Genomic DNA, 72,089 nt, shown 5'->3' with positions numbered 1-72,089 from the left:
AAAGGAGGAGAAACAGAAAGGAAGATCTTCTGTCTGCTGGCCACAAAGGCCAGAGCTGATCTGATCTGAAGCCAGGAGCCAGGAGTCTCTTATAGGTCTCCCACGTGGGTGCAGGGTCCCAAAGCTTTGGGCTGTGCTCGACTGCTTTCCCAGGCCACAAACAGGGAGCTGGATGGGAAGCGGGGCTGTCTGGATTAGAATCAGCACGCATATGGGATCCTGGCACGTTCAAGGCGAGGACTTTAGCTGCAAGGCTACTGCGCTGGGCCCTCTGCTTCTATTTCTTTCTTTAATGTTTTATGTTTTTGATTATATAGATCTTCCACCTTCATGGTTGAATTTATTCCCAGGTATTTAATCTTTTCTTTTCTTTTTTTTTTAGCTGTTGTGAATGGAGGTGATCTTGTAAGATCTTTCTCAATAATGGCATGATGTGTGTATACAAAGGCTATTGATTTTTGTGTCTTGATTTCTTATCCCACGTCTTTATCAAATGCTTATTAGTTTCCACAGTGTCTTGGTGGAGTGGTTGGATCCCCTAAATACAGAATCATGTCCTCTAAAAACAGGGGTAATCTCACTTCCTCCTTTGCGATGTGGATCCTTTGGTTTGTTTCTCTTGCCTAATGCTTCTGGCTGAAACTTCCAGAACTGTATTGATTAACACTGGTGACTGCGACCATCCTTGTCTGGTTGCAAATCTTAGTGGAAATGATTTCCAGTGTTTCCCATTCAGTGTGATGCTGGTGGTGGGTTTGTCATATCCTGCCTTCAGTATGCTAATGAGTGTCCCCCTGCACCCACTTGGCTTAAGGCTTTTGTCATGAAGATACTGCATTTCATCAAGTACTTTCTGCGTCCTTTGAGATAATCATGTAGTTTTTATTCTTCTTTTTTGCTTAGTGCTTTTAACTTTCAGCCATTCAGTTATCACCTTTATAATTCTTACCCAAACTGCTTTTTAAAATTAATTGATTTGGAAAAGAAACTACTGTAAATGAAAAATAAGAGTCACTTGCCATAAATGGAAAGTAGCAATGGAAATAAGTAGAATGATGTAATGTTATTAAAAAAATAGAGAAAATATGAGAAAAAGACATAATAATACATTTAACTGATGTATACGAATACATGCCTGAGATGCTAGATGAATGAAGCCACTGTTAATCAAAGCATGATAGAAGCAATTTTCTTGCTTATTTTGGATAATTGTGAAGATTCGTCAATGGCAAAATTCATTTTTTGGGTGGAGAATAATAATGGGTCTTGAGTTCTCTGTATTGACAGTCAAACTGGCTCAGAGTTAAACACTTTGTGAGAAGGGATTGGATGGTAACAACAGTTTTCTCTTGTTTTTGTCAGTCTATTCCTTACCATAATAATTTTCCATGTTCATGGAAAATTTCCAGACACAGACCAGAAATGTAGAAAGAATAATGTGAAAAATGTACACACACATATATCTCACCACCTAGCCAACATGGCTCTCCAGAAAGCAGAACCAATGGGAGAGACACAGGAAGATGCATTACAGGAACTTGTTTATGTGAATATGGAGGCTAAGAGGCTCTGTGACATGCTGTGTGCAGGTGCAGAAGCAGGATTCCTGATAGTGCAGTTAGGCTAAGTCTAATGATGTGAGAATGAGCATCTGATGTTGTAATTCTTACTCTGGAGCCAGATGCCTCAAAACCAGACGTGGACAGGGTGCAGAGTACTTGTCTAAGGGCTGAAGTGGGATGGCCTGAGAATCAGGTGCCCCAGGGCAGGAGAAAATGAATGTTCCATCTCAAAAAGGCAGAGCAGCACCTGATTCTTCTTTTTTTTAATTATTTTTTTAAATTTTATTTTGACAATCTTTACATAGTTAATTTGGATAAAAAGGTTCAAGGGCTACAGGAAAGTGGGTCACATTATTAATTCCATATTGTTTCCTTCATGTATCTGAGGTAAAGGGGGATATTAAGGGAGAAGCCCCACCCAGTTTCCCACCCACACCAAGTCCCGTATGTAGGGCATGCTCTGAGATACTCGTTCACGTGGTTTCAATAGTTTACCAGTTATGAATTGCTGCCAGTCTCGCCACTCCAAACATGATGAGGTTGCTGAAGAATCCACTGATTGACATAGTCCATCATAGAGTCTCCATTTGCCCCGTATTTTGCTGCCAACATATAGCTGAGGTGGTTGATTGACTTGTTCCATCTTCTGTCCTTTCATGGTTAGGGGTTCTGAGTCCGGCAGTTCCACTGGGGAGATCCCCAAAGAAACCTTGTCTGAGGTGTTCCCAGACCAGATTCTTTAAAAAAAAAAAAAAGATTTATTTTTATTGAAAAGGCGGATATACAGAAGGAGAGACAGAGAGGAAGATTTTCCGTCCGATGATTCACTCCCCAGGCGACCACAACGGCTGGAGCTGAGCCAGTCCGAAGCCAGGAGCCTCTTCCAGGTCTCCCACGCAGGTGCAGGGTCCCAAAGCTTTGGGCCGTCCTCCACTGCTTTCCCGGGCCACAGGCAGGGAGCTGGATGGGAAGTGGAGCAGTCAGGACACAAATCAGTGCCTATATGGGATCCCAGCACATGTAAGCTGGGGGTTTAGCTTCTGAGCCACCACACCAGCCCCATCATAGTCTTTCATAGGCTCATGTTTTTTTCCTTATAACAATTTATTTCAGAATAATTTTAAATGTATATAATAAAATTTGTGAGGTAGTGATAGAGTTTTTATATACCTTTCATCCCACTCCCCTAAGAACATCTTATGTTAGTAAATTTGTCACAATATACGGACCATTCCCCAGCTCTCCCTGTTGTGTTTAATCTGAACTTCTTGTATATCTTACTCCTTCCAATCTCTAGTAATCAGTATTCTATGTTAAGATTGAGCTTTTTTTTTGTTTTGTTTTAATTTTTACTCCGATGTATAAGGAAGAATATGCAGAATTGTCTTTCTCTGGCTCACTTCATTCCATATTATGTCCTTCAGTGTCATCCATTTTGCTGCAAACAACAGGACTTCATTTTCCATTCTGGCTGCATGGTATATTTTCTTTATTCATTCATCTGATGTTGGACACCTTGGTTGATTTCCTATTGTGGCTGCTGTGACCCATATTGTTGTCAACATGGCAAAGCTGTCATCTCTTTGATATCCTATTAGTGTGTTAGCTAGACCATAACGTATCTCCATGTCCTGTTTTTAACAAAATCTCTCTTAATGTCTCCTTTTTAATTTTAAATATTTCTCTTTGTTAGTCTGACTAAAGGTTGGTTCATTTTGTTTATATCCTTTTAAATGAGTTTTTCAGTTTGTTGATCTTTTGTACTTTTTCATTTTCATTTATTTGTTCTGTAGTTATTATTTTTGCCTCGTTCTTATTTTAGGTTTGGTTTCTTCTTCTTCCTCTTCTTTTTTTTTTTTTTTTTTCTAGTTCTTGAGGTAGACCAATAGCTTTTTTTGTTGAAGTTACTTGTACTTTTCACTGTAGGCACTTACTGGTATAAACTTCCCTCTTAGTACTACTTCTGCTGTACCCCTTGGGTTTTTATGTGTTGTATTTTCATGTTCATTTGTTTTAAGAAAGATTTCCTTTTTAATTTCTTCAGTAAAATCGCTGGCAACCAGGAGCAGCTTGTAGAGTTTCCACGTATTTAAATTTTCTTTTGTTGTTCTTGTTGACTTCTAGTTTTATTCTTTGTGATGTGAAGATCTATGGAAGGTTTAAATCTTCTTCAGTTTATGAAACTTGATTTGCGGTCTAATTTTGTGATAGGGTGCAGCTGGCTGGCTAATGGCACCCCAAGGCAGTACTAGGTTTCCAGCGATGGATAAACACAGCTATCTGCTTCTGTACCTGATTGGCCTGGTATGCAAGTTGATTGATTAGTAATAGGTACCACCTGAGTTGACTCAAAATGCCCAGCTGCTTTGGCTTAATGAGAGCTTAAAAACCCCTAGCTCTGGCTGGGTGGTGCAGTTGTTCCTGCGATGTGGCTTGGAGCTGCGGTTGCCAAGCTTAGTCCATGAAGACTCCTCCTCACATCCTGCACTTGTGTCCGTTGGTGCTCTCGCCAAGATTTTGGAGGCCCCAGCCAGAGTTAAGTCTCTGGTGAGAGCTTAGCAGTGGCCGTCCTTTGTTCTGGAATCTGGCTTGGCAATCTGGGGAGGTCACCATGAAGTGACTTGATAAGGTCCCTCAGCGTATCCAGCTTCCTGACTCACGGGCTTCGTGCTGAGTTTTCGGAGGAGGAGTCATTCCTGGTTATAGGTGAGTTTATATCCCACCACTTGTTTCTATTCGGAGTACTCATCTGGGACTCTGAGGAGGCTGGGCACAGCATAACTTGTTGAGTTGGGTTCTATACACAATGTAATTATGAGCCGTCGGGCTTGGGTCCCCAGGTTTCTGGGTTTCCATCAGGTTTGATTCTCAGGTGTTTGAGTTCCTCTCAGTTTTGTGTTGTAGCAGCCGCTAGTGAGAGTGGCAGGCACCGGTGTTTGGAAATTTGTTGTTCTAAGGATGTTCTGTTCTGTCTCATTTGAGCTTCATTTTTGTCTGAACATGGGGCAAAGCACAGTCTATCAAGTTTTTGGTTTCCTGTTAGGTTTCTGGATCGAGTGTGGCAACCACTCGTCTGTTGTGATGTCTGTCTATATTGTTAAAACTGTGTTTAAATAGGTCCAGTGCTGCGACAATTGGTAATCAGAGCTCTATTCTAACAGTTCCCTGGGGTGTAGTTTGCAAGTTTGAGTTTAAAGAATTTTCTGTTCCAGAAAACTAAAGGTAGATGTGCTTAAGAGGTGGTGTTCTACAGTAGCATTGTTTGGTCATCGTGTCCCTTGAAACTGAATGAGGAATGGTCTTGTAATAGATCTTGGTTTTATGCCACTCCTTTCTAGCTAGTGTTGCTTTAGGAAAATTTCAGAGTGTGTCATTGTTTGCTGGGTCAGGAGATGTTAAATGTACAAACTGGCAGATAAACAAGGAAAATATTTCTAATCGTGAAAGCAAATACTCCCAGCCTCTTAAATATTTAACAAACTGTTAAATATACTGAATGTGTTTCTAATGTGTTGCTAAACTGTGCAAATACTGTGCTAAGATTATTTTAAATTATAAACTGACTTCCTAGCTAGGTGCAGGATCAAGGAATTTGGCAGATGGAATGTCTTTGGGTTGCATGTAAAATATTTGCAGAAAATTTGAGTGACTATCTGAATTACTTGAAGTCTAAGTTGAAATTGTAAAACGATGCTGTCAAGTTCTTATTGTTTTTGAAAGAGCCAAGTTTTAAAAGATGCTTTGAGTAAGGTCTCCTGGCATATTTGGGAGGTTTGGTTACTCTGACATTAAGATGGGCCCCTGGGCATCTCAAAAGGAGAAGAAAATACGAAAGTCAGATATTTCTTTTCCCCTCTGGTTAAAATAAAACGAATTTGGTTATTTGGATTGTATGCAAAATATTGCCAAGATGTAAAATTAAGCTATATAATTCTTGTGATACAAACGTGCTTAATATGTTGGGGAAATTTCATGGTTCTGTGTTACTATCAATCATGGTTGCTAAAAGGGACAAAAGTTTGAAAGCACCTGAGGGATTTTTCAAAACTGCCATGTGACTCCTTTCCAATTCAATGAGTTTAACTATTTCTGTTGTCAGGATTTTGAGATTGTTTTAACAGGATGGGGTTGAAAATATTAGAGTGCTTGTCTTCAATAGTCCCTCAGGTTACAGTAAAATAGCAATTCTCAGGAAGCCCTACAATTTCAAAGGATTAAGTGTCACTTTTTAATACTTCATCTGCAACTGTTCTGAGTGAAGAAAGTGGGCCCCAAACCCGTGCTGAAATAGAGGCACAGGGAATTATCAGTCAAGTAGTTACACGGGTACCAAACAATGGAAGCCTGTTTCTTATGAGGCCTGAGGGTTTAAGACTGTAGTGAGTACACCTGGAGCGTACTGCAGACAGCAATCTGGCTTTGCACAATGACGTTCTCCAGCATTGCAACTTAATGTCTGCCTTGGATTGGCATTTTGTCTCTGGGAGTTTGTTAAGTCTGTGATTGTCGTGTGACTGTTTGTATAAAGTACACGTAAACTATAGTACACTGTTTATAAAGTTGTATGTTGTCTTCAACTTCACGTAGCATATTCATTTCCTCACACCTGCAACCAACATAGCACTGGGTTTTCAATCATGTGCAAGTTAACAGACCAATGCATATGGCTACAATAGATGCAAGCATTGAAAATCTTTGTAGCTTTGGACTAGCTACCGTTCTATTCAGGGGAACTCATCCTTCCTGAAGTTGTAGTTCTGGTCTTATGAACTGGTGCTTCCTTGGCAACTAAACTTGTTCAGCAGAATGATCTAGATGTTGGCATGAGCTAGCCACAGTTGATCAACCTTTGAGACACTTGGGAAGCAGGCCTAAGCCTGTCCTATGGTTAAAGATACAAACTTGATTTGTTTATGTTGACTTTGAGCTTTGTGTCCATTGCCTGCCAGAATTATACAGAATGTGATTCCTAGTAAGGTAATGTTGGCCTAGTACTCTCAGGTGTTAACCCATGTCTATAGAACAGATGACAAAAAGTATCAGGTGAGGTTAGCGTAAGGCCTATTCCTTCTAAAACCACTTTGATGCTATGTGTCTTAAAAGGGTATCTGACACTGACTCCTTGTCAGATGTTTCCCTCCAAAAAATCAGACTGGATCAATAACCTGGTCAAATTAAACCTGGCAACAAGGGAGAAATTGAACATGAACATGATTTATTAGCTCTGATTTTTTGGGAAATGAATCTTCATTGCAAGGAGGGCATGAAAATCAAGATGGAGTCACTGGTGTCAATCCTAAGCCAAATTGATGAAAGCTGACAGGTTCTGAAGGGAGGGTCTTTATGTGTGATTGTTGAAATGTACCCTCTAGAGGGTCCCCACTTAAAAACAGATGACTTAATGCTAGAATCTGTATATGGCAGCCTCAATGAGGTATTGAGGAAGATCTTTAATCTCTTTATCTGAGAAATAAGGATTAAGGCTAGGCAAATTGACTGAATCTTATTACAAGATCGTAACATTGTTACCTGAAGCTTGCTGATTTATCTGAGAACAGCTATTTGTGAGTTACTTGGGAGATGGAATAGGTCACGTTTAGATAGTCCACCACAGTGCACACAGATCACTGTGCATTGTCACTCTAAAGGGCAGATCACTGGCTCAATTCTTCCTCCTTGGAAGATACTAATTAAGTCACACCTTGCTTCCAGATCCCTTTGGGGAGTCTGTATGTGACTGTCAGTCCAGACTAACGGCAACCACCATACTAACTCAGTAGCCAAGGAGGTGAAGCTAACACCAGTGGGGCCTTCCGAAGTAATGGTTACAGCCTCCTCTGGCAGTCCTGTCCGACAAGGCCAGGTGGTTAAAATTACAGTAGGCTACTCAGGTCCCAATAGGCCTGTCCAGGTGGTGCAGCAGATGTATCAGCTGTGGCTCTCCCAGCCTGCGGTGGACACTGACATAACTGCCACTCTTACACACAGAGATGTCATAGGTTAAGAAAACTGTGGACCCAAGCATCTGCTTGGAAAGGACCTTACCCAGTGACCTTGAGCACTCTACAGCTGTGAAGGTGGCAGGAATCACCCCCTAGGTTCACCATTCCCAGTTAAAGAAGGTCACATCTAAAGCAGAAGAAAAATGGACTGTTCAACACACTGGAGATCCCTTAAAGACTGTTCTGTCAACATCTTTACCCTGTATGAGTGGGAGCTCTGGGATGCAGATATTAGAAATTTAACTACCAGTACCCCAGCCAGTGTTCATAAAACATCCTGATCTGATCGCTCATTGGTCTAAGTCAGTGTGGGATGTGGGAATACATGAGGAAATAAGTTCAGGTATGCATGGGGAGAACCTGCTATGAGGCTTCTGAATCAACAAAAGTCAGTTAAGTTCTCTGTAGTCCCCCACCCCATTGGGCCTATTGTAAGACTTCCAAACTCCTTGCGGAATATTGCTGGTGCACTTGAATCCTAAACTTCCTTATTTGGAAATCAAGGTACCAATCATATAGTGATCCCCTGGATATGAGAAAGAATCACCAATTTGACTCAAGTTGTAGAACACTGTGGAGAATGTGGTAGGGTACAGCTGATAATAGCACCCTAAGTCTGTACTAGATTTTGAGTATGGATACACAGTTACCTGCTTCTGTACCTGATTAGCCTAAGTTGTAAGCCAATTGATACGTAATACATACCACCTGAGTTGATTCAAAATCCCTGGCTGCTGTGTGTTAAGAGCTTGAAAACACCTGGCTTTGATCATGCAGTACAGTGGTTCCTGGAGTGTAGCAGAGACTGCCATCGCCAAGCTTGGTCAATAGACTTCTTCTCACATCCTACACTTGAGTGTGGTGTGGTTTCTCTTGCTCTGTGCATTAATAAATGGTATACTCTAGAAATTGTTCCATATGCTGCTGATAATGTGTATTCTGTGGCTTTTCGGTGAAATAATGTAAATGTCAGGTTCATTTGATCAATAGTTACAGCTCAACTTTGTCATCTTGACGGAAAATAGATTCATGTCTATTGGTGACAGGCAGTTGGAATCCCCCAACTATTGTGTAATTTGTCTTTATCTTTAGTTTAACATTTGATATATGTATATTTGTGTCCAAAATCTTCATGCTGAATTGATCCTCTTATCAACATATGATGTCCTTCTGTCTCAAAGTTTGCCTGATAAATGTGTATATGCTCCTGCTTGATTTTGGTTTTCATTTATATATTTTCGTCCAACCCTTCACTTTCAGTGTATGCATATGTTACCTTTGAAGCCCATATGTAGCCATGGCAAGGTTGTGGCTTTTTCTGCTTAGTCCTTCTGGGAAAGATGGACCTGGGAACAAGTGGTGGATGACCCACATGGGAAAATCTTCAAATGGAAATTTGATGGTTTGTTTCAGGGGAGTCTAAAGCAAAAAAAAAAAAAAAAACAAAAAAAAAAACTTGTTAAATCACCTATGACCATTTGCTGTTGATTAAGTGGCAGGTGAGAACATTGAGTATGACAACCTCATAAGTGGAAGAACGAAATAAAGAAAGGGTCATTGTGACTGGGAAAGTCCACAAAGGAGATGTGAGCTGCAGAACAGAAATAGCACTCCTATTAATAGAGTGATAGGAAACAAACCCGAGGGAAGGGATCCTGGCTGTGCTGTGCAGGTTCTTATCAGGGAAGGGCTGTTTGGAGGACAAACACTTGCATTTTAACCTGGAAGGGAAATTGCACAATCATGCAAGACTCTAGCCATTGTCTGCCTTGCCTGTTGGCTGTGGCTATCCCTCATTTCCAACTTGGGAAGTGTTAGGAAAGTGGAACAGAAAAATGGAACACCAATTATTGAAAGAGGTGCAGTCAGAGATGGGGAGCGAACCAATAGCCAAATTGAAACGATGAGAGAAATTCCAAATGGGTGGGCACTTGACTGGGCATAGACAGAGTGACTATTTGGCAGAGGCCCAGATTTAAGCAGACAGGGTTTTAACAGTTTGGGATCTTGAGGTATTCCTAAGAGTGGAAGAATTCCACAAAAATGCAGGACCAGTTAGGGACAGCACCAGCTTTTTCTGAGCATTTCATTCTTGGTGGGTGTTACTCCCTGAGGGCAAGGAAATATAAAAACTGGGGCTAGGGCAATTAGACTGGCGTTTTGAACAGCAGTGTAAGGACCCAGGCCAGCAGGAGGTTCTGTCATCTCAAGGGCATAAGGCACACATTTGTGTGCTTGCTCTATTTTAGGAGGAATTAAACCCAAGAAAGGGCTCAGAACCACGGTAGAGGAGGAGTTCAGATAGGATTTTCTAGAGAAGACCATTGGGAAAACAAAATTTTATCTAGAACCAGAGAAACATATTTGTTTGAATTATTCCACAGAAACTTAATGATTGTTTAGGAAGCATATTTCTAATGTGATACAAAGCAGATGCAGATTGGGAGGAAGACTTTCTTCCCTAAAAACTAAAGCTTAGGGCTGCAATTCCTTGTCAAATCTCACTTCTCCTTATGTCCTTGAACATCTTCTCTAAGGACCATGTTTCATCAAATTGAAATGGAGAGATGATGGTACTTAACTCTCAGAGCCTTTGTGCACATTAAAGGAGATCCCATATGTGAAGCACTTACAGCATGGAAGCACTTGGCAAGCGCGGACTCTGAACAGGGGACCTTGGCTTTTAACTGTAGCTGTAGACAATGCCTGGCCCCACCACCAGATGTCAGTACGTTTAAATCTCAAACTCTTCCTCTGAAGTTAATTCAACAAATACTTAATGAGCAACTAGTGAAGATACTTCTGGTTAATGCTACAATACTGAGTTGGTTAATCTTGATTTTTTTTTTTTCCCTGAGAGTTCATGGCCAGTGTCCTGTGGTATTGCTTAATTGTCTTGCCTTGTTTTTCATTTTGAACTCATTTCAGTATTTTCAGATACTCAGATATCATATGTACTCTGCAGTTGACCACTTCCTTTTCTTGCACCTTTGCTGGTCCAACTCTGTTACCAACCTTGCTCTGGCAGGCAGTTGAGATGGAGACTCCTGGTCTCCCGATGACGCTAAGTGAAGATAAGTGCAAATTACGAGAAATCTGTTCTCAAGAGCTGAGTCTCCACGTGCGGGCTCACTCCCAATCGGTTGCATTAGCCAGGGCTGAGCCCTGCCAAAGCCAGGATCTGGGGTTCATGCTGCTTTCCCACGGGGTGGCAGCGGCCCAAGCACTCAGGCCCTCTCCCACTGCCTTCCGTGTGAATTTGCAGGCTGCTGGGTCCAAAGTGGGGCAGCAGGGGTTCAAGTCAGCTCGCATGAGCTTCTAGCACTACAAGGAGGAAATAATTTGCATACATGGTTTTGGCAAACAGAAGATCTGCACACACCTATTCCCTTAATCCTAATTATAAATCAGCTAGGTAAAGATCGGGTTACAGAGGACAGGAGTGTGGCGTAACAGATTAAGCAGCTACCTCCGAGGGAGGCATCCCACGTGGGTACCAGCTCTAACACACTTGTTGCTGAGCCCAAGTACAAAGCGGGTTAGTCATGCGGGAGGTGCAGCTGCAGTCCCAGGCTCCTGCGGCCGCCGGGGGAGCGACGGAGATGAAGGGTCTCCACTGCCCTCTCCTCTCTCCCCGACTCTGCCCTTCAAATAAAATTAGTACATCTTCTTTTTGTTTTTTTAAAGTCAGTTGCACAGTCTAGCAGACACTATTAAATATGAGAAACTGAATAATCAGCCTATGACATCATGTGCAGAAAAACACATGAGAATGACAGCGTCTTTGCTAGGATCTTCACTGCTCCAAAGTGGAAATATAGGCTACTTGGAAAGAAACTGGTTTTTGTCATTTTTGTTTTTTAAGATTTTTAAAATTTTTATTGGAAAGGCAGAACAGAGAACTTCGGTCCACTGGTTTCACTCCCTAAGTGACCACAATGGCCAGAGCTGCACCAATCCAAAGCCAGGAGCCAGGAGCTTCTTCCGGGTCTCCCACACGGGTGCAGGGTCCCAAGGCTTTGGGCCATCCTCGACTGCTTTCCCAGGCCACAAGCAGGGAGCTGGATGGGAAGCAGGGCTGCTGGGATTAGAACCAGCTCCCGTATGGGATCCCAGCACATGCAAAGCGAGGATTTAGCTACTGAGCCACAGCAACAGGCCCAAGAAACTGTTTTTGAAAAGGTTTAAAAAGCAGACAAATTGTTAACTTACTTTCTTTATTGCATTAAAATAACACTATATATAAAACAGTAATTGTTAGATAATGTCCACCGACCGACCGCCTGCTTGGTGAAATAATATCGGCAAGTTGTTCAGAGTTGAGATGGAAGCTTTATTGGAAAATCCGCTCCTGGGCCCCCTCGCGCAGAAGGGAAGGAAGAGGGAAGCGAAAAGGGCGTCTGAGATACGTGTCTGGGAGTTTTATACCCATCTACACACGTGGGAGGGCAAAGGGGCTGTTCGTGTCCCAACTATGCAAGGAATGTCCATTCAGGTGTGCCATTGGCCAACTGGAATCCCGCCAGGTAGGTGACGTAACCGGCTCCTGTGGCCCCTCCTCCTGTGGGGCGGGGCAGACCCGCCCCTAGCCTCCAGTGCCCTGGGCAGCCATCATTCCGGACTCTTGGTAATAGGAAAGGGGGCGACGAAGTCGTTCTGGCTACTTCCTGCTGAAGGGGGGGGCGTAGTCCCTAATTGTGGTCCGGAGAGGGCTCAGTGGGCACTGGGACGTAGGGGTGGAGCAGCAGTTGGTTGAGAGTGACCCGTGAGGCTTCTTGGATTTTTTCTTTGGCAAACCTTAGAAAACAAGGAGCAATGGTTAATAAAAGGCCTATAAGTATTAATGGGGTTAGTATGGGCATGAGCCAAGTTAGTAGGGGGGATTCCCAGATGTTAAAACCCGAATCCTTGCCCAGATTTGGCCAACTATTGAGTCGATCCCTTATTGACTGGAGATTTTTTATCCCAGTTTCTACTATACCAGATTCGTTAATATAATAACAACACTGTTCCTGTAGGAAGACACAGGTTCCCCCTTTGCTTGCAGTCAGCAGGTCCAGGGCTCGTCGATTCTGGAGTGCCACTTCAGCTAGCGAGGTGATTTGTCGCTGCAAGGATGCCAGGGACCAGGCTGAGTCTTCTATAGCCTGATTGAGGTCCGCTTGGAGCTTGTTGACCTCGATGATAGAGTGACCTAGGGCTCCTGCACGGAGGACTACCGCCAACAGGGAGGTAGCAATAGACATTCCTACCAAAGTTGGAATGAAGACTGCCAGTTTGGTTTTTTCAAGATCCTGGGAATTTGAAATTTCCTGTTTAGCTTCTGATTAAGAAAGCAGTGTTAGTTGGTGCACCTGCTAGAAAATTCATCACAGTTGACTGAAATAGAAGAAAATGAATTGAAAGAATTGGTGCTGGAAGCAAGACAATTACATTGAGCCATGTTTAGACATGGGGCAGGGGCTGGCCAGCAGAATGGAGATCCCGGACACCTTGCGATATATCTCTGTATAGGATGGTGATATGAGGTTTCCCAGTGCAACACAGCTGTTTGGAATAATAACATTTGTTAAGAGGTGGGCTAGACATGTGCCCTTGACAGTGGCATGGGTTGCAATACACTAATGAGGCAAATCCAGCTGAAATGAAGAGGAAGTGGTTAGCTGTTGTCCAGAAGAGTAAGAGAGGAGTGAGGTAGTCAGGAGAGTTGGTGGGTCAAAGAAGTGGCAGACAATTTATCTTTGGTACAAGCACTAAAATGTTTGAGGTGAGAAATATGATACCAGGAAGTGTGATCAAGGAGTTTGGCAGTCACAGGCATGGTCAGGGTCACGAAGTGAGGCCTGGTCCACTGAGGTTGGAGTGAGCGTGGGTGGAGGGTCTTGAGGAGGACCAGGTCACCAGGCTAGAGAAGGGAGGCATCGGGGTCCGATGGTGTGGTAGCAGCCAGGTCTAGAAGATAGCAGTCAACGTGGTCTCAGAGAAGCTTTTGTGGGTGAACACATGGGTGAAATCGATCTGCCAATTCTCATCTGGTTAATGTCCTTGCAGCTGGTGAGTAGGCAACCTGAGCTTAAGGGCTCCTTGAGGAAAAACAGTGGAAAACATTAGGCAGGAGGAGTTAGTGAATGAGGCATTGGTGATGGGCATCCCTTTGGTGGTAAGGGATTCCCTCTCCTGCCAGATGGCAGGATGGGAGGCAATTGGCCTCTAGGGTGGACTCAGGAATGAGTACCACATAGGCTGCATGGTGCAACCATGCAGGTTGGACAGCGAGCTACCAGCCACTAAAGAGTGAGGTCAGGAGACTGTAGAGGCTGGTACAGCAAGCCTTCCCTAGGTAAGAAGTGAGAATCGAGGACCGGCTGGCAAGAGTGAGAGATTGGAAGTTGAGGAAAGTGTTAAGGGGAGAGGACGGTGGGAGAAGTTCTCAGGAAAGACTCGTAGTTACATCTCATTGGTGCATAACCGGAACAGCACAAATTCTGCAAGCTGTGGGAAAGGGGAAGCAGGAAGCGGTGCCAGGGTCCAGGATGGGATGTTGGAATCACTCACATTTTTCCTTTTTGTTACATATTGGGGAGGAATGGCAGGCTCCTAGCCCTGCAAAAGAACTGGTTAATGATTTGGTTAGAAGAAATTTATACATTTGAGTGGATGACACAGGAATGGAGGGAGGGGTTACTTATCAAAATGATGGCTTGATTTCCTCCTGAAGCTCACTGGAATATGTAGTCTCTGAGGGTTGGTCTTGAGGAGCTTCTTTGGGGTGCCTCTATGGTGATGCATGGATCATCACGGCAGGTGTTGACCTTCTGTGCAGATTCCACATTCTGGCCATTCTTGGATGGAGAGTCCATTTGACTTAGGCAAAGAACTGGGAACACTTTTACTCAGCCCCGATATCGCGGCTTTATGTTGTATGGAATTAGTGGGGAGGCTTAGGCAGGAACATGTATGACAGCTGGTTAAAATTATCTAGTGAGACCTTGAGAAACAAGACAGGATGTATAGTCTGGCCTGCTTCTAATCTTGTATTCTTTCCCTCCCTCTGCTCATGGGGACTCTGGCTGCTAGCAGGAGCTAAGTCAGGGCCTATGGTGAGGCCAGGGCTCCAGTAGACAGTGGCCTTCAAGGTTACAGTGCTAGCTAGTAAAAACCGTTTCTAAGGTATTACATACACGAACTCTGGAGTTTCAGGTAAGGTCAGGACCATCCATCTCTTCACATAGAGTACTGGAAGAGACATCATAAAGGAAGTGTGAAACTGTGGAGACATCCCATTGACTCCCATTACCTGGCTGGACAGAGAGGAGAGCTGGCCTGAAGAGAGGTTGGTACAGAACAGATGGTGTCTCTGGACAGAATATACAGCTTTACCTGTGATGTTGCTGACCCCAGGCCATCCCTCCATAGCGATGGATGCTTTGGGAGCTGGGCAGAGTGAAGGGCTTTCTAGCTTGTGGCCCACCATGGTTCTGACCCAGGAATACTTTGACCCCCAGGGCAGTCCCATTTCTAGTGGCCTGGCTCTTGGCAGAGCTAACAAGACTCTTTGAAAGCCACTTCTATCACTGCAGCTGGTTGCCCAATATTCTGGCTTCCCATATCACAAGCAGGTGCTACTTGAGGGTAGACTAGCCTTACTGGGTCTCCTAGAGAACAGGTTACTGTATAAAGCCGCATTAATGAGCCTCCTGATGCCTAGCTCACTACTCTTCCTCTGGGCCCTGGTTAAAGTGGGCCACAGAGGCAACCACGGGATGTCAGCCAAAGGGATGCTCAATTCTATCCCTGAATGCCTTAATGGACTGATCTAGGAATCTGTAGTTACAGGCATAGTCCTGATAGTTTTAGGGTGATGCCTACGAGAAGATAATTAGGCTGCTTGGTCTGACAAGTTAGCCATCCCCTTAAAGGGTCTGGAAATCAAACTGTGCAGCCTGAGTCCCTCAGTGTCAGAGAAAGAGAGAGAGAGAGAGAGATGAAGAAAGTAGTTGGAAGCACCAGATTAATTACCATTGTCAAGTAAAAACTCTCAAATAGAAGTTCTAGAAAGCATTTGCCAAAAGTCTGATGTCGGCTACAAATTTGAAACAAGCACAGCTTTATAATTAGCTTAAATTGCACATTAGAAAAAGCAATAATATCAGTGATAAATATTTAGAAAAATGCTATAGGCAATTTTAAAGGACAATGATAAATTACATTGCACATAAACCATACAAGATGTATTCCTCTCAAAACTTTCATGACTTCCCATTCCTTCTACGACATGCTTTAACCTGGAAATACTCTGTAAAACAATTGGTAAGAGCACGTGAGTTTACCTCATGGCTTGGAATAACTTAGCAGTGGATTAGAGCAACTCTATACTGGGTTATTTTGATATACAAATGTTAAATTAAGTTTCGGAACAACTTAGCAAATTACAGTTTTGTTCTTTTGGTAGATGTTAATTAGCTTATCTTTTTATCCCACCCATCTTAGATAAGGGGTGGGGGTGGGGATGACAAAAGGAAAAAGAGTTAAAAGCAGTTGCTGCAGCAGCAGCAGGGAATCAGGCATTATTGGGGTTAAGTCAGAAGAACCAAAGAGGGAGAGCAGGTTAGGTTGAGGGTGAGAATGGAGAAAGGCAAGATGGCAGACAGGGTCCTGCCACATGAAGGAAGGCAAGATGGTGGACAGGGTCCCATCAGGTGGAGGAGAAAGGCAAAATGGTGGATGGGGTCCTACCACATGGAGGAGTGGGAGGGGAGCTGGGAAGATGGCGTCAGAACAGGAAGTGGAGAGAGGGGGCTTGGGAACATGGTACCTGCGCAGGAAGTGAAGGATCCGAAGGAAGAAGGTTCTGAGTGGGGGAGAACGAACTGGGGAAAGGCGAGTTGGGGAAAATGTGAGGTAGAGGTCAGAGAGGTCCTTGGGCAAGGATAGGGACCTTCTGTGCAGCAAGGATGTCCACACAGAGGGAAAAAGGAGGAACAAAGAGAATGATGGGGTTAGGTGGAATTAGGTGGGGCAAGATATGGGAGTAGATAGAATAAGGGAGGGGTGGGAACATAGCAGAGAAACAGAAGGTGAAGCAAAAGTGACACTGGAATCCAGTGGCTATTCAGTAAGTGAAGGAGTCTGGAAACATGACAGAAGGACTGGGAGCGTAGAAGAGGTGACCAAAGAGGAGGTGACCTTGGGGAACATGGCACAGGGACTGGAGGAGTAACGTACAAGGTGGATGGGCCAAAGGCTCCGAGAGAGACGAAAGTGCAGGTAAAGAGGCTGGCAGAGAAGGAGGTGGGGAAGAAGTGGGGGCTGGGTGGAGTCCTAAAAGTTCTGGCGGCTCAGAAAAGGTATGGTTAGGTGAAAAGTCTAAGAGATCCTTGGGAGAGTGGGAGGGCTTAGCCTTGGCCAGGAGAACCTGAGTCGTGGAACAGGAGGAACATAGGGAAGGGCAGGAACGGAGTCTCCAAAAAGCTTCCACATAACAAACTTAAGACCATTTACCCTCGCGAGGACAGAAATTACCAAATTCCGTGAGGATCTGAAAATCAAACGTGCCTTCCGCTGGCCATTTGGAGCCTTTTCCAACACGTACTGTGGCCAGGCCACGGTTGAAAAATGGACAAGGCATTTTCTGCGTAAGTCCAGGCCCAGACCCATGGTTTTAAAATTGGCCAATAAACAGCTTAAGGGGGTTTGGGGGCCATGAGCTCGGGACATTTCGTTGCCCATCCTGTCCCAATAAAGTATCTCACGGCTAATCTAAACACAAAGAAGGCGTCCCCGCTTTGAAATTTAGACTAGAGGGGAACCTGGTTCCCGTTAAGGAGGGCCAGTCAGTAGGGGGGACGTCTCCCACCCCACTGAGGGCCCTGGATAGGTGGGAGCCGGTCAACGACCAGGGCGTCCCCCGTCTCGCTGAGGGCTCAGGACAGGCAGACCACGTGTACACGGTTTGGGGGGTCTGCAGGAGGTTGGGGGAGTACTTTTTGGGACAGGAGGAGCAGGGCGGAGGGGCTTACCTCACATCTGTCGTTCCGCAGCCGGCAAAGGCCTTGGGGCTGGCGGCTTAGAGGTGGAGAGAGGAAGGGGGGAGCTCAACCAGTTTAGGGAGCCCACGCATCCCTTCCCGGGTTCCCGGCACCAAATGTTAGATGATGTCCACCGACCGACCGCCTGCTTGGTGAAATAATATCGGCAAGTTGTTCAGAGTTGAGATGGAAGCTTTATTGGAAAATCCGCTCCTGGGCCCCCTCGCGCAGAAGGGAAGGAAGAGGGAAGCGAAAAGGGCGTCTGAGATACGTGTCTGGGAGTTTTATACCCATCTACACACGTGGGAGGGCAAAGGGGCTGTTCGTGTCCCAACTATGCAAGGAATGTCCATTCAGGTGTGCCATTGGCCAACTGGAATCCCGCCAGGTAGGTGACGTAACCGGCTCCTGTGGCCCCTCCTCCTGTGGGGCGGGGCAGACCCGCCCCTAGCCTCCAGTGCCCTGGGCAGCCATCAGTAATCTCTATACAGAGGTATTTAAGGAACCAATACAGTTATCTTTATAAAGTAGGGCTGACAATGAGCTCCTCCATGAACCATTCATTTCTCCATTTTTGCTCGAAGTCTTCGCTTTAGAATCTGGTAGTCACTTTTCTTCAATCCTTGGTCCATTAAAATCTGAAATCAGTAATTTCACAGTCTCAGCAAACGTAAGTGAAAAACAAAAAAAAGCTAGTTTGAAACAGATGATAAGCTCATCCACTTAATTAATAACATAAACAAGCATTTTTTTGTCCTCAGACACCAGAGGCAAACCATTTCCTATAAAAATGCATGCCTAAAAAAGTAATCGATTTAGTAAAATATCTAGCTGCACAATTCTAAAATTAAAAAATAACCTACAATCTGTATTAAATTCCAGACATGGATAGTTTGAAACAATTACCAGAAAGTTGGAGGCAATTGCCTCAAATCATTTTTTTTTAAGATTTATTTTTATTATTTTTTACTGGAAAGGCAGATATACAGAGAGGAGAGACAGAGAGGAAGATCTTCCGTCCGATGATTCACTCCCCAAGTGAGCGCAACGGGCCCATACTATGCCGACCCGAAGCCAGGAGCCTCTTCCGGGTCTCCCACGTGGGTGCAGGGTCCCAAGGCTTTGGGCCGTCCTCGACTGCTTTCCCAGGCCACAGGCAGGGAGCTGGAAGGGAAGTGGGGCCGCCGGGATAGAACCGGCGCCCATATGGGATCCCGGGCGTGCAAGGCGAGGACCTTAACCACTGCGCCACCGCACCGGGCCCGTCTCAAATCATTTTTAAGAAATGGATCTTCCACCGTGGCAATGAGTATGTAACTTACAAAGTACAGTATTCTGCCACTAAGAAATAACTCTCAGCCAAGAACTGAAATTACATACTAATCGCACAGACGGTAACTAGCAGGACAGCCCCAATGTCCTAAGTGACTCTAACTCTGTGTCTTCAAGCATCAATCTAACATCTGGCAGTTCCTGCAGAAAAAAACAAACAAAAAGTCTCTCTTGGCTCTTCTTGACCACTTCCTTTTGAATATTTTTTATTCTTTAATTACTTTTCTGCCTTTACTTTCATCCACTAAGCAAACAAGAGAATTACAGAAAAGTTTGAGCATTCCTTCTAATGACAGAAGGTCCTGCGTGAAGAGGAGGAGCCATACAGGAGGGCGACAACCATCTCCCGAGCAGAACCTGGAGGGCTCTCGGCCAGGGTGCGAGGACACAGCCACATGTCAGCTGCATCTTCTTACCAGGCGCATCTGGGCCCACATTTATACAAGGTTCATGATAAAGATAAAAAAAATTAATGGTAGATGCAAAAAAATTACAAAATAGCAACAACTTTACTAATGAAAATATATTCCTATGATAAACTGTCAAATACAAAAAGCCTGACACTTGTTTACACTGATGAGGTGTCTATGTGTCATTATGATAAAGGTGCATCGCCAGCACTGGCTGTCTTAAGAAATATGGTCTACACAGTAGAGATTCAAATCATCAGTACCACTAACATTAGGAATTCTTGAGAAAACAAAACAAAACAAAAAAACAGGAAGTTTATACTGATGAAGAGTGAAACGCCAGCTCACCACTTGGCCAGATATATCCAGAAGCGAGGAGATTTCATTTTTGTATAATTTCCGTTTGGCCCGTCTGGGTCGAGACACAGTTTCCTTATTTTCTCTACGTTTGAGAGCTTTGGAGAGCTCATTGTTTCAAATATGTTCTTTACTATAAAATAAAAATATTAATCTCTGAATTAAACTATTTTGTTATTGCAAAGCTTGAAGTCCTTAATAAAGAAACAACAGATACAAATTCAAAGAAAAATACTATAATATGAACTGGTATTGGGACATAAACAGAGAATTCACAAACAGGAAAAATTAAATGCCTAAAAAATGCATGGAACAATAGCAAAGGAAACAAAAAGATAAACGATATACATATATAAATTTAAAGATTTGTCTATTTATTTGAAAGAGTTACAAACACAGGGAGAGACAGATCTTCCATCTGGTGGTTCACTCCTCAAATGGTTGCAGTGATGAGGCCTGGGCCACTCTAACCTCCCCCATAACACTCTAACCCGCCTTCTAAATCTCTAACCCGCCCCCTAAACCTCTAACCCGCCCCCTAACCCTCTAACCCGCCCCCTAACGCTTTTTAACACTCTAACCCGCCCCCTAAACCTCTAACCCGCCCCCTAACGCTTTTTAACACTCTAACCCGCCCCCTAACCCTCTAACCCGCCACCTAACACTCTTTAACCCTCTAACCCGCCCCCTAGCCCTCTAACCCGCCCCCTAACCCTCTTTAACGCTCTAACCCACACACTAACCCTCTAACCCGCCCCCTAACCCTCTTTAACCCTCTAACCCGCCCCCTAAACCTCTTTAACCCTCTAACCCTCCCCCTAACCCTCTAACCCGCCACCTAACCCTCTTTAACCCTCTTATCCGCCCTCTAAAACTCTAACCCGCCCCCTAACCCTCTTTAACACTCTAACCCACCCCCTAACCTTCTAACCCGCCCCCTAACCCTCTTTAACCCTCTAACCCGCCTCCTAAAACTCTAACCCGCCCCCTAACCCTCTAACCCGCCCCCTAACTCTCTTTAACCCTCTAACCCACCTCCTAAACCTCTAACCCGCCCCCTAACACTCTAACCCGCCCCCTAACCCTCTTTAACCCTCTAACCCGCCCCCTAAACCTCTATCCTGCCTCCTAACCCTCTAACCCGCCCCTTAACACTCTAACCCGCCCACAACCTATTAACCCGCCCCCTATGCCTCTTTAACACTCTAACCCACCCCCTAACCCTCTAACTCGCCCCCTAGCCCTGTAACCCGCCCCCTAACCCTCTTTAACACTCTAACCCGCCCCCTAACCCTCTAACCCGCCCCCTAACCCTGTAACGGGCCCCCTAACCCTCTTTAACCCTCTAACCCGCCCCCTAAACCTCGAACACGCCCCCTAACCCTCTAACCCACCCCCTAACCCTCTAACCCGCCCCCTAACGCTCTTTAACACTCTAACCCTCCCCCTAACGCTCTTTAACACTCTAACCCGCCCCCTAACCCTCTAACCGGCCCCCTAACATTCTAACCCGCGCCCTAACACTCTTTGACCCACTAACCCGCCCCCTAAACCTCTAACCCGCCCCCTAACTCTCTAACCCGCCCCCTAACCCTCTTTAACACTATAACCCGCCCCATAACCCTCTAACCCACACCCTAAACCTCTTTAACCCTCTAACCCGCCCCCTAACCCTCTACCCGCCCCCTAACCCTCTTTAACCTCAAACCGGCCCCCTAACCCTCTAACCCGCCACCTAACCCTCAAACCCGCCCCCTAACCCTCTTTAACCCTCTAACCCGCCCCCTAACCCTCTAACCCTCCACCTAACCCTCTTTAACACTCTAACCCGCCCCCTAGCCCTCTAACCCGCCCCCTAACGCTCTTTAACGCTAAAACCCACCCCCTAACCCTCTAACCCGCTTCCTAACCCTCTTTAACCCTCAAACCCGCCCCCTAATCCTCTAACCCGCCCCCTAACGCTCTTTAACCCTCTAACCGGCCCCCTAACCCTCTAACCCGCCCCCTGACCCTCTTTAACACTCTAAACCGCCCCCTAAACCTCTAACCCGCACCCTAACCCTCTTTAACACTCTAACCCGCCCCCTAACCCTCTAACCAGCCCACTAACCCTCTTTAACCCTCTAATCCGACCCCTAACACTCTAACCGGCCCCCTAACCCTCTTTAACCCTCTAACTCGCCCCCTAAACCTCTAACCAGATCCCTAACCCTCTTTAACCTCTAACCGCCCCTAACCCTAACTCGCCCCTAACCTCTTAACCCTAACCGCCCCAACCTCTAACCCGCCCTAACCCTTTAACCTCTAACCCGCCCCTAACACCTAACCGCCCCTAACCCTAACCCTCCCCCTAACACTCTAAACCCTCACTAACCCGCCCTAACACTCTAACACGCCCCTAACCCTCTAACCCCACCGCCCCTAACCCTCTAACCCGCCCCTAACCTCTTAACCTAACCCGCCCTAACCCTAACCCGCCCCTAACCTCTTAACACTCTAACCGCCCTAACCTCTAACAGCCCCTAACCTCTTAACCCTAACCCCCTAACCTCTAACCCGCCCCCTAACACTCTAACCCGCCCCCTAACCCTCTTTAACCTTCTAACCCGCCCCCTAACACTCTAACCCGCCCCCTAACCCTCTTTAACCCTCTAACCCGCCCCCTAACACTCTAACCCGCCCACTAACCCTCTAACCCGCCCCCTAACCCTCATTAACCCTCGAACCCGCCCCCTAAACCTCTAACCCGCCCCCTACCTCTCTAACCCGCACCCTAACTCTCTAACCCTCCCCCTAACCCTCTAACCCGCCCCCTAACCCTCTAACCCGCCCCTTAACCCTCTTTAACCCTCTAACCCGCACCCTAACCCTCTCTAACCCGCCCCCTAAAGCTCTTAACCCTCTAACCCGACCACTAACCATCTTTAACCCTCTAACCCGCCCCCTAACCCTCCAAACCGCCCCCTAACTCTCTAACCCGCCCCCTAACACTCTAAACCGCCCCCTAACACTCTAACCCGCCCCCTAACCCACTTTAACTCTCTAACCCGCCCCCTAACCCTCTAACCCCCCCCAGCCCTCTAACTCTCCCCCTAACCCTCTTGAACGCTCTAACCCACCCCCTAACCCTCTAACCCGCCCCCTAACCATCATTAACACTCTAACCCGCCCCCTAACCCTCTTTAACTCTCTAACCCGCCCCCTAACCCTCTAACCCGCCACCTAACCCTCTTTAACCCTCTAACCCGCCCCCTAGACCTCTAACACTCCCCCTAACCCTCTTTAACCCTCTTATCCGCCCCCTAAACCTCTAACCCGCCCCCTAACCCTCTTTAACACTCTAACCCGCCCCCTAACCCTCTCACACGCTCCCTAACCCTCTTTAACACTCTAACCCGCCCCCGAAACCTCTAACCCGCCCCCTAACCCTCTTTATCCCTCTAACCCGCCCCCTAACCCTCTAACCCGCCCCCTAACCCTCTTTAACCCTCTAACCCGCCCCCTAACCCTCTAACCCACACCCTAACACTCTTTAATCCTCTAACCCGGCCACTAACCCTAAACCCGCCCCCTAACACTCTAACCCTCCCCCTAACACTCTAACCCTCCCCCTATCACTCTAACCCGCCCCCTAACACTCTAACCCGCCCCCTAACCCTCTTTAACCCTCCAACCCGCCCCCTAACCCTCTAACCCGCTCCCTAACATTCTTTAACACTCTAACCCGCCCCTAACCTCTAACCCCCCCTAACCCTCTAAACCTCTACCCGCCCCTAACACTCTAACCCGCCCCCTAACCCTCTTTAACCCTCTAACCCGCCCCCTAAACCTCTAACCCGCTCCCTAACCCACTTTAACCCTCTAACCCGCCCCCTAACCCTCCAACCCGCCCCCTAAACCTCTTTAACATTCTAACCCGCCCCCTAACCCTCTAACCCCCCCAACCCTCTTTAACCCTCTAACCCGCCCCCTAACACTCTAACAAGTCCCGTAACACTCTTTAAACCTCTAACCCGCCCCCTAACACTCTAACTCGCGCCCTAACCCTCTAACCTGCCCACTAACCCTCTAACCCGCCCCCTAACCCTCTAACCCGCCCCCTAACCCTCTTTAACACTCTAACCCGCCCCCTAACCATCTAACCCGTCCCCTAGCCCTCTAACACGACCCCTAACCCTCTTTAACCCTCTAACCCGCCCCCTAAACCTCTAACCCTCTTTAACGCTCTAACCCGCCCCCTAACTCTCTAAGCCTCCCCCTAACCCTCTAACCCGCCCCCTAACCCTCTAACCCGCCCCCTAGCACTCTTTAACCCTCTAACCCCCCCCCAGCACTCTAACCCACCCCCTAACCCTGTTTAACCCTCTAACCCGCCCGTTAACACTCTAACCCGCCCCCTAACCCTCTAACCCGCCCCCTAGCCCTCTAACCCGCCCCCTAACCCTCTAACCTGCCCCCTAACCCACTAACTCGCCCCCTAACACTCTATCCCGCCCCCAAACTCTCTAACCCGCCCCCTCACCCTCTAACCCGCCCCCTCACCCTCTAACCCGCCCCCTAACCCTCTAACCCGCCCCCTAACCCGCCCCCTAACTCTCTTTAACACTCTAACCAGCCCCCTAACCCTCTAACCCGCCCCCTAACCCTCTTTAATGCTCTAACCCGCCCCCTAACCCTCTACCCCGCCCCCTAAACCTCTTTAACCCTCTAACCGCCCCCTAACCCTCTCACCCGCAACCTAACCCTCTTTAAACCTCTAACCCGCCCCCTAACCCTCTAACCCGCCCCCTTACCCTCTTTAACACTCTAACCCGCCCCCTAACCCTCTAACCCGCCAGCTAACCCTCTTTAACCCTCTAACCCTCCCCTTAACCCTCTAACCCGCCCCCTAACCATCTTTAACCCTCTAACCCGCCCCCTAACCCTCCAAACCGCCCGCTAACTCTCTAACCCGCCCCCTAACCCTCTAACCCGCCCCCTAACCCTCTTTAACCCTCTAACCCGCCCCCTAACCCTCTAACCCGCCCCCTCACCCTCTTTAACACTCTAACCCGCCCCCTAATTCAATCACAATGAACTTTAAGGTAAAGACACAAACTTCAAAATTGGTTTTATTGAAGAGTTAATGTTTAGGCATTCCAATTGGGCTCACTATTTATATGGAAAGATGATCTCAATGTTTCTGCCTGTTGGGATTTGGGCACGGATCTGTTTAACACTGGAAGATATCTGATGATCCAAGGCAGCATTTTTGTGCCTTGAGGAATTTTCTTTAAAATTGGTAATAAGATACTGCTACTTGTTTGTAACAGGAGACCATCAGTAATCAGAAATAAATATTTTAAACAATAGAACAATGTTCACCGATGATTGAGGGAAATCGGCTCAATATTTGAAATACCTTTCCAAAACATTTTGTACCTCAATTGTTAACATATGCCTAGTTAGAGTTACAAGCCGGATTGGACTATCCTAAAATTTGCCAAGTTCAGTTAAAATTATGCTTCAATACTATAAACAGCTAAATATAAAAATGAAAATAGACATGAGGCAGCTGAATAGTACCCTATAACCATTTTAAGGCGTAGAGCAGCTCGTTGTGTATAAACTAAAATTGAAATGTCAATGAAGTAGTCACAGGATGTGGTTAAGAACTTCCATTTTCTAACATATTAGTCACTCAATACCATGCCAATTAACTCCATAATGTTGTAAACTGTTGTTGATGTTATGTTATGGCTTTTCATTGGACGGGGTGATATTCTGCCATCTCTACTTTCAGACCAGAGATGGTCTCCTAAGGAAACTTGAGTTTAAATAAACTTGAGTTTATTTGGACAATAAGATGCTGGACTCTGTACAGGGTACATGCTTGCAATGAAAGAACCGTGACTGGATTTGAAATGTACAACTGCAATAATGTGGAGGAATCCATCATGGGGGGGAGGGCACGGGGAAGGGATAGGGGAATCCCAGTGCCTATGAAACTGTGTCATGAAACGAAGTCAAACACATGGAAAAACAAAACAAAACAAAAAAAACATTGTGCTTGAAAACAATATGCTTTGCAATGAACACTGGCCTGGTATCGCAGAGAAAGTTTGTTGGCAACAATTCTTTCTCTTATTTTAAGATGTGCCTTAATTATCAGTGTTTATCTGGTTTATGGAATCCCAAACTTGGTGTCCTTTTTATTTGTCACGTTCTTGAGCTCATGGCACCTACTGTGGCTAAGCTGTCGTCACTGTGTTTTTTGTCTGCCTGGATGCAGGAAGCCATCACAGAGGAAAGAGCTGCTCAAGTAGAAGAAAACGTGCACTTGATCAGATTCCTGAGGTTTCTTGCTAACTTCTTTGTGTTCCTGACACTGGGCGCAAGTGGATACCTCATCTTCTGGGCCGTGAAGAGATCCCAGGAATTTGCGCAGCAGGACCCTGACACCCTTGGGTGGTGGGAAAAAAATGAAGTTCGTCTCTGCGTGCTTTTTATGCGCTTAGAACCTGACCTTGGCTGTTGTGCTTCCGTGATGAAATGTTCCATAGGCCGTTCTTTGCCTATCCCCTCATCTCCTCCTTTCAATTAGTGAGCCCTCTACACATTTTCCTCTCCATTCTAGTTTTTTTTTCCTTTTTTAATTTGTAATTTTTCTTTTTAATATTGTTTACATAGTTGACTGGGATGCACGCCCATGTAGGACTCTGATTAGGGTGGGAGGGTCGGGCATGGAAGAAGGTGGGTGGGACAAATGTTTTGATTTTTTTTTCTCTTGTGTCTACAGGGGAAGTGGGGAAGGGACCGCTTCTTTCTTTTGACCTACATCAGCACCTGGGGAGGAAGGATGTCCTTTGATAATGCCTTAGAGACCCTGATATGGGGAAGCGAGTTCCAAGCATGCTACTTGAGTAGTTTTGATGGTTCTGAGAAGTTGGCTTCACTGTTCCAGGGTTGAGAAAATCTTTCCAAGATCTGTTGGTTGACAAAGTCCGCCTTAGTGCATCCACAGGGCGGGGAACAAGCTGCAAAGCTTGACCAAGAGAACTGTTCAACCTGTTCTGCTTTCCTTCCTCTGACGAGGCAGTCAATGTCCCCTGCTGGCCTAGATCATCTGGGTTTCATGTCCCCGTGTGCATCTAGACATGCTGTCCACTGTGCAGACATCAGCAGCTGAGAAGGCCAGCCCCGATACATTCACTGCAAGGTCAGACCGTAATCCTGTGATTTTCTCTGTGAGCAGGATCTGAGTCCACGCTCATCAGCAGGAGAGCCCAGTGGGCAGAGCCGAGTTTTTCACTCCAGGGCGTCACCTCTGTGTCTAGGTCGGGGTCTACTAGAAACCCATCCTTATCTTACCTTCATTGTCTCCTTGAATTGCATCCTCTCCCTGCAGTTACTGTATGAATGAGGAAGGCTGGTTCTTTTCTGAGAATTACTAAGCCTGTGATTTGTCTTTAGATGTTTTTTCTCTGTTTGGAAGGTCAGAGAAAGGAGGTAGGGTCTGGTGCTGTAGCGTATCAGGCAAAACCTCTTCCTGTGTTGTTGACATCCCATACGAGCACTTTGATGTCCCTGCTGCTGCGTTTCTCATCCAGCTCCCTGCTGATGGCCCGTTAAAGCATCCGTGTGGCGTTATGGGCATCTGGGAAACGGGTCGGTGCATAGGAGTTAGAAGTTATCTTTCTGTGTCTCTCCCTCTCCCTCTCTATGTAATTGAATTTCATATACATCAACTGTCCAAGTGTAATGGGCAGGCAAAATTGTCATACAGCTGGGATCTAGAGTTTATATTGATCATGTGTTTTTATAAATTAACCATAATAAAATTCTCCTGTTAGCATCAAAAGAATCATTCTTTGTGAGAACTTGTTTAACACTCATTATTAGGGAACCCTGAGTCCCAAGGAGCCAATGAAGAGAATAATGAGGATGTATGAATAATTTTACAGATGTGATGAGAGCAAGACCAAATTTATGTTTTTCTTGTGTAAAGTTACACAAGCTCTGCCAAATTGCTAACAAGTTCTGCCATTAGTCTGGAATTAGAGCATGCTGATTTTATGTTCTGTCGTGCTGAGTTTTGGCTCCTGTGAGTCATATAGTGTTCTTAATACGAATGAAAAAAAAAGTCAGAACATATTGGAAATTATTTCCTAGCTATAATCTGGTAGATGTAACCATGTTTCATTCAAAATGTGAAATCCATAAGGAAAACAGGGAGTGTTTTGTGGTGACAGTATGTACCAGTCATTTGGGACAGTTATCAGGGAAAAAAAAACACATAATTTTTGCCATTATAAAAGTTGCAAATGTTCTAAATTGTTTGAATTAATTTAACCTGGTAACAAAATCATATGGGTGTTATGGAGCTCCGAGTTAAGGATGACGCATTTCTTAATTATCATGTGGCTACCTTCCACGCCCACATCATTCTCTCGCCTTGGTCCTGATGCACCAATATTTCATTTTTGAAACTTTACCTTCTCGGCTTCCATAATATTAAGCTATTTGTCCTTTATCTATTTCAATGACATCTTCTGTTTTCTTCGGATAAAACTCATTCCTTTTGTTTCTGCCACTAAAAGTTTAGATTCCCTAGAGTTCCCATATTTCGACATTTAGACCTAGACCCACCCCAGGCAATTAGTCCATTGTACACTGATTAAACTATTCCATATGCCGATGACTGTCAAATTAGCATTTTTAAATTTGTACCTCATCTTCATGCAGTTCATTTTCCATTTCCTTTGGAGATCTTGCTGTGAAGTGTATCACCCGGTCAGAATTGGTTACCCTGCAGGATAATATGTGTTCTCTCAGTATAATGATGTAAACCTCCTCCCTCACTGTGGCAGTAAACAGTTATCACTGGTACTCATACAAACTCATGTGTGCGTTTTCTTCAAAACAACAGTTGATATTATCTCTGCTGTTTTGCTGAGATAAAATTGTAAGAACGTATGGAATAATCTTCCATCTTCTAAAACATGAGAAGAACGTAGCCGCGAGTCTTCCAAGCTTCTGGAGTAACACGATGACAAGTGTCAACACCAGTCACCTGGTTCATGGCTTGTGTCTCTGCAGATGAACATGGTGATGTCCCTGCTGGGGATGTTCTGCCCGACGCTGTTTGACCTGTTCGCTGAACTGGAAGACTACCACCCTCTCATTGCTCTCAAGTGGCTACTCGGACGGATTTTTGCTCTTCTTTTAGGCAACTTGTATGTATTTATTCTTGCCTTGATGGATGAGATTAACAACAAGGTAAAATGTATGTGTGGTTTGTCTTGGTGATAAGCATGTCTTCAAATTTCATGTCTCAAGATTGCCCAGAATGCTTTGGATAGCTCTTGTTTTAATTTCCGTGTGTGCCTCGCTGCTTTCTAGATTGAGGAGGAGAAGCTGGTAAAGGTCAATATCACCCTGTGGGAAGCCAACATGATCAAGGCCTACAACGCGTCTCTCTCTGGGAACAGCACTGGACTCCCCTTTTTTGTTCACCCTGCTGATGTACCTCGGGGACCCTGCTGGGAAACAATGGTGGGCCAGGTAATGCCTCAAACAGACGTGCCTCGCAGGGAGTGAATTTAAATAGAGCAATGCCAATAATTTTCTGGTAAGAGAATCTTTTATTGCTCATTAATTAAAAAAATAACTAAGATTTATTAGGTAAGTTATACAAATGGTATCCATTCAGTTGTTCTCATACAAATGCTATCCTATCAATTGTAATCCTGCCCTCATTCCATTTTTTTTTTAAAGATTTATTTTTTTATTATTTTTCTATTGGAAAGGCGGATATACAGAGAGGAGAGAGAGAGAGGAAGATCTTCCATCCGATGATTCATTCCCCAAGTGAGCGCAACGGGCCGATACTATGCCGATCCGAAGCCAGGAGCCTCTTCCGGGTCTCCCACGCGGGTGCAGGTTCCCAAAGCTTTGGGCCATCCTCGACTGCCTTCCCAGGCCACAAGCAGGGAGCTGGAAGGGAAGCGGGGCTGCCGGGATTAGAGCCGGCGCCCATATGGGATCCCGGGCGTGCAAGGCGAGGACCTTTAACCACTTGCGCCACCGCGCCGGGCCCGCCCCCATTCCATTTTGAAAAATTTTAAAAGCTTAAATCTTCTTATTAGGGTCTTGAACTTTTGCGTTTTGTGAAAATTCTTATTTGAGAGTCAAAGAGCTCTCTGTGAGTTCACTATCCAAATGTCCAGTACTGGGCCAGCCGATGCTGGAACCCCAGAATCCAACTGAGCTTTCTGGGGAATGCCTCAACCCTTGTTGGGGTTCTGAACTTCTGAATAAACAGGAAACTTGAGGCTGAAACAACAGTTGGGGCCTACCTAGTGCAATGGCCTAGTGCTTAATCCCTGCCTTGCATCTGCTGGGATTCCATATGGGCACCTGTTCATGTCCTGGATGCTCCACTTCCCATTCAATTCCCTGCTTGTAGCCTGGGAAAGCAGTAGAAGAAGACCCAAAGTCTTGGGACCATGCACCTGCATGGGAGACCCAAAAGAAGCCCCAGGCTCCTGGCTTCAGACTGGCTTAGCTCTGGCCATTGCAGTCATTTGGGGAGTGAACCAGCAGATGGAAGATCTTTCTGTCTCTCCTTCTCTCTGTATAAGTCTAGCCTTCAATAAAGATAAATAAGCCGAGAGAGAGAGAGAGAGAGAGAGAGAGAGAGAGAGAGAGAAAGAATCAGCATGCAGGCATCTTAACTGCTAGGCCAAAGGCCTACCCTGCATTGGAGCAGCTTCAAAACACGTCAATGCCAGATAGTTCAGAGTAATGGAAATTGCCTTTTAAACGTATTTTTGTGTGATGCTAGGAAAAGTTCCTGAGTGGGAAGACTTTTAGACAGTGATCTGGGAATGAGCAGTCATTACTTCTGTGCTAATCACAGAGTTGACACATTTTTCATTTGATAGTTATGCCTTTTTTGCCTTTCTCTTCTACCAGTAATCCCAATCATTAGCCGAAAAGGTTTACAAAACATGGCACATATTGTGCCAATGCCAGGAGAACTTGAAAACAGAAGTGCATGTTTTTAATACCGAGAATATCTCAACAGGAATTCGTGCGGCTCACGGTTTCTGATGTTCTAACCACTTACGTCACCATCCTCATCGGGGACTTCCTAAGGGCATGTTTTGTGAGGTTTTGCAATTATTGCTGGTGCTGGGACTTGGAATATGGATATGTAAGTATGATATTATTTGTTCTGTGGAACATCTCTTGCGTGATGCACAATGTATGCTCACGGCTCCAGCAGAAGGATACCCCTGAGTTGTGTTTGCGATCTTTTGGATGTCAGTAAATGAAATCTTCAGTTTAGAAGAGGTTGGGCCTGAGTATCACAATTTATAATAATCTGGTAAAATCAGCTCACAATAGTTCATTTCAACCTGCCGTTTAAAGTGTTCAGCTCAGGAAGTCTTCATCTGATCACCTGACCCCACGCGCTTGCTTGGATTTCTGCATCTTGGACATGCTCTCCACTGCATATTCTATTCACTTGTCTGAATTTGACTGCACTCTTGAGAAACTATCCTATGCCAGTTACTGCTCAGTAGACCAGGGGATGAAATGACCTGGCAAATAATCTGGTTTATGAAATTATGGTTACTTCATAAACCCCACAGTCCAGTAAGAGCTTGACAGGCACAAGAGGAAGAATCATGAATATCACAAGGAAGGCTCGGGTAACTGAAAGAGCTCTGGCAAGAGGTGGGACCTGATTTTCACAGGGGCAGCTGCTTTCCCTGAAACAATAGCTCCTGTTTTTGTCAGCTCCCCTGGAAGTGACTCAGCACTTGCTTTTCTGTTATGCCCTGCCCCAAGTCTTCCGGCAAAACTTGAGGACAGCAGCAGCATACATCTAACTCTGAGATCTACCACCTCACCCTGCTGCCCTGGCCTGATTTGGACACTGGCTCCACATATCTCAAGGCTGGTGGACTAGGGGCTTGATGGGGCTCATCCCCTTGAAGTCCCCTAGTGGCTTCCATATCACCTCGTGGGACCATCGAGACCACATGTGCTCTGTGGCTTCTCTGCTCTGCTGAGTGATGGCTGCCCAGGGCACTGGAGACTAGGGGCGGGTCTGCCCTGCCCCACAGGAGGAGGGGCCACAGGAGCCAGTTACGTCACCTACCTGGCGGGATTCCAGTTGACCAATGGCACACCTGAATGGACATTCCTTGCATAGTTGGGACACAGACAGCCCCTTTGCCCTCCCACGTGTGTAGATGGGTATAAAACTCCCAGACACGTGTCTGAGAGGCCCTTTTTGCTTCCCTCTTCCTTCCCCTCTGCGCGAAGGGGGCCCAGGAGCGGATTTTCCAATAAAGCTTCCATCTCAACTCTGAACAACTTGCCGATATTATTTCACCAAGCGGGCGGGCGGTCGGTGGCCATCATCTAACATTTGGTGCCGAAACCCGGGAAGGGATGCGTGGGCTCCCTAAACTGGTTGAGCTCCCCCCTTCCTCTTTCCACCTCTAGCCGCCAGCCCCAAGGCCTTTGCCGGCTGCGAAGCGACAGACGTGAGGTAAGCCCCTCCGCCCTGCTCCTCCTGTCCCAAAAAGTACTCCCCCAACCTCCTGCAGACCCCCCAAACCGTGTACACGTGGTCTGCCTGTCCTGAGCCCTCAGTGAGACGGGGGACGCCCTGGTCGTTGACCGGCTCCTACCTATCCAGGGCCCTCAGTGGGGTGGGAGACGTCCCCCCTACTGACTGGCCCTCCTTAACGGGGAACCAGGTTCCCCTCTAGTCTGAATTTCAAAGCGGGGACGCCTTCTTTGTGTTTAGATTAGCCGCGAGATACTTTATCGGGACAGGACGGGAAACAAAATGTCCTGAGCCCATGGCCCCCATACCCCCTTAAGGTGTTTATTGGCCAATTTTAAAACCATGGGTCTGGGCCTGGACTTACGCAGAAAATGCCTTGTCCATTTTCAACCGTGGCCTGGCCACAGTACGTGTTGGACAATGGCTCCAAATGGCCAGCGGAAGGCACGTTTGATTTTCAGATCCTCACGGAATTGGGTAATTTCTGTCATCGCGAGGGTAAATGGTCTTAAGTTTGTTATGTGGAAGCTTTTTGGAAACTCCGTTCCTGCCCTTCCCTATGTTCCTCCTGTTCCACGACTCAGATTCTCCTGGCCAAGGCTAAGCCCTCCCACTCTCCCAAGGATCTCTTAGACTTTTCACCTAACCATTACCTTTTCTGAGCCGCCAGAACTTTTAGGACCCCACCCAGCCCCCACTTCTTCCCCATCTGCTTCTCTGCCAGACTCTTTACCTGCACTTTCGTCTCTCTCGAAGCCTTTGGCCCATCCACCTTGTACGTTACTCCTCCAGTCCCTGTGCCATGTTCCCCAAGGTCACCTCCTCTTTGGTCACCTCTTCTACGCTCCCAGTCCTTCTGTCATGTTTCCAGACTCCTTCACTTCCTGAGTAGCCACTGGATTCCAGTGTCACTTTTGCTTCACCTTCTGTTTCTTTGCTATGTTCCCACCCCTCCCTTATTCTATCTACTCCCTTATCTTGCCCCACCTAATTCCACCTAACCCCATCATTCTCTTTGTTCCTCCTTTTTCCCTCTGAGTGGACATCCTTGCTGCACAGAAGGTCCCTGTCCCTGCCCAAGGACCTCTCTGACCTCTACCTCACATTTACCCCAGTTCGCTCTCCCCCTCTCAGAACCTTCCTCCTTCGGATCCTTCACTTCCTGCGCAGGTACCATGTTCCCAAGCCCCCCTCTCCACTTCCTGCTCTGACGCCATCTTCCCAGCTCCCCTCCCACTCCTCCATGTGGTAGGACCCCATCCACCATCTTGCCTTTCTCCTCCACCTGATGGGACCCTGTCCACCATCTTGCCTTCCTTCATGTGGCAGGTCCCTATCTGCCATCTTGCCTTTCTCCATTCTCACCCTCAACCTAACCTGCTCTCCCTCTTTGGTTCTGACTTAACCCCAATAATGCCTGATTCCCTGCTGCTGCTGCAGCAACTGCTTTTAACTCTTTTTTTCCTTTCGTCATGCCTACCCCCACCCCTTATCTAAGATGGGTGGGATAAGAAGATAAGCTAATTAACATCTACCAAAAGAACAAAACTGTAATTTGCTAAGTTGTTCTGTAACTTAATTTAACATTTGTATATCAAAATAATCCAGTATAGAGTTGCTCTAATCCACTGCTAAGTTATTCCAAGCCATGAGGTAAACTCATGTGCTCTTACCAATTGTTTTATAGAGTATTTCCAGGTTAAAGCATGTCGTAGAAGGAATGGGAAGTCATGAAAGTTTTGAGAGGAATACAGCTTGTATGGTTTATGTGCAATGTAATTTATCATTGTCCTTTAAATTGCCTATAGCATTTTTCTAAATATCACTGATATTATTGCTTTTTCTAATGTGCAATTTAAGCTAATTGTAAAGCTGTGCTTGTCTCAAATTTGTAGCGGACATCAGACCTTTGGCAAATGCTTTCTAGAACTTCTATTTGAGAGTTTTTACTTGATGGTAATTAATCTGATGCTTCCAACTACTTTCTTCATCTCTCTCTCTCTCTCTCTCTCTCTCTCTCACTGAGGGACTCAGGCTGCACAGTTTGATTTCCAGACCCTTTATAGGGATGGCTAACTTGTCAGACCAAGCAGCCTAATTATCTTCTCATAGGCATTACCCTAAAACTATCAGGACTATGCCTGTAACTACAAATTCCTAGATCAGCCCATTAAGGCATTCAGGGATAGAATTGAGCATCCCTTTGGCTGACATCCCGTGGTTGCCTCTGTGGCCCACTTTAACCAGGACCCAGAGGAAGAGTAGTGAGCTAGGCATCAGGAGGCTCATTAATGTGGCTTTATACAGTAACCTGTTCTCTAGGAGACCCAGTAAGGCTAGTCTACCCTCAAGTAGCACCTGCTTGTGATATGGGACGCCAGAATATTGGGCAACCAGCTGCAGTGATAGAAGTGGCTTTCAAAGAGTCTTGTTAGCTCTGCCAAGAGCCAGGCCACTAGAAATGGGACTGCCCTGGGGGTCAAAGTATTCCTGGGTCAGAACCATGGTGGGCCACAAGCTAGAAAGCCCTTCACTCTGCCCAGCTCCCAAAGCATCTGTCGCTATGGAGGGATGGCCTGGGGTCAGCAACATCACAGGTAAAGCTGTATATTCTGTCCAGAGACACCATCTGTTCTGTACCAACCTCTCTTTCAGGCCGGCTCTCCTCTCTGTCCAGCCAGGTAATGGGAGTCAATGGGATGCCTCCACAGTTTCACACTTCCTTTATGATGTCTCTTCCAGTACTCTATGTGAAGAGATGGATGGTCCTGACCTTATCTGAAACTCCAGAGTTCGTGTATGTAAGACCTTAGAAACGGTTTTTACTAGCTAACACTGTAACTTTGAAGGCCACTGTCTACTGGAGCGCTGGCCTTACCATAGGCCCTGACTTAGCTCCTGCTAGCAGCCAGAGTCCCCATGAGCAGAGGGAGGGAAAGAATACAAGACTAAAAGCAGGCCAGACTATACATCCTGTCTTGTTTCTCAAGGTCTCACTAGATAATCTTAACCAGCTGTCATACATGTTCCTGCCTAAGCTTCCCCACTAATTCCATACAACATAAAGCCGCGATATCGGGGCTGAGTAAAAGTGTTCCCAGTTCTCTGCCTAAGTCAAATGGACTCTCCATCCAAGAATGGCCAGAATGTGGAATCTGCACAGAAGGTCAACACCTGCTGTGATGATCCATGCATCACCATAGAGGCACCCCAAAGAAGCTCCTCAAGACCAACCCTCAGAGACTACATATTCCGGTGAGCTTCAGGAGGAAATCAAGCCGTCATTTTGATAAGTAACCCCTCCCTCCATTCCTGTGTCATCCACTCAAATGTATGAATTTCTTCTAACCAAATCATTAACCAGTTTCTTTTGCAGGGCGAGGAGCCTGCCATTCCTCCCCAATATGTAACAGAAAGGAAAAATGTGAGTGATTCCAACATCCCAACCTGGACCCTGGCACCGCTTCCTGCTTCCCCTTTCCCACAGCTTGCAGAATTTGTGCTGCTACGGTTATGCACCAATGAGATGTAACTACGAGTCTTTCCTGAGAACTTCACCCACCGTCCTCTCCCCTTAACACTTTCCTCAACTTCCAATCTCTCACTCTTGCCAGCCAGTCCTCGATTCTCACTTACCTAGGGAAGGCTTGCTGTACCAGCCTCTACAGTCTCCTGACCTCATTCTTTAGTGGATGGGAGCTCGGTGTCCAACCTGCATGGTTGCACCATGCAGCCTATGTGGTACTCATTCCTGAGTCCATCCTAGAGGTCAATTGCCTCCCCATTCTGCCATCTGGCAGGAGAGGGAATTCCTTACCACCAAAGGGATGCCCATCACCAATGCCTCATTCACTAACTCCTCCTGCCTAATGTTTTCCACTGTTTTTCCTCAAGGAGCCCTTAAGCTCAGGTTGCCTACTCACCAGCTGCAAGGACATTAACCAGATGAGAATTGGCAGATCGATTTCACCCATGTGTTCACCCACAAAAGCTTCTCTGAGACCACGCTGACTGCTATCTTCTAGACCCGGCTGCTACCACACCATCAGACCCCAATGCCTCTCTTCTCTAGCCTGGTGACCTGGTCCTCCTCAAGACCCTCTCCACCCACGCTCACTCCAACCTCAGTGGACCAGACCTCACTTCGTGACCCTGACCATGCCTGTGGCTGCCAAACTCCTTGATCACACTTCCTGGTATCATATTTCTCACCTCAAACATTTTAGTGCTTGTACCAAGGATAAATTGTCTGCCACTTCTTTGACCCACCAACTCTCCTGACTACCTCACTCCTCTCTTACTCTTCTGGACAACAGCTAACCCCTTCCTCTTCATTTCAGCTGGATTTGCCTCATTAGTGTATTGCAACCCATGCCACTGTCAAGGGCACATGTCTAGCCCACCTCTTAACAAATGTTATTATTCCAAACAGCTGTGTCGCACTGGGAAACCTCATATATTGCAAGGTGTCTGGGATCTCCATTCTGCTGGCCAGCCCCTGCCCCATGTCTAAACATGGCTCAATGTAATTGTCTTGCCTCCAGCATGAATTCTTCTTTCATGTCATTTTCTTCTATTTCAGTCAACTGTGATTTATTTTCTAGCAGGTGTACCAACTAACACTGCTTTCTTGCTTAGAAGCTAAACAGGAAATTTCAAATTCCCAGGATCTTGAAAAAACCAAACTGGCGGTCTTCATTCCAACTTTGGTAGGAATGTCTATTGCTACCTCCCTGTTGGTGATAGGCCTCCGTGCAGGAGCCCTAGGTCACTCCATCATCGAGGTCAACAAGCTCCAAGCAGACCTCAATCAGGCTATAGAAGACTCAGCCTGGTCCCTGGCATCCTTACAGTGACAAATCACCTCGCTGGCTGAAGTGGCACTCCAGAATCAACGAGCCCTGGATCTGACTGCAAGCAAAGGGGGGACCTGTGTCTTCCTACAGGAACAGTATTGTTATTATATTAATGAATCTGGTAACTGGGATTAAAAAAAAATCTCCAGTCAATAAGGGATCAACTCAATAGTTGGCAAAATGTGGGCAAGGATTCAGGTTTTAACATCTGGGAATCCCCCCTACTAACTTGGCTCATGCCTATACTAACCCTATAACAGTTATAGGCCTTTTATTAACAATTGCTCCTTGTTTTCTAAGGTTTGCCAAAGAAAAAATCCAAGAAGCCTCACGGGTCACTCTCAACCAACTGCTGCTCCACCCCTACGTCCCAGTGCCCACTGAGCCCTCTCCGGACCACAATTAGGGACTACGCCCCCCCTTCAGCAGGAAGTAGCCAGAACGACTTCGTCGCCCCCTTTCCTATTACCAAGAGTCCGGAATGATGGCTGCCCAGGGCACTGGAGACTAGGGGCGGGTCTGCCCTGCCCCACAGGAGGAGGGGCCACAGGAGCCGGTTACGTCACCTACCTGGCGGGATTCCAGTTGACCAATGGCACACCTGAATGGACATTCCTTGCATAGTTGGGACACAGACAGCCCCTTTGCCCTCCCACGTGTGTAGATGGGTATAAAACTCCCAGACACGTGTCTGAGAGGCCCTTTTCGCTTCCCTCTTCCTTCCCCTCTGCGCGAAGGGGGCCCAGGAGCGGATTTTCCAATAAAGCTTCCATCTCAACTCTGAACAACTTGCCGATATTATTTCACCAAGCGGGCGGGCGGTCGGTGGCCATAATCTAACACTGAGATCATCTGCTACCCACCGCTTTGCAGTTATTTGCACAGAGTCCACAAACATGGGCACTCTTTGGTTTTAAACTCGAAGGAAGGATGATGTTAGCACTTGTTTCAGCTGTTTCTCCCTCAAGGGGAAGCACGGAGCTGGGGCTTGTAGTGACTAGATTCCTCCAGGGACTCACTCTCCAAACGCATGCAGCCCTTAAGGCATTCTCCCTCTCAACCTGCTATTTTGTTTGCATTTGCCATTGTGTTTTAGAAAGAAGCTCTCACTTTCTGATCCCCTCTGTCAGAATGAAAGTCCCATACAAACAGAGGCCCATGAAGTCTGTCATTTGAGTGCTGCAGGTGACAGGACAGGAGGACTGGCTGATGGCAACGCTTTGTGTTGACAGTGTTCTGTCTTCTTACCAGGAAGTGTCCAGAGTCAGTTCTAGCATAGAGTCATTGATGGTTCTGTCCTAACTTTGAAACAGTGTCCTTCGTCAGCGATGACCTCTTGAAGCCCGTGCCGTCTAGACTACAGACAAGTAGGACTTCCACCAGTTTTTTTCAAGACTTGAGGCTGAAGCCACTGCCCGGCTGTCTGACTTAGAGGTGGTGCCTGGAGTTAGGTCATCTCCCCGATGCGCCTCCTCAGATGAGCCAGATGCAGGCAGGGAGCGCGCTCTGTTGAACAGCAGTGAGGTAATGCTGTAGATCCAGGATGCTAGCATGTTGCTTTCCCATTCCGTGCTATGAGGTATCCATCTGGCTGCGTTTCATTTCTATTTTCTTTGCCTGATTCAGCTCTTCCAAGGCAAATATCATAGTTGCCATTTCTTTCTTGGACTGTTACTTGGCTTCTGCTGGCCTTGCGTTCTTGACTGCTTTCCCCTTAAGTGGTAGAATATTTAACTGCAACTGTGAAGTCAATATAACATGACCTGGATGCATAAAAGCTGTAATTAAATAAGTGTAATTTATTATTTATTGAGTACTGACAGTGTTCCCGAGTTAGTACAAAGAGCAGGAGGCGAGTTCCTGTTTTAGGTCAAAGAGAGAAAAAAAATCTCTTTGCTACCTTTGGAAGGCTCTTTGAGAAAAGCTGCAGATCAAACAGCTGTTAAAACATTAATGTTGGGTGCTGGGTCTTTGCCGTGGATCCTATCATGGCGGACTCGTCCAGTGGGTGGCTTATATGGTTGAGAGCATATTCGGGGCAGAACGCTGTGAACAAGCTCTAAACTAGGTGATAATGAAGGAATTCAGAGTTGTGGAGGATGCAAGGCAAACTCATCCACTACGCATCTTTTTCAGGATGCAGGGGGTTGGTTTTCAGAGTATTTTATTTAAAGACACAGTATTTCAGACCTGGGAGCTTTAACATAACATTAGGTGAACTTTTTACTTTTCTTGACATCTTGAAAGGCTTGAAAACATTAGACTCATATCGCCGGGGGGAAAGCCATGGCCTGGGACATCAGTGTCCTCTGCAGAGTGGACATTCATTCTCCAGTCCCTCTCATTCTTCATGCCCCCTTTCATCTGGCAAGACTCCAGTGGCAGTAAAGAATGTGGAAAGTAAATGCCGCAGGCAGAACGGACTGCTGTTGGCCTTTAAAAAAGAGGAAGAAAGGCATGCTGCAGTAGAAGTGGGCGGGAGGGGGGGGGGAGTGGAGTCTGGTCTTGAGGGAGGGTCAAGATTTCCAGATACGGAAGGAGCTGTTCTCAATGGAGGGATGAGTTCAACACAGAGCCCGAACCACAAAGCCTAGGCCAGAAAGGTGTAGCTGTGGAAACCGGAGAGAGGGTTATTTCTGGAGGAGAAAAGGCTGCCGAGGGTATTTCTCTAGACTAAGAAATGGATGACCTGCTCCAGAAAAAAGCTGTCAGGCAGGAAGAGAGATCTGACCTGGGTACAGGAAGTAACGGAGCAGTTTCTACCACAGAAGAAGGCATGTTGCTTTTCTTTTTGTTGTTACAAAAATGTCTTTATAAACACACATATATTATTCTGTGTATACAGATGGATCAGTGGACAAGTTGCCACATGGATTACTGGCGGTTTTCATCTAGCCATGACTGTTCCCCAGACTATTGATTTTTATTCAATACTATTCTTTAAAGAATGCATTTATTTGAAAGAGAGAGAGAGAGACTCTGTTTACTCTCCAAATATCCCAACAGCTAAGACTGGACCAGGCTGAAGCCAGGAAATGAAATCTCAATTTGAGCCTCCCACGTGAATGTCCATAAACCAGACAGGAAACCGAAGCATGGCTGTTGCAAACCTGAGGACCCATTAGCAGGAAGCTGGAGCAGAACCAAGACTCAAGCCCAGGTGCTTTGATAAGGGGCGCAGGTGTTAGCAGGAGACAAAAATCCTGCTCTACTCGCCTGTTAAAAAAGCAAGCACGACCTCTACAAGAAACCATGTACCTCCAACAGTTGATTCAGAAATCTATGGGACAAGAGAGTACAATTTTGACATGCCCGTTTAACTTGTGCAGAATTGCTTACGAATTCAAATTTAGAAGTTTATGCAACCAGAATAAGTACACTGCTAGACAAAAACATGTTACATGTATTGAATTACATACTACAGATTTCATCTGTGTTAGTTAGGTGCAAAGTGATTCTGTTTCGGGGGCTGGTGCTGTGGCACATCAGGTTAAGGCATTACCCAGAGCCCCAGCATCTCATATGGGCACCAGTTGGAGTCCCAGCTGTTCCACTTCCAGCCTCTCTTCCTGCTAATACACCTAGGAAAGTAGCAGAAAATGGTGCAAACACTTGGACCCTGACACCCACGTGGGAGACCCAGAGAAGCTCCTGGTTCCTGGTTTCAGCCCGGTCCAGCCCTGGCCATTTTATCATTTGGGGGAGGAAATCAGTGATTTTTAAGATCTTTGTTGCGCCCTCTCTCTCTGTAATTCTGACTTACAGATAAACAAATAGTACTTAATTTAAAAAGTGTTCCTGTTTCGTAATTGCAAATTTATGGCCAAATATTGTTATTATAAACCTATGAGCAAGAATTTAGGTGGGTCTATTACTGGCTTGGGGCAAATTATCAGATCACATAATGTAAATCAAGGTTTTCCAAGACATCTCTGCACGTGGGAGTTCTCGGTTGTTCTAAAGGATCTACTGACTCATGCAGAATGAGTCAGCAAGGTGAGACCTACTGGAAGATCTTTAGGTTTTCTGCAGTAACACAAAGCAGAGTGTCTTCACTGTTGCTCTGGTTTTGTTCTGACCTCATTCTTACTCATAAAGGCAAACAGAATACAGAATATCCAAGAAGATACAGAACTGAACACTGATCAAGGAATAAGAAAATGCTCAAACTTGGCATTTTGTTTACAATTGTAAGGTGGTTTTTAGTAAATTTATATAAATCAAAAATATGGTGAATTTCCTTGAGATATGATAGAGGGGTTAGAGATTATGCATAAGGAAGAGGCATGCAATTGGTAGACCGTTGGAGTGGATGCCCGTCTGTTATTTTATGTTTGTCTGTCACAGTTGTTATGTGTCAGAACTATGAAATACTTCACATACCCTATTGACTATAATTATGCAAGCATTTCTGTGAAGTAGGCATCATTATTCTCAATTTATAGAAATCTGAAGTGTAGGAGAAGTCAGTATGTTAAAAGATATATAGCTTGTTCTGGGTTGAGCTGGCTGTCAAGCCCATGTCTGATCAACTGCCATCATGTTAGATTCCACTGTGATGCTTAACCATGGTTATTTTACTCAGGAGCCACACCTACACTTTATGGAGTTCAAGGTACTCCTTGGAGGATAGGCTTCTCTGCCATGGTCTGTCTTGACCCTGCAATGTCATATTTGCTGCTCTCTTACTCTCTTACCAATCAGCCAGCCTCTAAATTCTCAGTTATAAATTAAGTAGGAGCTTGTTTCACTGTATTTGTAATTATGGTTCACCTGACTGGTCGGAGGGTTTCCGGCTGGGCTGCCTCAGGCGTCACCAAGAACACTCCAGCCAGGACAGCCCAGCACGGATGTCCACTTCAGTACAGTTGGTATTTTGTGCCCCTGCACAAAGAATAACTCTGTGGCTGCATATGTGACCCTGATGGCACTCTCAGACATGGAGACTGGGCATTTGGCTGGATCATTTCTGAAACTTTTTTGTTACATTTTTAAACTATATATTTTTTATTATAAACTTCATGTTCCTTCCAAAATATAATTTAAAAAATATATAAAATTCATTCACACAAAAAATAAAATTTCTTAATCACGACCTACCTGTAAGCTGTGAATTTACTGGTTACTTCCAAGGCTTTATTCAAAGCATCATGTATAGTTGATTTAAAAAGGATGTACAGTTTGATCACAGCATTTTTCCATCCGTGTGTGTAGATATTTTTAGGTGCTCACAGTTGGCTGCCCTGTAGTCGTAGGGTAGATGTGCTGCTCTCACTGGGCCAGCGTTGGACACGTAGATGATGTCATTATTCCTTGATAAAGATGTCCGGCTTCGGAGATGACCGTATCAGCACCACAATATCCTGGAAGCCGACTTAGAGCGTGGCATCACGGACGCTTTTAATATATGCAATGGGATTGGTTTGCTGAAAGGCTGTTGCGGTTTTTGTTTTCCCCACCAGTGTATTAGGTAGTGCCTGGCCATACTTTGACCGAGTTGGATGTCAGCGTTTCTGATGAGTCTTGCTGTGCCTGCAGGAGGCCTTCTTCTTTACCATGCTGATTTTGGCTGTTGCTGAAGGAGAGCAGTTGAGAGCCTGCTCATGTCTGGGCAGAGCCACTGGAGTTTCAGTGTCCTCGTTTGCGATGCTAACCCGATGAACATCTGTGTCTCCTTTAGCCTTCCTACACGGAATTTGACATCAGTGGCAATGTCCTGGCGCTGATCTTCAACCAAGGCATGATCTGGTAAGCCAGCTGGATGGTGCATCACTGTTTGAAACCTCAGGGTCATGTACCATAGCCTCATCTAAGGGGAGAACAAAATCTGTGTGTAACTCAACATTCGAGTTTACTTTTTTCCTGTATTTTAAATCCTGATGTTCAGAGGGTCTCTCTCCTCTGACAGAGTGCATCTTCACCAAATGGTATGTTCTGGCCAGCAGGTTTATTTGAAGACTCATATTTTTATAACTTGTGATACCAGGCTCTAACTGTGAAATATGAAGAATCACATTACCATTTGTTAAATAAAATAAATTAACAAGACATTTCTAAAAAATTGATTTTGCTTTATTATTCTTACTAAATAGACTTACAATGCAATTTATGGCTATTTTGTAAAAAGTATCTTACCAAATTCAGTTGTGTAAAAAAATGAAGCATGCTTTAGGAAGGTCAAGTTAAAAAATGTGGTCCTTATATTACAGCTTTTTCATAGGGCCGTTTGCCTATCAGACTTGTTTCTTGTGATGTGCAAAAGACCGTCTTATCTTTGCTAGAAGAAAAAACTCTCATTATAAACCCTGTCAGGTTAAGATGATTTGACACAGCAGAGATCATTTTTGAGTTTAAAAATTGAATCATCACCTCCAGTTCAATTGGGAACTATGTGTCTTAGAAACGTGTCACTCTTAACTAAGAACACCGCAACCCAGAAGCAGTCTCAACTGAGCTGCTTTATTCTGGGGCTACATGCCCAATACAGTACTGTGCCATGGTCCTCGTTACAAGCATAGCTTTGGTTTTTGAACAAACTCTCTGTGTGTTACTCAAATCCTTCAACCTTACCTGGCCTTAATTATCCAAACTTGGCATGCTGTTGAGACTGGACTCCCTGGAAAAATGTGAGAACCATCTTTGTCAAAGCGACATAAAGACAGCTCTCCATGGCCCCATCATCACACCATGGGGCTTGCCAAATTCCTGGAGCTCACTAGATGGATTAATATGAAAATCAGATGCTATTGAGAGATGATTTCCACTATTGTCAGTTTTCTTTCAATTTGTAGAAATATAGTTATATTCATTTTATTTCAAAGGTAGAGAGTCACAAGGAATGACAGGGATACAGAAGGATCTTGCGTCTGTTGAGTTATTCACTGAGTAACTGAACAAGGACTGGGCCAGGCTGACGCCAGCAGCCCAGATGTCAACCTGTGTCTCCCACGTGGGTGTCATGGATGTACCTGATGTGTCACCTGCCAGCTAGCAGGTGAGTGAACAGGACTCTGGGATCAGGAAGATGGCCTGGATTCAAACCAATACACCCTGAGTAGCATCTTAACCACTGTGCTGAATGTCTGCCTCTGTTATCAGACATGAACATGTAATTGCACCTCCTCGCTACCTGCGTTTTATACCTATGGCTCATCCGTTCAGAGAGGCATTCAGGAATCAAATATATCTGTGACTCTCTGAGCAAGGAGACAGGTCAAGGTGACCACTGACAGGAACAGTAGAGGGAAACACGTCCTTTGATTTCTTATATTCCTTTTTCTGGAGGGGATTCATTGTCATGGCAGAAAATGGCAAATAAAGCTGATGGAGTAGTGAGAAGTCACAGCCCCACACCAGTGGCTTTGCATAGAACAGGGCACGAACCTCCTGCGTGCACTGTCCGCTGTGTTCTTCCAGAATTAAGACAACAGATCGGCCTCGAAATTCATTTTTATTGTCAGAGAAGCTGTTGTCCTTGCTATCCTGATTGGTCTAAATGTGTAGTTTTGTAGTGTTTTTCCACTATTGTTCCTATTGAAATTCCTAGTGGATCTGTACACCTTTTCCAGATTCCAGTCTCTCATAGACGGACCCATTATCCAAGTCTCTGCTGGGTCGGTTTCTCTGTATTCATTCTTGAGACAACGACCAGGCTTGATGCCGGTTGGTCTGCAGAGCACGTTCGAATGACAGTATGGGTTTTCTTGACGGCGCAGCTATTCAGGTACTTTCCAGAGCGTCATCACATTACTCACCTTCGCATCAATCCAGACGTGCTTCTGAAACTCCCGGGGAGTTGGTGAGGCAGTTGGTGGAGGCAGCGAGTAATGAGGAAAAGTGCAAACAGAGGCTCTGTGTAAACAAGCTCCTCAGGACAGACAATTACATTTTTTTTTAAGCATAAGGATCTGATATCTAAGTTTAACCATTTTATAGAAAAAAAAAATGGTATAGAGTTTTCGTGTTCAAGCCCTTTGTTTTGTGACTGGAGATTCTGAGTGGCTGTTTTAGGAATTCCTGAACAGTAGAACTTATTTTTTGCAGATATGATGGAAGTCAGCATTCACAGGGAAAATCTAATCTGTTGTGATTTGGATGAAATGATCAACAACGTTTGTATTTCATGTTTACATGGCACCATAAGGTCCTGCAGTGGTGTTTTTAAACAAGGAAAGCACATGTTATCCTTATCCAGGCAGGAGACAGAGCGGCAGCAGAGAACGCGTAGAGAGAGACGCAGAGTTCTGCACGTTTCTGTGCTGCTGACTGGGGAGCTTTCTGAGCCTTGCCACTTCTCTCTCAGTTGTCACATGTGAGTAATTGACATATACCTGTCACTGGAGCAATAGGGGAGTTAAACAAAAGAAGTTTTCTTTTGCTTTGATCTTCTTGGAAGTAAAGCACTTTATAAAGCTAAGGTATTAGAATGAGTTATAACTGAGAGATGATGCAGTCAAGACCGGGGGAGGGACTCAGTGAGCTGAGCTGCTGAGTGAGTCGTGAGCAAAGAGAGGAGGAGCATTGAGACCAGCTGTTAGGATGCCTGGACCTTTTTTTCCCCCTGGATTATGACTTTTGAGTAATCTGTACAAAATATCTATGTGTGGTAGTGTTTTTAATTTATTTGTTGCTGTGAATCCATATACTGTATTTGCATGCATTCACGCACATGGACAAGCAATGCATATGTATGTGTAACTGTATGTGGCTCTCCTCAAGGCCGTTTTTGAATTATGTACAAACCTATGTCTTAGCATCAACCAAGCTGGGCAGCCAGGACACTCAGTTTCTAATTCTAGTGGCTTAAGAAAAGAATGCATTCAGTGTGCATTGGGTAGAGCTCTGGCTCTTATAGCTTCACTTTAACAATTCACACGGATGGAATAAGGTCCGTTTGAAACTTTGCTGGTGACAGTAGCAGCAGAGAGAAGAGAGTGAAAAATAGTACAGAAATGTGCAATTTCTATCCAATAGTGAAATATTTCATATATACATATTTGATATTTATTTTGTTGTTGTAAAGTCAGATATACAGAGAGGAGAGACAGAGAGCAAGCTCTTTCATCTGATGATTCACTCCTCAAGTGACTGCAACGGTCAAAACTGAGCCAATCCAAAGCCAGGAGCCAGGAGCCTCCTCCAGGTCTCCCAACCAGGTGTAGGGTCCCAAGGCTTTGGGCTGTCCTTGACTGCTTTCCCAGGCCACAAGCAGGGAGCTGGATGGGAAGCGGGGCCACCAGGACCAGAACTTGAGTCCATGTAGGATCCTGGCACGTGCAAGGCAAGGACTTTAGCCACTAGGCTACCGTGCTGGTCTCCTCATTATAGTTTTATTCTGAAGGAAGCCATATGGCCAAGACTGACTTTTACACAGGTGTATTGCACCAGGAGGAGTGGCAGTTGGGGCTGTCGTTCAGGGCTTCGCAGCTCTGGCCTATCAGCTGACTATGACTCATCTACTTGCTGGCTTTCTTGGACTTCCGTCTCTCCTCTTGCTGCCCTGTAGCAATGGCATACTTGGCTGTGTTAAAAATCCATCCTCTTATAAAGATATCTATACTTTAATATCTTAGAAAGGTTTTGATTGATTTGGTGTACTAAAATATCCTTCATACCTGCTGTTCACAATTCTGTCAGCATGACAACCCGAATCATGACACGATTTCACCCACCAAAGAGTGAGTTATATCTGGGTTGGCATAAATACAGTTATGGCAGAAACTAATTTCTTTGCTTAACTCAGAAATTTCCCCACAATGCATTGCACTTACATTGCATTGATTACTCTGTGATTCTGCATGTGCAAGGAGTATACAATACTAAAGTAGTGATGCTGCGAGCGTTTCTGTACTTGGGACAGTTGAGAAGATAAGGTTCTGCTTATATTTGTAAAACAAGTTCATATATACCTTCATTCTGATTTGGGACTTGCACATTACTGCTTGTATTCCTTTGTGCTGCTAACTGATTTTCTTATAAAAAATAAAAATACATTTTGTTGAGATAATCGTTGAGGCCACTAATAAAAGTAACCTAACCCAAGTGGTTTTCTGATTAAAAATGTCACTTTAAAAAATAGTTTTTAAAAGTTGTGTGCAAAAAAAAAAAAAAATCAGTGGCTAAGACTAAAGCACAAATTTAAATATTTGAGCTGAATTTAGATGTACATATGAAATTTTCATACTAAAAATATACAGTTAAGCTAGCTTTAAATGACCAATGAGTTATAAGTCATTTCAGCAGCTACAAAGAACAAATAGTATCTAAACAGAAAAGCACAACTATGACAAAAGTAATGAATCCAAATTTATAGTTCATTTGATTGGAATGAGTGAGTTTAAGAATCAATTATAAAAATATTACATGTAGTAAGTCTGTTAATCACTGATGTGCCTATTAAGAGAAATGAAACTTGTATTGGATTTTGAAACAATTATAACATATTGCTTATCCTGTTCTACTTTATTAATGACAGCAGGGATAGTTGCTAATAGCACAAGAATTATGTATGCAATCCCTGTAATAACAGGAGAACTGTAGAATGTGTGTGCAAGATGCAAATAGGTTGATGTAAAAGGCACGGCTGAAAGCAGTCATACGATTCCCGCCTTTTGAGAGGAAGCAGCTGGTGAATGTGCAGGTCTGCGTGACGCTGCGAGGAGTCAGGACCCAGAAGGAGCCGGGCCCTGTCTCCCTCCGAGCCAGGCCCTGTCTCCCTGTGTGACACTGCCGAGGAGTCAGGACCCAGAAGGAGCTGGGCCCTGTCTCCCTGCGTGACGCTGCGAGGAGACAGGACTCAGAAGGAGCCGGGCCCTGTCTCCCTGCAGGATGGGGTCGTTCTTTGCTCCGAGTCTCCCGGGCATCAACATCCTTCGTCTGCACACGTCCATGTACTTCCAGTGCTGGGCCGTGATGTGCTGCAACGTCCCCGAGGCCAGAGTCTTCAAGGCGAGTTGCTCCAACAACTTCTACCTGGGCATGCTGCTGCTCATCCTCTTCCTGTCCACCATGCCGGTGTTGTACATGATTGTGTCCCTCCCGCCGTCCTTCGACTGTGGCCCTTTCAGGTGACGAGGTGCAGTGTGTGCACGTGTGTCCTGGGGGTGCGACTGTGGCCCTTTCAGGTGACCAGGTGCAGTGTGTGCACGTGTGTCCTGGGGGTGTAACTGTGGCCCTTTCAGGTGACCAGGTGCAGTGTGTGCACGTGTGTTCTGGGGGTGCGACTGTGGCCCTTTCAGGTGACGAGGTGCAGTGTGTGCACGTGTGTCCTGGGGGGTGGAGGCGCCGATGGCCGCGTGTGTGTGTGTGTGTACAATTGCGTTTTGGTTAGAGGAATGATATCCTTTGGCCACTCTGCTCATTATGGGACATCTGTTTTCTCATTTGGAAATTGTAAAAAGGAAAGTAATTTGTGCTGCTGTAAGTTCTTCCTGAGTGACGTGTGACTGGTGGAGCTGAGCCATCTCCATCACAGGATGCAGCAACGGACAGGATGCCATTACACTGACGCTGGTGTGGGAATTTTCCTGGTGTCGGCCCATCACGCTCAGCCACAATCACAGTGTTGTCCTCACGCAGACCACCACCTCGAAAGGAGATGTCCCCATAGGTTACCTAGCAAGTGAAATCATTGTTAAGCAAGAATAAGTAGAAAGTTACTCAAAATGCTAGATGCTAGTACAAAGGTTAAATGCAATTCCTTAAATATAATCACAAAACTATCGCTCTAGTAAGTGGCCAGGAATCAGGAAGGTTCTGGGATTCAAGTTGGACATGTATTTTGTTTCTCTTCCTCGGGACAGAGATTTCGTAATGACACGTTACAGAAAGCAAAGTCCTAGAGGTCTTAAAAGATTTCATTTCCTGAAGAGCCTTGGACATTCATGTGGTGCAAATGTCCCCAAGAGTCTCTGGGTGCTGTCACCAGCCAGCAGGTAGTTCCGCTCTCTCCATTCTGTGAAGTAGAGGAGAGAGTGAAAAACCCTGTGAGTGGCAAGCGTGGAGCTAGCGTGGCGACGTGCAATTTGCTTTTCATCTGTCCCTCTCAGGCTGTTAAAGTCCACAGACCAAGTATAAAGAGAGGCATGTATGAAGCTGATGGAGCTAGGCTAACTGGAGCTCTGTTATGCTCAGGAAATGGCAGTTGACAAGATTCTTCACTTCAGCGTGCGTATATGTGTATTGGCTGAAGTGGATAATGCGGACAGTGACATCTGGTGGCTAAAGCTGAAATTACAGTCGAGAAGGAGGCATTTGTCTTGTTTGGTAACTGAGTAGCAAGTATGAGAGATGCTGCTGTAAGACTTCAGTTGCAAATTACTCACACCACTTAATATCTAGGATAACTTTTAGGTGCGTTTTAAGGTTTTTTAACTGAAAGTTGATCCTGCGCAGTAAAACGTAGCAATGCCTTTAGTGATCGCTAGGGAAACCACACAGTGTAAGGAAGGAATGGGCTGGTGGCTACACAGCTGCATTTGGATTTAAAACACTGATGAGTAAGCCCCACAATGATGGTGCGGGTTTCACTCTTTAAGTAGTAACTCCTTTTGCTGTACACTGAGTTACTCAAGCTTCTTACTGCAAACCCGTGAGTCTGTGTAAGGCATTGCATCCGATTTGAACCTGGACTGTCCTTATTAACAAATGTAGGTAAAATTACTGCACCAGTGGTACTATTTTGAGATCAAGAAAGTTAAAATAGTTTTACTCCAACACTGGGGAGAACGTAGCTTCATAGTACTTGGTTCATTTTCCTCTCGCTTTCCTCAGTTTGGAACAAAAGAATGGTTATTCGGGGTCTGGCGCAGCGGCCTAGTGGCTAAAATCCTTGCCTTGAATGTGCCGGGATCCCATATGGGTGCCGGTTCTAATCCTGGCAGCCCTGCTTCCCATCCAGCTCCCTGCCTGTGGCCTGGGAAACCAGTTGAGGACAGCCCAAATCCTTGGGACCCTGCACCCGTGTGGGAGACATGGAGGAGGTTCCTGGCTCCTGACTTTGGACCGGTGCAGAACTGGTCGTAGCGGTCACTTGGGGAGTGTCCAAATGAAGATAATTATTGTTACTGTTCCATCGCATTTCCTGACAATTGGCATTTTTCGCTAATCATGCCAAGAATTTTGAACATTTTGTAATTTTTTAGTTTCTCACATACTTAACTGTTAATGGAAATTTTACTTTTAAATAATGTGATTTATATCTTACTGTAAAGGCAACATGTGTTTATCCTAGAGAAACCAGAAATTGTGGAAACTTAGCATTAAGGAAAAAAATATGACCCATCGTTCGAAGAGTAAAAATAACAACATTTTGGCATTTGTATTCTGATTTCCTCTTTATGATGATTTTAAGCAGCTGAGCTCATTTACTCAGCACAAGTTCAGATAGAACTTGCCTAGATACAGCTTTGCGACTGCTGTTGCATTGTTCATCCAAGGTTTATACCTCAGCCTGTCCACTTTCCTGACGTTTCCGGCTCGTGCTTTCATTTCTGTAAGTCGAGAACACAGTCCTGCACGATACTTTGTTAATGAGTGAGTAATGACTGATAGCGCGTGCTAGGAGGTGGGGCAGTCTTGTTCGTGTAGAGGCAGGTTCACACACCCAGTGGGTGTTCGGATCCCGAGAACGGCTCAGTCCGGGTCAGCAGAAAGCGTTCCCCGCAGACTGCGCATGTGTGGAGCAGATGACGCTGGCCGCATCTCTGGCATGCGTAGTCGGAGACAAGAGGACTTCGCAGGATATTGGCACGGCACACCAGGTGACCAGGCACGGCTCGCTGGGGATTGAGAGATGCTTCTGTAATTTGACAGTGATTAAGACATCTGACTCATTTTTCTGGCGAGACTCGGTTTGGAAAAGGGGACCCAAGAATGTGAGATTTGGGCGGCTTTGTGTTGAAACACCATGTTAAGATCTTTTTGCAGGGCCCAGTGCAATACGCTAGTGGCCGAAACCCCCGTCTTGCATGCGCTGTGATCCCACGTGCGTGATGATTCGTGTCCTGGCTGCTGCGCTTCCCATGCAGCTCCTGCTTGTGGCCTGGGAAATCTGTAGAGAACGAATCAAAGCCTTGGGGCCCTGTATTTGCAGGGGAGACCAGAGGAAGCTCCTGGCTCCCGGCTTCAGATCGCCTTAGCTTTGGTCCTGTGGCTGCTTGGGGAGTGAACCAGTGGATGGAAGATTTTGGAAGATTTTTCTGTCTCTCCTTCTCTTTGTAAATCGGACTTTCCAAGAAAAATAAATAAGTCTTTTTATTTTTTAAAAATATATTTTTGGAATAGATATGATTTAATAACGTTCTAGGCCCCCTACTCTGACCATATTCATCAGCTGTGACCCGAGATGGGAGGATGGATTTTCTGGTTCTTTCTGATTCTTTTTAATTCTTTCGCTGTGCTCCATGTGGCTGCAGGTAAGGGATGTATCAATTAGCAGAGAAAAATGATGAAGCTGCATTGGATCAAAGTAATTTAATCTTAAATTATTATCTGGAGGCTGCATCGCGCCCCCCGTTATGTATCTTAAGTCTTATTAATTATTGTATAAATCTATAATCTTTGAAGCAAAATTTGTCCCCTTCAGTGCTGTAACTGCTGACAAAATACCTGATGACACCCTCTGCCTGACGGATGACGGTATTAGTTCTGACTGAAGGGAGAAAAAAAAATCTGATTTGGAACTTATGGGTCGTATTTATTTAATAGTTGAAAATGTTCTATTCTGATGATACATACAATTTGGTGAAACACACCCTATCTTTTCCAAAACATATGTATCAAAAAGCTTTGTACAGTGAATCTGACATTGAAATTGCAGATAATCTAAGTTAAGATAGCCTGCTCTCACCTTCCCAATCGATGGTAGCAGGTGTTCCGTGGCCTTGGAGAGTCACAGCAGCGCGGCCTAGTGGCGTTCAGAGGGAACACAGAGAAGCACGTGCTGTTCTCCGTGCTATCACCCTTTGTGTTGGAGGGTGAAAGCATCGCATGGGAAGAGCTATTGGATTATATGTGCCTTTTATTCGGCGGGCCATTCTTTGTGCTCATTTCCAAAGCCAGTTACAAACTAAACATGTTTACTCTGCCCAAAGAGTTCATTCTCCAACTGCTGGCTGAGAGGGCAAGCTTGGGGGCTGCTTGTAAAACATATTCAATCCAAGTTTTAGAAATGCAGTTTGTAGAAGTCTTCTAATGCCGTGACTAATTTCTTAATAGCCTCGGCTGGGACGCCGTTTCTCAGATCTTATCCACGTGTTGACAATGCATGGGGCCAAATATTAGGAGTTGCAGCTCAGTATAAGATTTTTAATGTGACAGAGTACGGGCATCGTAGAAAGATTTCTAATGATCTTGAACTAATCATAGTTCCCATATACTTTTTTTTTCCCCACCCACCCCCTTTTTCTTTCTCAGTGGCAAAAATCGGATGTTCGAAGTCATTGGCGAGACCCTGGAACATGACTTTCCCAGCTGGATGGCGAAGATACTGAGGCAGCTCTCGAACCCCGGACTGGTCATTGCTGTTGTGCTGGTGATGGCGTGCGTACCTCCCCTGTGCGGACAGGGTCTTTATGCTGTGCTCCCTGGCTCCTCGGGAGTGTCGGCCATTCCAGCTCTTTCCTCCCCAAGGGCTGTGCTGTAACCCAGCCAGATTCAGGGCTGATTACATGTTTTTGAGAGCTGAAATTCATGAGGCATATTCTTATCTTATTGGATGGAATTCACAGCCATCTGCATCTGGCTTTCCCTCCCCGGGATTATAGGATTTGTTCCCAAGTAACCAAAATAATTATCAGTAAACAGCTAAAGCCAGGGAAACATCAATGTTAAGGGCTAAATCTAATCAGTATGTTGGAGTGTCCCCCGCAGCCCGCCCCCCAGCTCTTATTCCGTAAAGCAGATGGCTGTGCATATACAGAAATGATGAGCCTCCAAGTTAGTGACCCCTGGGGGGGCTCCATAAGCTGTATTTTAGAACCAAGAGCTTAAGGGGTCTTAATAATTACCCTGTGTCCTTAGAAGACTGTCAGTAAGTGTGTTTATGCTAATAGAGCCAGAGGACCAGAGGGTCTTGCAAATGTCACTTCACAGTGATTTCTGAGGAAGAACTTGGCAGGAGGTTTTGTTCCCATAGAACTTTTATTGGCTTCGGAGCCTTGGTCAACCCATATACACTTGCCTCTAAAATAAAAATACATACTTACTATGGAAAAGCCAAGAAAAGTGCCTCAGTTCTTCCTTTAAACCCCAAAGTGCCTCCTGCACCATCAATCAAGAAGGGCAGGGATGAATCCACCTGAGAGACACTTCAGGAACAGCATTGATGGGAAGGGCAGGATTGTTTGGATAAAGGCGAAGGGAGGAATCCCCAGGGCACCATCTCCCAGTGGGTTGGAGTAAATGAGCTGAGAATCCGACCACGTTGTTACCGTCATCTTGGTTGTGACCACGATCTCAAGTCTCCTAAGAGAGGGGGCAGGCGTCATACGCAACATTATAGATTTTATAAACTAAGAAAGGGCAGGTGGGAAGTGAGTTTTCCTGCTACGTGAGACACTAAAAAGGCAGTGCTGGGAGTTAAATCCATTGGCAGGGAATCCAATGTTCACTTCCTTAACCCGGGATGTCTTCTATGCAGAAAAGCTGATGGGAAAAATCAACAGCAAGACAGATCGCTCTTATAAATTAGAGACCCTTGATGGTGAGGCGACCTAAAGAATCTGATAACGACATCTCTGGGTGTGTTGGGAAACGACCTGTCGAGCGAGTGCAGCGTGTCTCGCCAGATGGCCATCAAAGTGATTTCCGTACTCTACACGTTCATGACAGCAGTGGCTTCTAAGAGCATGTCTCGGATATCTGAGCATCTCTGCGAGTCAGGGCCATTTTAGTGGCATAAGTGAGATCCTGTTCAGAACATGCACACACAGTAGAAACGTCCTAGCTTTTGTGATGGTGTTTTTTGCTGAGGGATGCCCGTTTGTAAGCAGAGGAGCAGCTTGATTCAAATGCCACTGTCTAAACAGTGAGCAGTCTGCCGCAGGTGTAGGCCGGGAGCCGACGCTGGCATTGGAGAAACGGACTTCAAGTCCTGCCTTCTCAGTCTCACCGATTTTTTTTTTTTTTTTTTACACATACTTGAGTTCTGGTTCAGTGGAGACATCGGATGGGCTCCAAGCTGGTAGTCACGGATGGACCAGACAGCAGATGTTTTAGGCCAAGATGTCACTGAGGATCTTAGTGAATACTCACATAACCACTTAAGGATGTGAAAAGCGTTCTGAGTTCATGGACCAAACTAACCAGCCTGGGGACTGGGCTGGAGTTGGAAGTCGTAGGCCTGCCCCTTGTTGGGACACCCTGCAAGGCAAGCTGAGACCCAGGAGGGGCCAGTGTTAGCTCTGAGCTTCTGATTTAAAGTCCAAATTTCAGTTTATTACTAATTTTATGGTTTTTTTTTCACACCCGGAGGCCTCATTTTTTCTTTTATAGGGCGCATACGGTTGGCTTGGCTTTTTATTACCTTTAATTAAGAGACATTTTGAATTTCCCCAGTGGTTCTTCCAGAATGAGCCTCGATGGTTTTGCAGCATTTGAGTAGAGCTCGGTTAGTTCTCCGCAGGCACTTGGATCCCTTTGGAAATGAGGAAATGAGTTATGGCAAGGCAGGGAACCAGTGTTGATAAGATCAGAATCCACAAACGGAAATGACTTCTGAGGTCTTCGACTTTGCCACCCAAATCAAGGGAAAGTTCTAGGCAAATCCTTGCAACACACACACACATTTATCGAACACCAGTGTGTGTGTGTGTGTGTGTGTGTGTGTGGCAGATAATCCTTAGATACCTGCTTGCATGTCTGTAATTCCAAACTCCCTCCACTGATATAAGAGACAACCCAGTTAAAGTGTATCAATAATTTGGTTGCTAACTCCAGATGGCCCATAAAAGATATAAAAGATATTATCTGGCACGTTGGAGAGTAGAGGAGATGTGTTCAGTACCCAACTATTTGCCACAAACAGCAGTATCACTTTCATTTTTAAAGAGCATTTCTTTTTCTTTGTTCATTTTTTCCCCCTAAGATGAGAGTACTGCTTTTAGCAGAATTGCTAGGTTGCAATTTGCTTTTTCTGGAAGCATATTCTTTTATAAAGACAAGAAGAAATAGAAATGGAAACAATATATTTTATGGAAAATATCCATATTAATCTACTACGCCTGTGAGGATTCTGTTCCCATTTAAAGGCCAAAGGAGGGAATTTAGGGTAGAATGTGGCTTTCCTCTTTTGACATGTAGCATCAATACATTTTCCTCTCTTGGATACCATTGCTGTTAAATTAAGAAGTTGTTTTTAATTACAACTTAATATGATGTCAGTGTGTTTCCAAGAGGAAGCCAGTATTGAGTGGTGCAGCCTGGAGGACGGAGCTTGGGACCCTCCTGGACTCGTCCTTGTCACTGGGCAGTCCTGAGCCGAACCCTCACTGCTACCTACACAGTACAGGTGGCACCCCCTTGCGCGCTCATCGAAGGATTTAGTCACCGTCAGTTTACGAAGAATCTCGAGGAGCTGAAAGATGGCATGCATTTTGCTTTATTATTATTTTTTTATTTTATTATTTTTCTACATTTAGTTTGACCATCTATTATCTCAATGCTACTGCCAAGGGCCAGAAGGCAGCAAACCTGGATCTCAAAAAGAAGATGAAGATGGTAAGAATGCGTTTCACAGAAACGTCGTCTTACTTAGTGTCAAGGAGGAGGAAGGGAGGAGTTCTGACTGCTGCTCCCGTCTCTTCCGGTGTAGCAAGCGCTGGAGAACAAGATGCGGAACAAGAAGATGGCGGCCGCCCGCGCAGGTGAGAGGCGCTGAGGGCGCGAGCTTCATTTCTCAGCTGCCGCCGTGCTCCCCGCTTTGCTTTGTTCCTCCAAATGGAGGGTTCGATAGCGGGCGGTCTGCCTGAAGTGGGCAATTCCGTCCACAGTCCCATGGCCCGTGTTTCAAGTCTTCGCTTTATATTCAGGGAGATGGGTTGTTTTACGAGGAATTTTAAAAGGGGAGAAAGAAAAAAAAACTTAGGAATGTAAATTTAACAGTAGCTTTTTAAAAAAATTAACCTTGAATACTGGTAGAAAATGAAGAGAACACCCCAAAGTCACATAGCAGACACAAAGGCAGACTCGCCCTTGCACATTTTGACTATTTTTACACTTGGATGGAGACAATGGGAAGATCCCAGGGGTGTGTCTCTCTGAGCTCATCACAGTGGCTGCCAGGAGCCTCCTCTAATCCATTAGCTGTGCTTTTTCTAAGCCTGCTGAATTATAAAGTAAACTTGGCCCTCCCTAGCTGTAATATGCATGATTTGCATCCAAAGATCCAATCAACTGCCAATCAAAAACATGATTTTTTTTTTAATATAAAATCACATTAGGAATAATCATGTGCAAATTTTAAAATAACATCCTTATCCCTTAAACAGTACATCCTGGCAGCTGTTTACCTACCATGTACATCGCATTAGGCAGTGTGAGCAATCCAGAGATGTCTAATGTGTGAGTAGGTTATACTTAAAAAGTGCCATTTTATGGTAGGGATATGTGTATCTGTGAATTTTTGTGCCTGAAGAGTATTGGAACCAATCCTCTGTGGTAATCAGGAGATCATTTCCACGGGAAACAAGAACGCAAGTGGTCCTGGGAAGGCCAGCCTCCAGAGTAAGGAAGTGCAGGGCCGACACAGACAGAGCCCTCTTCGTCACGGGCCTTTCCGGGAGCGCGGGAGGGGAGGGTTAGTGCGCCCTCCCCATCATCGTCCAGGTGACGACTGGCCAGCATCGCTTGAGTCCATGGGGGAAGAATTACATAGGGGCGGGAGGTACGACTTCTCCACTCGTAAACCTGAACTTGCTGCCTAAGACAGAGACAGTCATCCCCTTAATGTTCATGTCTGGGGGTGCCGGGTGCTGCAAAAGTCTGAGCTTTGTGGAGCTCTCCTGTGAACTGTGCTGCTTCTCAACTATGAACGTAAAATTTCTGTTAAAATAGATGTTACTTTAACAGTCACTGCTTGTCCTCTCTCAGTGTCACTTTCTTAAGAGTTTATTCCCACTTCCGTGTCTTCAGTTCTGTAACTGTCATGTTTGGGAGAAGGCAAGAGGTCATTCCAGCGTCTTACTTCCGTGGCCTAGACAAACCTTCACGAGTCCTTCACCAAGAGAAGCAGTAACTAGATCTCTTTTTCTAATTGTGTCCAGCCCATAGCCCTTATCTGAGAAGTGATGACTGTAGACTTGAAGTCTAAGAAGGGGTTACAGTAGTGGGTGCTGCGTAGGTTCATTTAGACTTTGCAGATGGGGAACTAGAACAGCATACAACACACATCCCAGCAGCGCTTTTGTGTAACAGGACAGCACCAAATTCGTGCTTAAAGTGGTAGGTGCAAAGTTCTGGATTCTAAGCTAAGAATTCTAGTTGAGACTTACTGTTCCCTTAATGAAATAATGGTGCAATGTTCTAGCATGCCATTAGCTGACTTTCCCCGAGCTGTGTGCAGTCTCACAGTAACTATGCCCTGAGTAGTTATTGGACAACGAGGACCTCTTGGCTTTGGAAAGATCTGAAAATGATACATCTCCATGTTCATTACATTTGCAGTTGTGAGTAAGCATTGCAAAAAAGCAAGACTTTGATTCTCCTGTAATTGCAATTTATCAGAATTTTATTAAGTAAATATAGAAACATTTTGAATAGAAAAGTGGTGAGTATTAAAGCAGAGTAGGGCACTTTTGGAAGATCCACATTTCAGACAGCCTCCCCTTAGACAGCTAAGCAGGAACCGAGTTCAATGTGCCTTTGTTGGATCAGCGCTTTCTCTCTTTTTTAACAGCCGCAGCTGGTGGTGGCCAGTAACTCGCACAGATATCTGGACGGTTTCTTTCTGTTGAAGAAACAACCCCTTGTTCTACCCCAGACGGATTATCAAGGTCATGTTCTTGCATAAAAGCATCATCAGTCCCACGTGAACCAGGGGTCTCCACCTCTTCTCAATTACAGATCTGTTCCTGCGCCACTGCTTTTTGCCCTGCTCTGCCCCCCTGCTTTAATGCAGTAAATTGCTGGTGTGACCCAGCTATGTAGGCTAGGATGGGGGTTAATTTTCAAAACAATGCTTGTTTGCTAAAGCCCATTTCTTCAGCCTTGTCTTGAGCTACGCGTGACTTTACCTTCCTGTTTTTCCGTCTAAGCTCAGAAAATAAGGAACTCACCTACTTTTACGAGAGCAGAAACATATATATATATAAAAAATATATTTTTTTCCTCCTGTTCCCACAAATATACATGCAGCCTGGATTTGGCCTGAGAAGGAATTGAGTCGCTAAGCGAGTGCAGAGTGGGGATGTCTCCTGCCTTCACGAGCTTCTTGACTCTGAACCAACCCAGCTCTTCATCAATTCAAGTAAGGAAGAGAACCAATGCCAGAAGTGACTGCTGCCCCACAGTGTGTCTGTTCGAATTTCAGTGACCGTTTCCCTGGGCTTACTCTCTCAGCATTCTACAAGTTTTCGTTGCTTTGTTGTCAAGGCTAGAAAACACACTTCTGTTTGTGGGCTTTTGTGTCTCGGTGAGTTGAAAGAATATTGTAAAATGAACATCAGCCCTGACCGCGAGCAGCCATGCCCACTTGCCCTCACCAGCCTGGGCAGCATGCCTCCACTCCGCCCCTCTCTGGAGCCACACCAGTCCCCCTGCCAGTCCCTGCACCGGCCATGCTGATGTGTGTCACCCTCCTGTGGTTTCTCCTTTCTGACCTCACGATTCTGTCAGTCCTCTTGCTGATCGTCTTTTCCCGATAGCATCGCTTCTCCATCACGGAGCCTTCACGACAGGCTGCCTTGAGTGCGTAGGTCGTTAGTTATGTTTATCTCCATGTGATTTTCAGTGGTTCTTGTATGCACGCGTCGTCTTTCCTACACAGGTTGTAAGCTCCCTTTGAGCAGGGACCGTATCTTCTCATCCTTTTGTATGCCTAGGACAGTGCTGTGCACAGGTAGGCGCGAAATAAATGCTTGTTAATTAAATTGAATCAATTTAACTTACAGCAGTTACATTATGACATTAAAACTGTTACTTGCATGAAAAATGTTACTATGATGAAAGAAATGGATTATGTGTTGATGGGCCAAGTTTATTATTTCATTAGATTGGAATGCTGATGAGTAAATAAAGCCAGAGTTGATTTCAACTTGGAAAATTTTTGCACTGTGGTAATCATATCAGATATTCGATGTATTATATTGCCAAATTTACGGTGTGGTTGACACTCCCTTGCCGTTGCTCTGCCTCATAAACATGGTGAGAGGTGACAAACTGCTCCCCCAAGACATTCGCCTCCCTGAGGCGGTGCGCTCATGTGATATGCTGAGCAAAGTTTCAGCCTTTCTGTCAGTTGAAAAATGCTTGGAGTTTTTAAACCACTTAAATACACTGACTGGAGCATGTTGGTTTGTCCTGCCGTCTCCCCAGCGGCAAAATCCCCACACAGCGACTGCTCCTTCCGGGCTGTTCGAGAACTGTTCACGGTGGCTGGCACTGGGATGATCGGACTGCCAGCGGTTGTGTCTGCATTGCTGTTTCCATGATTATGATCAGAGCTCTAGGGAAAATTCAGACAGCAAGGAAGCAGGAATTAGGTGGCGAATCTCTGCAAAAACTAAATTTACTTAACCGAATTATTTGATCATTCGTTTTGAAAACCCAGAACCTGCATTCACACACACTCTTTGAATTGTTGCTTTTGACCTTTGAGGAGTACACATGAGCTAAACCAGCTCCAAGGGTTTATTACAGCATGAGCCTCATCAGGACTGGTTTTTTTTTTTGTTTTTTTTTTTTTTTCTTATCTTAAAGGAATCATCATGTTTTTCTTCAAGTCTCTGAACCAAAAATATATATCAAAATAAAAAATAAACAGGTTGTCAAAAACAAGAAACTTCAGTCAGGCTGGCAGGTGTTCTTAGCTTCCATGTTTGTATGAATTTTTGAAAGAGATGCTGAAACTTAACTATAACTTAAAAAAACCTCAATTGTCGTATTTTGTTCCGTCTACTTCCAACAGGAAGAAAGTCCGTCGCTGTGATGTTACAGTCGTTCTCAAACCTCTGGAAGGTGTTTTTCCTCCAGGTTGTCTCGTTTGTCAATTATTTTCTCTGCTTGACCTTGGGTGCGCAGGTTGCCTTATGTGGGAGTGGTCTTGATGGAGAGTGAAGAGAACTTAACTGTTAATGTTATAGCCTTCATGTATTACATCAGGAGTTTTCACTCACATCTTAGCACCGCCTGCTCATCACATCAAATTTGGGAATTTTAAATAGAATTAAAATACGAGACACCACATGATTTTATCACTCATAGTAGCGTCTAATAACAGCTTTGCTGTTCAAATTCTCAATCATATACACAAAAACCTCCCCAATAAAATATTTTAGGTCAAAAATAGCAACCAATTTTATCCCACTTTTTAAATTTAACATTCTCATTTCATAAAAATGACTTAAGGATATATTTAATAAGTATAAAATATCTGTATATTTAGTTAAGGTCTTCTAAATTTGAACTTTTGGATTGATTTTTTAAAAGATTAAATATTAACTTTAAATTTGGGCCTTGTAAGAACACTTTGTGTAAAAGTGTTAATTGTTCATCTCCATTTTTATTTTAAAGATTTGTTTGAGACCGAGCAATTGAGAAGGACAAAGATCTTCCATCTGCTGGGTCTCTGTGGTGACCACAACAGCTAGAGCTGGGCCAGAATGAATCCAGCAGCCAGGAGTTCAACTCTGGCATCCCAAGCAGGTGGCAGAGGTTCAGGTGCGTGGACCATCTTCCACTGCATCTCAAGCAGGTGGCAGAGGTTCAGGTGCGTGGACCACTTCCACTGCATCCCAAGCAGGTGGCAGAGGTTCAGGTGCGTGGACCACCTTCCACTGCATCCCAAGCAGGTGGCAGAGGTTCAGGTGCGTGGACCACCTTCCACTGCATCCCAAGCAGGTGGCAGAGGTTCAGGTGTGTGGACCACCTTCCACTGCTTCCCAGTCACATTAACAGAGATGCTGGCATTGCAAGCTGTGGCTCAGCCTGATATGCTGGCCCTTTTAGTTTAGGTTTCTAAATGAACACATATACTTTTGAAGGGAGTCTCAGTCAACTTATTGACACCCGTGTTTGATCATTCATAGAAATGATCCATAGATCTCTCATACACACACAGAGTCTGTCGGCATACTGATGTCCAGGATTCAAAACGCCTTAGATTTTTTTTTTTTTTTGGCAGTTCCTGGAAGTTTGTCAGGACTTCATGAAAATGGTAAGTCTCTCCTAACTCCCCATGGAGCGGTTGACCAGTTGGTGGAACAGGCCACTCGGCCTGCTTTCTAACATGCCACCACAAGGCGGCGCCCAAACCATTTTATTTGAGTTTTTAACCTAATTCCCATGGAGCGGTTGACCAGTTGGTGGAACGGGCCACTCGGCCTGCTTTCTAACATGCCACCACAAGGCGGCGCCCAAACCATTTTATTTGAGTTTTTAACCTAATTCCCATGGAGCGGTTGACCAGTTGGTGGAATGGGCCACTCGGCCTGCTTTCTAACATGCTACCACAAGGCGGCGCCCAAACCATTTTATTTTATTTAAGTTTTTACCTAACTCCCCATGGAGCGGTTGACCAGTTGGTAGAATGGGCCACTCGGCCTGCTTTCTAACGTGCCACCACAAGGTGGCGCCCAAACCATTTTGTTTAAGTTTTTTTTTTTTTTTTAATTTTATTAATTGTATTGCATTATGTGACACAGTGTTATGGGCACTGGGATTCCCCCCTCCCCTCCCCGAACCCTCTCCCCATGGTGGATTTCTCCACCTTGTTGTATTACCACAGTTCAAATTCAGTTGAAGGTCTTTCATTGGAAATATTTACCAAGCATAAAGTCCAGTGTCTTATTATCCTAGTGGGTTCAATGATTTCTTGGTGAGACCATCTCTGGTCTGAAGGTAAGTCCAGCTAAGCATCATCCTAAACAATTAAAGGCCCCGACATGCCGTCAACAGCCATTTACAACCTCATGGCATCAATTGACATGACATTGATTAATAGTATGTTGATGGGAAGATGCGGTTTCTTAACTACATCCTGTGACTTCTTCATAGACATTTCAATTTTGGTTTGTATTCAGCCTGATTCCATACAGTTATCAGTTTAGGTACAATACATTTTTTTTTTTAATTTAGGATGGGTGTGCAGAGAAATCCCCAATACCCCAGTGAGGCGTTACTAATCTTTGTGTCCCACCTAGTGAGGCCTGTTTGGGTCCACGCTGGGCGTTTCCTGTCTGATTCTAAGCTTTCCATGTTGTTGTCTGTCCATTCTAGATTTTTTGTTTGTATGTATATTTGTTTGTTTTGAGAGGTTACTGGAGCGATCCTAATGGTCACCGTGAGGAACGGTGGGGACCCAGAACCAGAGCCAGGCCAGAAACCAGCGCCATCGGAACGACGGCCAGGAGCCCTGAGCGATCTGCAGAAACAGAAGAATAATAAACTTCCTCTGGGAATAAGGAGGCGAACTCTCTGTTTAAATTTTTAACCTGACTGCCCATGGAACGGTTGACCAGTTGGTGGAACGGGCCACTCGGCCTGCTTTCTAACATGCCACCACAAGGCGATGCCCAAACCATTTTGTTTTAAGTTTTTACATTGAATTGACACTAACGTGACTTTTTTCTACTACCTTCCTTTTTCGTTTATTTATTTTTACTTTTAAATTTTTACTTATTTATTTTTTATTTTGAATTTTTAAAAAATTTGCACCTAACATCCACATCTGCTGTTAGCTTCAGCTAAGATAATCCTGCCAATATCCCTGAGATGTCAGGCTTCCTAGGAATGAGGACACGGCCTCCCCAGTGAGCTGAGGCTCCACAGCAGGACGGTGACGACAACGTGGCCCCGGGCACCACGCTCCTTACGGGCTCTGGCATTGGGGCGGGACAGTGTGACCTAAAGGAAAATGGCCAGTCTAAGGTAAAATCATTCCTTATTCCTTTCTGAGTCATATTATTCAGGAATTGTTTGATAAATATTTATGGACAGGTCCGGGGCCCACCCGCCGCCTTCATGGGGCGGTGAATGGGATTTGGGAGGGGCGCGACCTTGGGCCTGGGTTATTTAAACCTCCAGCAGCCTCCTGGCAGCTGGTGGGTCTCAGGACGGGGCGTCTCATGCCTGGATCCCGGACGGCCGCCATGGGCACATGGTGAGCCGTCCTCCCCGGGCGGCCAGTGCGCCATTGGTGCCAGGCTCCGCCTGCTGGCCGCCCGGCTGGGGAGCTCTGGGGATTTGGTTCTTTGAGTTGCTGCTTAATTAGCTCCAGGTTGAACCCATTGTGCTTCTTGGACCTGAAACAGGCAGTAACTCTTCCTTAGCAAAACTTGTAATCACTAATAATGCTGAGCACCAAATACCAGTCATGCAGAAGCTATGGCTTGGGGCTTGCCCTGCACAAGTAGCTCCAACAGTTGGCCAATGTGTCAACTGGTAATGGAACAGAGTAGATTAGGCACGACTGAGCAAACCTTAGCCCACAAGTAAAACTAGAAACCAGGAGGGAGCAGAGGTCATGCCGAGCTAGGCTCTTGTACCTGCTGGTCTGTGGGAGCCTGGGACGCTAAGCCACAGTGTCTAAGGCAGAGTTCGAGACAGGGGAGGGGCTGTGCCAAGCTGAGTCAGAGCATCCATTGGCAGGCATGTGATCTATGCCTGGGAACGGACCCGATTGGGGAGCAAAGGGGACAACCCTAGCTGGGCTGAGGTTCCCACCAAGAGGCGCGTGGCCTGGAAGGGGGCTGCGTTCTGATCTGGAAACAGTTGTAGTCTCCCTTGGCACAAGTGTGGACTGGGATTGGATGCACCGAACAGGGCCGGACCCCGACTCCCCCTGGTGTTCTGGAGGACCAGGGCAGATGTGGGATGGACTAGGCAGGGTCTCAAACCCCTACTGAGCCATGTGTGAGCCATACGTGGGTATGGACAAACCATGGCTGGGCTGGAACATCCAACAGCAAGAACCAGATTGGGTTGAAGGCCAGTCAGGAAAAGCCACAGTTCCTGCTATGACAGGAGGTGGACTGAGTAGGGTTGGCTCATGGACCCACTGGTAAGCGTGAAACCTGGCATTGGGAGAGGTTCTGATGGAGGAGCCTGGGCAACTCCTCTGGCAGGACACAGACCCAGCAGGTAAACGCAAGAAACATGATAGGAAACAGCCCAGAAAAGGCCATGGAAACCTACCCACTGGCATACAGTTGGCAGACGTGGGGGCAAGACCAGGCTGAATCTGTCCACATCATCCACTGGCAAATCCAGGCACCAGTGTGGGTCGACCCAGGGTCGGTCGCAACAAAGACTAGTGCACATTATGGAATGCCGAGGTGAGGTTGCCTGTACCAGAAGGGACCGCAGCGCCCAACCAGCCTGAGAACAAGAAAGGAAGTGGGCAGAGCTGGCAGGGGAATAAGGGAGGGTTCCTTTGCTGGACAGCTACTTCTGCAGGAGAGCATGGGCTGGGATGGGGGCAGACCAGACTAGGCAGAGCTACCACACCTGTGCGCCTCATGTGGACTAGATCAGGGAAAAGCCAGGCTGGGCGGATTATTCCTACTGGTGCAAACAAAATTAAAGTGGGCGAGGTTTGTTTGGGCAGCATCAACTGGAATCTGGGAGTGGGAGAGGCCTGGGAGGGAAATAGTGGGCTCATCCCTCTTGGGTTACCACTTCCACGGGAGGACATAAAACTAAGACAGCGGCTGGGGTGGAATGGGATGTGGGACAGACTGGATTACTGCTACACTTACTGGCAAACCAGGGTAGGGGGTGGGCCTGGTTGGGGTTATTGTGGGTCGCTCCAACCTAGGCTACAGCTCCCGCTGGTTTATGTGAGGGCCAAGTATGTGCTGGGCAGAACCAGACTGGACTGCAACACCCATTGGTTCCAGTGGAAGTCGGGAGTGAAAACAGAACCAACCCAGGAATTGCAACCACCAGCTGATTGGAGCGATGGACGGTGCCAGGCCCTGTACTTGTTAGCACATACAAGAAGTTTCTTTGGAGATCTTCCTAATTTAAATGCTGGACTCAGAACCCTAACGAAGAAAAGAGAGAAGACAGAACAGGTCAACCAACCATCTAAGCTATGATGGACTATGTCAATCAGTGGATTTTTCAAAGACCTCATAGTGCTTGGAGCGGCAAGATTGACAGCGATTCATAACTGTTGCAATATCAAAACCACTTGAGCAAGAACCTCAGAGCATGCCCTACACCCGGGACTTGGGGAGGGTGGGAAATTGGGTGGGCCTTCTCCCTTAATACCCCCCTTTTAAACATGAAGGTAACAATATGGAAAACATATTAGTATTATCCACTTTCCTGTAGCCCTTGAACCTTCTTACCCTAATTAACTATGTAAAGAATGTCAAAATAAAATTTATTAATAAAAAAAATATTTATGGAGAACTTACGGGCTAGCTATTACTCTGGTTGCCAGGAAACTTCTGTGAATAAAACAGATCAGGGTAGGTTTTTTTTTTTTTTTAAGATTTAATTTTCTTGCAAAGTCAGACATACAGAGAGGAGAAGAGACAGAGAGGAAGATCCTCCATCTGATGATTCACTCCCCAAGTGACCGCAATGGCCAGAGCTGTGCCAATCCAAACCCAGGAGCCAGGAGTCTCCCCTGGGTCCCCCAAGCGGATGCAGAGTCCCAAGGCCCTGGACCTTCCTCGACCGCCTCCCCAGCCACAAGCAGGGAGCTGGATGGGAAGTGGGGCCTCTGGGACAAGAACCAGTGCTCATATGGGATCCTGGTGCTTCCAATGTGTGGACTTTAGCCACTAGGCTACCGCACTGGGCCCAGACCAGGGTACTTTTATTTTCTTTCTAATCATGCAATATCAGACAGAAAGCTGTAAAATAAGACTACATGAGTTACAAACATGGCCGGGTTGGAGCCAGGAGCGTTTTCTCGTGTCACGAGGAGTGTCCAGGACTCAAGCACTTGCCGTCCTCCTTTGCTTTTCCTGGCCCTTAGCAGGGAGCTGGCTCAGAAGTGGAGCATAAGGGACACTGCTGGTGCCCAAAGGGGGTACCACTGTGCCAACGCCGGCCCCAACATCACCACTTCATATGGTGCCCAAAGGGGGTACCACTGTGCCAACGCCGGCCCCAACATCGCCACTTCATATTAGAAACATACTAGGGAGTATGTCTCTACCAAATAAATGTCAAACAAAAACCATTGAAAATATAAATATGAGTATTCAATATTTAACATTAACATTGCTAAACTTTAAGCAAGAGTGTTTGAAAACAGAAAATATGAATAGTGCTGATCTTTGTCATTCTGCGCTGCTGTTTGCTCACGTACAGTGAGTGCAGGTAAAGTCACCTTCAGCGTGGGCATGAGGCGAGTTGTTTCATGCAAGCATATTTAAAACAAATGGCTTTTTAGAAAACATTTTTGTTTTTCCTATTATTTTGCTAATTCAGGTTTTAGTTTATGATTTTTAAGGGAGTATCTGTATAATATTGATAGTTTATAAGACTTGTGTTTACACAATGAAAATCAAACAATTAAATACATCCTTACAATATCTTCACTTGCTTCTTATTGTATGTTCTTTCTTGAGATGTTTACAAAGAATGGTAAACCAGCATAAATATTCAGAACCGGAACAGGCCAGAAAGTACCGGCGGGCAGCGTTGGGCAACGCGCCCTTAGAACTGCCGGCCGCACTGCCGAGGTCCTGACTCGAAGCTGTTCACTTGAGAACTTGTGTTGCTTTTCAAATGTGTTGTTATGGCACCACCACTCATAGAAATTTTTAAAAGTAATGTACAGATATGTTGTGTTGATAAACGTATTGATATTTATTTCAGTTAAAGAATAACTAATAGAAATGAGTGCCGCGAGCTCCTGTTTGGGACATTGCGGCAGCCCCAGCGAGGCTGAAGGCTGAGGTGCTGCCTGCCCACCTCTCTGCTCCGGGAAGGGCTCCGGAAATGTCTTTAGGTATGGGGTTCGCTCTACCTAGTTAGTGAGGGTTCAGCTGTTTGTTGTTAGTCTTCACTTTCCATAGGGGAAATACTTAGGTTTTCCCTTTTCCTTGATATCTCAACTTATTTTTCTTGAGACCCTGATAAGTGCATATTTTCTCAAAATTTCCATGTTGAAATGCTAATATGGAGGAGTCCGCATGGGGGCCTAGTGGGCCGGACATGTCCTGGGTGCCCGTTGGCCAGACAGGTGCTTCCCATCCAGCCCGCTGCTAATGAGCTCTGCAGAGGGGCTGACGAGGCCCAGGTGAGGCAGCCACGGGAACTCAAATGCAGCTCTGGAGCCTGGCTTTTGCATAGTGCAGCCCTGCTGCGGCCGCTCCTGGGGGAAGCCAGCGGGTGGAAGGGTTTTTCTCTCTCTCTCTCTCTCTCTCTCTCCCTCCCTCCCTCCCTCTCCTCTCTCTCCTCTCTCTCTCTCTCTCCCTCTCTCTCCCTCCTTTTCTCCTTCTCCCCACTGCCTCTCCTTGCCCCTCTTCTCCCCTCTCCTCTTTCCCCTGCTCTCCTCTTTCTTACCTTCTCTCTTTCTTCCTTCCCCTCCCCTCTGTTCTCTCTTCCTATCTGTCGAACTCTTTTAAATAAGGAAATGATTTTTAAGAAGATGCCAGTGTAGAGTACCTAGATGCTGCTCTCGCATTTTCAGCTAGAACTTTCTTGCGTGTTTCTTTGTAAAGCTACTCTGTTGACTCTGTTTTTGGGATTCCTCCCAACTCAGATAACTTCTGTTTTTGGGTTTCAGTATGACTCCGCGTATCTTTAAAAATATTTTCTGTTCTGCTATGAGTTTGGTGAGATAGTGAAAGGTCATGTCCTTTCTCCTATCTTGAGGAGAAATCCGGTCAAGAAATGAGTCCAGGCCTTTTCGACAGTGTTGGGGAGCCCGAGAGTCAAGGTTCCCGCCTGCCTCGGAGATGGATGCTGCGGTATCGAGCTGCCCCGGACGCCTGTGCTGGCAGGTAAGTGTTTTTATCAACAGGGTTTGGTTTTTTACTTGTTTTTCTTTGTACAAAAATGAATCATTGTGACCGCAATAACTGCTTTAATATATGAATCTGCTTTTGGATGAAACACTGGTTGCGATCAGAGGGAAGGTTTTTGTCATGAGCGACACCTGTCTTACGTACAGCAACTGCTTGCACCTGCTCTCAGGCCCGAGACTTTCAATTAACTTGCTTCATTGTTGCATAATTTTAAGCATACTGAGGGGTTGGCAAGTAAGAGGTGCAGAGTTCGGGAGAAGGAAAGCTGTTTGCACACGCTCCTTCCCATGTGCGGTGGCAGTTAGGCACAGAGAAGCGAGGAATGAGTGAATTCCTTCGGGGGGAGGACGGCACACAGGAGCGGTGACTTTAGGACCGTCGTGGTGGAGTTCAGACACTTGGCCGGTGAGAACTGTGAGCCGTCCATGACAGATGCTGCCTGCGATTCAGTTTAACTTTACAGACAATTCTTGTACAGTGAAAAGCAAACAATTAAGAGTAACTTTATATATGTTTAAAAGGGTTGAAATGATGAGGCACAATTTCATCAAGGTAAAGATAGTGTCCTGTGGAAATACTTAACAGGTGGATTCAAATCTAGTGAGGAATAACACATCCAAGATGTTTGGAGCGACAGGAGCTTGATTGTGGTGGAAATGTGCTGGCTTTTGGCTGTCCTTCATGGGACTATCGAGAGATTGGCTCCTGTTGATGGATTCAGCAGGAAATAATTTCTTCTTGATGGAAATAAAAGGGTTGTGTCTTTCTCAGCATTGCCCAGAGCAGCTGGGGGTGGCCTAGAGCACATGACCTAGACCCAACAAATCCGAAACTAAAGGTTCTTTAACTCACAAGTGAGTGACACACTGGGGCCATCCAGTGGGGAGGCATTGTGAAGGCGTGCCCTTGTGCACTGAACTGAGCTAAGCGCGATTTTTGCTCTGGTTTCGTTGGCAGCTTGCTCGCTCGCTCTCTGTCTCTTCTCCTCTTGTTTTGTTTGTCTGTTTTTTGTTGTTGGCCCAGAGATCTTGCATCCCCTGACTCCCTCCCCGAATGGCTGCAAAGGCCAGAGCTGGGCTGACCTGGAGCTGGGGGCCCCTCTGCACGTGCATCGTTCTCCCCTGCCTTCCAGGCCATCAGCTGGAAGGGTAGCAGGGACTCAAACATGTGCCCAGATGGGGTGCTGCTGCCTCAGGCAGAGGATGAGCCCACTGTGCTGCTGGAGCAGCTTTGGCAGAGCTCTTCAATTCTTCATATATTAGGCCTGATCCTAAGCTTATCTGATTTTCTTAAAGTAGGAGTTGGGAATTTTTGTCTGCAATTGAAAACTCTAGATTGTGTCCAATAAAATCCAGTGATAGAGAAAACAGTGAAGGGTTTTGTGGATTGGGTTCAAAACAGAGGGACAGAAAGCAGTGTGAAAGTCAACACTGGAGGCCAGCACTGTGGTGCAGTAGGTTAAGCTTCTACTTGTTTTTTTTTTTAAGATTTATTTATTTTTATTGCAAAGTCAGATACACAAAGAGGAGGAAAGACAGAGAGGAAGATCTTCCATCCGATGATTCACTCCCCAAGTGAGCGAAACGGCCGATACTATGCCGATCCGAAGCCAGGAGCCTCTTCCGGGTCTCCCACACGGGTGCAGGTTCCCAAAGCTTTGGGCCGTCCTCGACTGCTTTCCCAGGCCACAAGCAGGGAGCTGGATGGGAAGTGGAGCTGCCAGGATTAGAACCGGCGCCCATATGGGATCCCAGGCGTTCAAGGCAAGGACTTTAGCTGCTAGACCACGCTGCCGGGCCCTAAGCTTCTACTTGTGCTCGCATCCCATAAAAGTGCCGCTTAAAGTCCAGACCATTCCATTTCTGATTCAACTTCCTGCTAATGTGCCTAGGGAAGCAGTGGAAGATCGCTTACATCCTTGTAAGCTATCTTTGGAACATAGCTTCCAACCATCGCCTCTGTGCCCATGTGGGAGACCCCAGGAGAAGCTCCAGGCTCCTGGATTTGGATCCAGCCAAGTTTTGGCCATTGGAGCCACGCGGGAAGAGAGCCAGTGGATGACAAATCTTTTTCTTGGTCTCTCCTTCTCTGTTTAATCTGCCTTTTAAATAAAATAATTTGTTAAAAGTGAATGCCAACCGAAGTACCTCAGTGACCGAAAGCAGAGACAAAGTCCAAGGCGTCTGGTGGGGAAGCAGTATGTTCCTTTACCGACAGAAGGAGCCGCCCAGTATTCCACACTCTTGGGACTCGGTTCATGAGAAATCATCTAAGGTTTGGGGAACACCTAAGTTCCACCAAAATTGATTTAAAAATCTACTTGTTCACAATTATGCTGTCGCTCAAAGCAAACAGAGAATTCTAACTCAAGGGAGAGGTTAGTTACGGATGCTGTCTGGGGTAGAGTCGGTGTAAAGTGGAAAGATCTAAAGCCCCCAAATGTGTTAATTCGCCTAACCCAACGGTGAGCAGAGTTTATGCCTCGCTTAAATATATTTTTTAAAAGATTTATTTTATTATTTTTATTGGAAAGGCGGATATACAGAGAGGAGAGACAGAGAGGAAGATCTTCCGTCCAATGATTCACTCCCCAAGTGAGCGCAACGGCCGATGCTATGCCGATCCGAAGCCAGGAGCCTCTTCCGGGTCTCTCACGCGGGTGCAGGTTCCCAAAGCTTCGGGCTGTCCTCGACTGCTTTCCCAGGCCACAGGCAGGGAGCTGGATGGGAAGAGGGGCCGCCGGGATTAGAACCGGCGCCCATATGGGATCCTGGGCGTGCAAGGCGAGGACCTTACCACTGCGCCACCGCACAGGGCCCTCGCTTAAATATTCTCCGAGTATTCACTTCGGCCTGAAGTTGGGCAAATTCCTCTACCACAAAGTCTATTTCATGATTGAGACTTGCATATTTCAAGCAAATTTTTTTTAAAGTTTTATTTGTTTTAATTGTTATTAACATTGTATTATGTGATACAGTTTTATAGGCACTGGGACTCCCCCCACCCCTCCCACAACCCTCCCCCCTGGTGGATTCCTCCACCTTGCTGCATAACCACAGTTCAAGTTATTGATTAGAAGGGAGTAAGAAGCAGCGCATGGAGGCACTCTCACGCCGCCGTGACGTCTGGGCATTCTAGATCGAGCTGTTGTAGGGTGGGAACCATCTACACTTTGGAAAACGTATTGTCTGTTTCTGTGCTTATGTTTTTAGTTGCTACCTATTGCTGGGTTTCTAAAAATCATCCCGAGATGTGTGGTTTAAAGCGATGATCTGTTCAGCTGAAGATTCTGTGATTTTTCTGCGTGGTTCCGTCGGGCAGGGGCATTCAGCTGGGGGCTGGGCAGGCCCAGGATGGAAGCGTTGGCTGTGCAGCGGCTGGAACTGTTGGTGGCTAGTCGGGGAGGGGACTGGATGTGCTTCTGCCGTGTCTTCTTCCAAGGAGGCTGTCCTTCCTCCCAGCAAGGTGATCTCAGGGTTAAGAGAACAAAAGCCGTGTGGGCCTGGAATGTGTCAAAGCAGGTGACAAACCAAATCCAGAGGAAGTGAACCAGAGCAGTGCAGGAATGGCCAAAGGCTCGGAGGGGTGGGAACCGTCGCCGTGGTAAAATATTCAGTGTGTATATCTGGACTGAAGGCTTTTATACCATTTTGTTTCTCTAAGGGTGGAACTTTTCTTACAACACATGCACTCAGCAAGGCAATCCATTTTACAGTAATGCATTATATAAGCAAGTAGAAGTTTGATTATCTTTTAAGAACACGAGCAACCACATGTGCCATATGGAATCTCCTTTGAGAAGGCTTTCCATGCGGGACGAGCAGTA

At 45.8% G+C, this 72,089-nt stretch overlaps 1 protein-coding gene across 1 annotated transcript; it reads left to right on the top strand.

Moving 5' to 3' along the window:
* The first annotated feature begins 24,756 nt into the window (after positions 1 to 24,756).
* Positions 24,757 to 56,025, top strand: LOC121157005 (transmembrane channel-like protein 1). Its single transcript, XM_040980958.1, has 10 exons — positions 24,757 to 24,775; positions 25,963 to 26,157; positions 28,770 to 28,949; positions 29,073 to 29,234; positions 30,760 to 30,888; positions 42,796 to 42,863; positions 47,942 to 48,181; positions 52,530 to 52,655; positions 55,754 to 55,832; positions 55,927 to 56,025. The coding sequence occupies exons 1-10, from the start codon at positions 24,764 to 24,766 to the stop codon at positions 55,990 to 55,992; spliced, it is 1,257 nt and encodes a 418-aa protein (XP_040836892.1). The 5' UTR covers positions 24,757 to 24,763; the 3' UTR covers positions 55,993 to 56,025.
* Positions 56,026 to 72,089: the final 16,064 nt, after the last annotated feature.

This window comes from Ochotona curzoniae, unplaced genomic scaffold (assembly GCF_017591425.1).
Source record: "Ochotona curzoniae isolate NIBS_2020 unplaced genomic scaffold, NIBS_Ocur_1.0 contig_3503, whole genome shotgun sequence".
Lineage (NCBI taxonomy): Eukaryota > Metazoa > Chordata > Mammalia > Lagomorpha > Ochotonidae > Ochotona > Ochotona curzoniae.
This window is presented reverse-complemented; position numbering and strand designations above follow the sequence as displayed.

Excerpts from the sequence above, each read along its gene's own strand:
- LOC121157005 (XM_040980958.1), top strand. Across the intron at positions 29,235-30,759 it reads GGGAAACAATGGTGGGCCAG|GAATTCGTGCGGCTCACGGT; the intron begins GTAATGCCTCAA and ends ATATCTCAACAG. Across the intron at positions 48,182-52,529 it reads TTCGACTGTGGCCCTTTCAG|TGGCAAAAATCGGATGTTCG; the intron begins GTGACGAGGTGC and ends TTTCTTTCTCAG.